The sequence below is a fragment of the Vigna umbellata genome, chromosome 4 (genome assembly GCF_029865625.1).
Source record: "Vigna umbellata cultivar VRB3 chromosome 4, Vumbellata_1.0, whole genome shotgun sequence".
In the NCBI taxonomy this organism is placed as follows: domain Eukaryota; kingdom Viridiplantae; phylum Streptophyta; class Magnoliopsida; order Fabales; family Fabaceae; genus Vigna; species Vigna umbellata.
The window spans coordinates 9497615-9569703 of record NC_142168.1 but is presented as its reverse complement, the minus strand read 5'-3'; the positions used below and the strand labels follow the sequence as shown (position 1 = coordinate 9569703).

Genomic DNA, 72089 nt, shown 5'->3' with positions numbered 1-72089 from the left:
CAAAGAAATTAAAATTTAAGATATATATAATAATATTTTGATTATTTAAAATTTTAAATAATCAAGGATGAGCTTAAAAAACCATATTCACAATCATACTAATTCTTTATAAGATCATAAAATAAACGTAATGTACAAACTATAAACTAAGAAAAAAAATCAATTAGTTATTTGGAAATTCATAACATAGTTATATGACTTTCACTATTTCTCATAATTTCATTCATATCTTAAATAATCTTAGACACAAACTCATTTACATTTCAAATAACTATAGACACAAACTCTTTTATATTCCAAATAATTGTAGACACAAAATTATCACATACACAAACTTATTCATATTTCAATTAATCATAAAAATAACCTTTGAAAAATCAGTGTATAAACTAGTACCAAAAGATCATGCACCTACCATTTATAAATTTCTTATGCACCCAAAAGTCATAACCAAAATATATATGAACTGTACTTGGTCCATATTACAATTACTCATGCACCCAGAAGTCATAACCAAAATATATATGAACCACAACTGATCCAACATTACAATTACCTTTACACCAAGAAGTCATAACCAAAATATATATGGATCGCACCCGATGCACATTAAATGGTAGGATAAATTCAAATCTCTTTAAGAGTGGTTGATACTAACTCTCTAAATACGAACTCCTTCGACTTACTAGTTAGAATGATAACACATGTGTCAACACCCAATTTCGTCCGGATTGACTATAATAGGTTTATTTTATTTTATGTTATTTTCTTTCATTTTTATTTTTAATTTATACTTTATTTTTACCTTCTTATTTATTTATTATTTTATTTTATGTTATTTTCTTTCATTTTTATTTTTAATTTATATTTTAATTTTACCTTCTTATTTATTTATTTATTTTATTACATATATATATTAGTTACCTAATTTTATTTTGAAACGAAAAAAAAAAGAAAAAAAAGGAAAAGAAAAAATAAGGTCAACTCCATCCTGCAGCGTAAAACAACAGTATGCAAGGTTCAGAGAAAAGGCAAAAAGTAGCGTATACAATTTACAAAAAACAATGCTCAAAATGGACATTTACAATGGCAGTAACAAAAGGCAGAGGCTCCTCTTCCTATAATTCCCTACTTACGACTGCAAGTATACATCAAAGGATAATGTTTTTTTGAAAGCAAACTTCTGCCTACTGATGGCCGATACAGTGAACATCAAAGAAAGAAAAAAACAAAAGGGAAATCCCATGCCAGAAGATATCTCACAGGATGCAGGACAGAGAAGTTTGGGGTTGGCTTTTGAAAAGGTTTTTTTCATCACGGTCAAAAGGAGAAAGGAGGGGGAAAAAAGGAGGAGAAGCAACGAGTGTTGGAGGAACCTAGCAGTCCACTCCACTTCACTTTCCAGTGCCTGCAAGATCATTTTGGTTACTGAAGGAGAAGTTCGGCGGGGGAAGCAAAGGAGATTGAATCCAGTAAAGAAAAGGAGACTAAAACAAAAAGGAAAGTTTTATCTTCTCTTGAAGCTGCGAAGGTAATTCTTCAGACATTCAACCTCTTTTGGTCATGTTCGTTTATATGCTCTATGAATGTCTGCTTTATGCCTGCTGAAAGATGAATGAAATTGCGTTCAATCAATGCATATTGTTAACAATAACAAAACCCCTGTTCATTCGAACTGCACCCAAAATGCAGTTTTAGTGCCTGCAAACTTCATCTATTTTGTTAACAATAGAAAATAAGCATATACTCCCCCATATCAAAGCTTCAATACCTTTAGCACCCAGAAAACATGTGATAAAAAGCAAACAGGGATGCAACACATTCAAACAAGGATAGAAAATTGACACATCCTCAAGTCCCATGACCTCAGTACCAAACGCTAAATTTCTGCTACCTTCGGCCTGTAACACAAAACACCCATCCGATCAGCCCCTCTCTCGATACTGTTATACTGCAACATTCATCAAGTTAACTCAAAATGGCCATGACTATTCACTCCTCACGTTCAGAAACACACCACCTCTCCTTGTGTCGGCGATGCAAAGCCTCTCAAGTTAGTCACCATCTTCGTTTCATCCAGCCACAAAAACGAAGGTCTCCCTTTCGTATACATTGAACGCTTAACACAGGACTCATCCTTCGCCTCTCACGACTTCCATTCACTCAATAGAACCATACCCACCTAAGTCAATTTCTCCGCCGCGCACATCCCTTCACCCAATCTTCAACCGTCATCCATCCATATTGCTACAGCCACCGTTCATCTGTAAGAGACAAGGAACTCATTCCTTCATCACAACCGAACCCATTACTGTGGACCCATTACAGTGAGAAGATGAAGAAGAGAACCTAGGCGTGGTTCGAAAGGGTTGTTGGCGATGGCAGCCGCGAAAAGAAGAGGGAAAGGGCTTCCTCTGTTTGCAAGCGAAGAGGGAAGGAGGATGTTGACGTGGTGACCGGAGGCGTCTCTGGCGACGACCGGTGACGCTAGCGGAGCCCTGGCCGACGCGGTGGTCGAGCTCGCCCAAGAGGCGATTCACGAAAGAGAAGATAGTCTCTCTTGCGCGCGAGAAGAGAGGAACCGGATTCCGGGGCCGGCGACGATCCTGACGGCGAGCGGCGGTGCTGGCGACGCCCTGGGTCGCGTCTCGCAGTGGCCGGTTTGGCGGAAGCAGCCGTAGACGGAGAAGAAGAAGAGGAACTCGAGCCTCTGGGTGTGTTGGAAATGAGTTAAGATGTGAGAACCCCTAGGGTTTTCCAGACCTGAGAAGTGAAAAGGGCTTTGGGCCTTCTGATAAAAAAAAAATAAAATAAAATCTATTCTCTCCTACGCGCACCCCCCATTTCTCACCTTTACACCCCTACGTCCATTCCTTGCTTTAGCTCAGGCCCGTTCTGTTCCCAAAAATAAAAAAAAAAAACAAATTTTCTCCTGCGCCCCCTTATTCTCATTTTCGCACCTCTCTCCGCCTGGGCTTTGGCCCAGTTTTGCTTTTTTTTTTATTAAACACCCCTTTTTCTTATTTGGCACCTCCACACCTTTTATTTTATTTTATTTCATTTCATTTACCTAGTATTTTACTTTTATGTTATCCTTTTACTTTTTACTTTGTTTTCATTATTTATTTATTTATCCTTCTATTTTATTTTATTTTATTTGTTTTTGTTCCCATTTTAAATATTTATCTATTTTTTTAAATGCACTTTTATAAATAATAATAAAAATGTTTTAAAGGTTTAAGCGCATGTGTGATCGCACGCATCGTCCTTGTGCTAAAACCTTTTCTTCTTCTTTTCTAAAAAAAAATAATACAAATACAAAAATATTTTAAAAGGTTTAGGCACACGTGTGATCGCACGCATCGTCCTTGTGCTAAAACCTTTTCTTCTTTTTTTCTCTTTCTTTTATAAAAAATACAAAAGTATATTCTTAAAGGTTATGCACGTGTGTGATCGCTCGTATCGTCCTCGTGCTAAAAAACTTTTTCTTCTTTCTTATAAAAATTACAAAAAATACGTTTAAAGGTTTAAGCACACGTGTGACCGCTCGCGTCGTCCTTGTGCTAAAAACCTTTTCTTCTTCCTTATAAAATTACAAAAAAATACGTTTTAAAGGTTAAGCACACGTGTGACCGCTCGCGTCGTCCTTGTGCTAAAACCTTTTCTTCTTTCTTAAATAAAATTACAAAAAATATTTTAAAGGTTGAGCACACGTGTGATCGCACGCATCGTCCTTGTGCTAAATACCTTTTCCGTTTATTTTATAAAAATATCAAAAAATATAAAATTTTCAAAAAACTAAAAACATCAACAATTTCAAAGCAACAAGCAATATTTCTAGGCAGAACTACGTTATCCTTGATTCTCCATCAAAAGTGGAGATACGTAGGAGCAAGGCTAGTCCTTGTCAGGTTCACTTCCCAAAAATCCAAAATCATTTTCAAAACAAATTTTCAAACAATTTCCAAACAAATTTCTCAAACAGATTCAAAAGAACTACGTAACCCTGATTTCTCATTCTGAATGAGAATACGTAGGAGCAAGGTCAATCCTTGTCGGGCCCAAAAAACTAAAAAATATATTTTGTTTATTTAGAATTTTATTTTAGGGGATAGTTAAGCATTTTAAAAACCACATCATATTCGTGCATTTAGTTAAGGGTACTGCCTTAGGGCAGGCGCTGTAGGGTGCTAACACCTTCCCTACGCGTAACCGACTCCCGAACCCAGAATCTGGTTTTCGCGGACCGTGTCTTATCATTTTATGGTTTTTCCGTAGTTTTCCAGAATAAACTATGGTGGCGACTCCAAAATCTCTTTTCAAAACCCGTTCCTTTTTTTGGATCGTCGTCCCGTCGCGATTCCGGTTGCGACAGATGGCGACTCCACTGGGGATGTGAAGAAAGTCAAGCCATTTAATTAGATATGCGAATTTGATGTGGTTTTTCTTTATGTTTTTCTTTCCCATTTCTTTATCTATGTTTGATATTTATAATAATTGCATGTGAGTTGTTTTGCTTGTTCTGTGAAAAAAATTGGTGTATGTTGAACCCTAGGGTAGAAAACATGTTTATATCTGCCTGGGGATTTTTCTGGTTGTTTTGCAGGTGAGGGTTTGGGTATGCATTGCATTCTCCCTTCACACACACACACTTTGTGCATATCATGAGTGGGGCCCTATACCCGGGTCTGAGCGTAACTTAGAATTAGAGGAGTTGTGTAGCGGTGTCATTCTGGGATGTACTTCCTGTCTGGCTATCGTGAGAACTCCAGCTAGAGTCTGTTCTCTTCATTTGTGTCTCCACATCTAGTTGATTACTCTGACTGTTGTGGAGAAGCAATGAAAAGGGCCATAGCTCTAGTGACCATCGACCTTTAGGTTCAGGGAGCCATCCTTGTGAGGTTGCATGTACTTGACTTTCAATTTGAAGCGCTGAACCTTTATTAGGGCACAAAGGGAGAAATGTGCATTCTTGTAACCCTCACTCTGTTTGTTCTTTTTTTTTGAAAATAATGACTTTGCATTCTCATACCATGCATACATTTTTGTTGGTCATGTTGTTTTACTTCATTATATTTTCATGCATCATGTTCATTCGTCATTTGGTAACATGCTGGTTTTAGGGGGAAATCACAGGCATTCGCTTGATCTCGTACAAGATGGAAGTTGATGCAAGATCTGGTACTACACAACAGACCGACTCTGCCGTGTTAAGAAAAAAATCTCGCCTGAGGACTCATAGTGGGAACTTGACAGGGTTGATAGACTTAGGCAAAAGGTTAAAGACCATAAAGAGAGAAAACTTCAAGAAGAAGTATGGGAATCTGTTGGATTTAATGGAGGTAGAAGTACAGTTGCCTGCTATCACAGCCCTGGCACAATATTACGACTCTCCGCTAAGATGCTTCACCTTTCAGGATTTTCAGCTGGCGCCAACTATAGAGGAGTTTGAGCACATCCTGGGATTGCCGCTAGAGGGTACCACTCCGTATCAACACTTGGAGCATCACGCCTCCATCCCTACCATCGCCGCCATAATGAAGGTACATCCCGAGGAACTTGAAGACAGGTTGGTGACTAGGAATCAAGTGCGCGGACTGACGCAAGGATATTTGGAACAGTACTTGCACCATCTAGCTGATGGGGAAGAGTGGGAGACTTTTATGGACGTGTTAGCCCTTACCGTGTATGGCGTCATGTTGTTTCCCAAAGTAGAGGACTTTGTGGATTATGCCGCGATAGATGTCTTCGTGGCAAGAAAGACGAGATCAGAAAACCCTGTGACAGCAGTCCTCGCAGATGTTTATGGGACCTTGAGTTTTTGCCATGAAAGAAAGGGGAAGAAAATTCTTTGTTGTTTGCCGGCACTGTATGAGTGGATGACTGCGCGCGTATGTAAGGGGGCGGTTAGTGTCAGGTGTCTATCGGGAGATCCTTCACACCAAGGGCCCAAGGACAAAGGAGGAAACGAGTGGGCCCAATTCTTTGCTGGCTTGAATGGTGGAAAAGTAAAATGGCGTCTTCCTTGGCTTGGGACTAAGCCCTCCATCCATCATTGTGGCAACTTTCCCAATGTACCCCTCATAGGTACCCGATATTGCATCAATTATAACCCTGTCTTGGTTCAAAGGCAATTCGGAAATCCCATGAAAGGGGCACCTTCACCGGACTACCTTACGACATTGTTCGTCTATTATGAGGATGGGCACCTCACCGAAACGTTGAGGAAAGTTAGAAGTGCTTGGGAAAACGTTATGCGAGCTGAAAAGGATTTAAGGTTGGGAGTGGTGGACGACAAAGTTAGTTATCATACCTGGATCCTGGAAAGGGTAAAGGAAGTCAAACTGCCTTTCAAGCCAATCAGCGATCAGCCAGTTGATGAAGGGTCCTCCCAAGACCTAGAGAGCGAAGAGGTGAAGGGGTTGAAAATAGAGATGGAAAAACTGAGGGAGAAGAATGCTAGGTTGAGAAAGGAATTACAAGCTGCGCGCAACGATTTCGTTGATATGAGGAATGATAAAGAAGAAAAAGCACAGGCCTATGAAGAAATTATCAGGAGTCAGAAAGCCGAAAGAGATTATACATTCCGACTGAAACAAGATCTTGCAGCTGCAAGCAAGGAGCTCGCCATGAGAGTGAAGGAGAAGAATGCGGCGTTAGAAGAGGAAAAACAGTGGAAGCACCTCTACGAAGAAGCCAAAAGAGATAAGCGAGAGGCCCTGAAAAGACTAAGAGAAGCGCAGGTTCAGGTAGAAAAAGCGGGGCACGAGATGAAAGAAATGGCCGTGTCTTTTGAGTCAGATATGAGCCAGGAGCGTTGGAAGCTAGCAGAAGCAGAAGAAGAGCATCGAACCATGATAAAACAAATGGAGGAGTACATTGAGGAGCAAGAGGAAAGGTGGAGGTCGACGGAGTTCGAAGAAAGGCATCAGGCTTTGGTAAAGCGAATGGAGGATCACATCGCCGAGCAAGAAGTGGTTGTGAGACATTGGAAGGAAAGTTTCTCCCAATTGGCGGCCTTGGCAAACGAAGCAATTGAAGACATCCCCAAGATGGTGTTGGACGCCGAAGCGAGTATTCATTTTTATAGCCCGCCGGAAGAGATAAAACTTTTTGTTAATCATTGTAAATGGTTGGTAGGCGAGATGAAATCCTTTATCGCTCGAGCTCGAGCGTGATGTATTTTGAGATCCTTGTGTCTCGTTTTCTTTATGCGATGTATTGAACTGAGTATTTTGATGAAAGATATGGAAGGTTTGTCTGGTATCAACTTGTATTGATTTCCATCAGTAATGTCATCGCGATCTTGTGATTTCCACCTGTTACCAACATGCATCATGTTTTCTTTATTTCGTTCTCATCTAATTTAAAGTTAATCAAATAATAAAACAGTACAAGTGAGGAAAACAACGGCCAATTTTCCGCGACATCCCTACAGGACTCGAGCCAATTCAAGGATAATGGAAAGCTGGGAGGAGTCGCAAGAATCCATCAAAGCCGAAGTTAGCCAGTTGAAAGACCAGGTTGGCCAGATCTTGGCTGCCCTTGAATCCTTGAAGACTACTGCAGAGTCTTCGTCCGCACAGATCGGAGGAAATGCCCATTTTTATCCGCCGTTGTTGAACACCGCCAGTCAATCGATACCTTTCCCGCCATATGGGTTACCCCCAGGTTACACTCCTCCCGTAGGAGAATACTTAGAAACAGAGCATGCATCTTTCTCCTTTCCCACAACTGTCAATGTACCGCCAATCGGCACTCAGGGACCCATCTCCGTGTCAGCTCCCATGGTGAGTGCACAAGGGAACGAAACAAACACAGTTGAAGGGACACGAGTAACTGCAATGCCGTACGTGGTCGCTAATCATGAATCTTCAGCTAGGGCCGCATCGCAAACCGCAGTGCATGGGAGAATCAGTGACCTTGAAGGAGCTAAAGGCAGGCTGGAGATTCTTGAGGAAAGATTGAGGGCCATTGAGGGGGTGGAAAGCTACGGCTTTGGAGATGTTGCAAGACTAAGCTTGGCCCCTGGTGTGAAAATACCGCATAAGTTCAAGGCGCCGGAGTTTGAGAAGTACAAGGGTAGTACATGCCCTAAAAGCCATCTGACCATGTATTGTAGAAAGATGGCTGCGTACGCCTATGATGACCCGCTACTCATCCACATTTTCCAAGACAGTTTGGCTGGGGTGGCGTTAAACTGGTATACCCATTTAGAGCCCTCTAGAATTCGTTGTTGGGCGGATCTAGCTGACGCTTTTGTGAAACAATACGTATACAACACGCATGTTGCACCGGACCGTCTGCAGTTGCAAAATATGGGGAAGAGAGACAATGAAACTTTCAAGGAATATGCCCAACGGTGGAGAGAATTGGCCGCGCAAGTTGAGCCACCTTTGTTTGACAGAGAGATGGTGGCAATGTTTGTAAATACTCTTCAGCCGCCGTTTTATGAACATATGGTGGGGAACGTGTCCGTCAATTTCGCGGATGTCATCATAATTGGCGAAAGGATAGAAATTGGGCTGAAAAACGGGAAAATTGTGTATGGCCCGCCCGCAGCTACAAACTACAAAAAAACCGGTTTCAATCCGGGAAAGAAGAAGGAAGGGGAGGTGCATGCAGCCTCGATAATGCCTGCGTGGAGAGGTCAGGCTCCCACTCATGGTTATCGACCATACTTAGGCCAACCCCCCTATGCAGCTAACGCCTCGTTCGATCATCAAACTAGGCCACAACAACAACAAGGGTATTATCAACCACCGCGAGTCCCAACTGAAGCGTGGAGGGCCGGGGCAAACGCGGGTCCAAATATCAATGCGGGTCAAAACACCAACCCGAGAAAGAATCAATTTGTTAATTTCACCCCCATCCCTATGACTTACACGGAGTTGTTGCCTCAACTTGTAAAAAAGGGTTTGGTTGCCATTTGCCCGATGAAGCCTGTACAACCTCCATACCCAAGGGGTTATGATGCAGATGCCAAGTGTAGTTACCATGGAGGAGGCATTGGTCACTCAACCGAGCGGTGTGTGGCTTTCAAGTATAAGATACAGGCTCTAATCGACTCTGGTTGGCTAAAGTTTCAAGAAGATAAGCCTAGCATCGAGGATAACCCATTGTCCGGGCATGGGAGTACCTCGACGAACGCCATCGAGGCCGGAAAACAGGAGTTGATAAGGGATGTGAGTGAAATCCGGAGTTCTAGGAGGTTTATTTTCGAGGCGTTGTTAAAAGTGGGCCTAGTGAAAGGTGATTATGATATGGGTACATCATGTGCACTTCATCCAGATGCTGAGCACTCTATTGAAGAGTGTGTTGAATTAGAAGATATTCTGCAAGACCTGCTTGACAGAAGTTTGATGCAAGTATGCCGCGAGGATAAAGAGGAAGAAGTGTTTGCACAAACTGGTGGGGAATCTGATGTAACTCTACCGGAACCGCTGGTGATACGTTTCAGTAGAACCACTCCTGCACCGATGATTGAAGAAAAACCGTCGGTGGTTATCTGTGTCCCATCCCCCTTTCCTTACAAAAATGAGAAAGCTGTCCCTTGGAGATATGGGGCATTTGCGTTAGGAGAAGGAAAGGGTGCTGACCCGGCCATTGAAAACATATCAGGCATCGGGGGGATGACGAGAAGTGGTCGAATCTTTACACCACCAGAGCTGACAAGAGAGGGAGCCAACAATAAGGAAGCAACAATGACCGCAAAAGCTAAGGAGTTCTTGAAAGGGAAGGGTGTACAAGAAAAAGAGACCCCTGACGAAGGAGAGAAGAGAGAGATATCCGAAGAAGAGGCTTGCGAGTTTTTAAAGTTCATACAACAGAGCGAGTACAAGGTGGTGGAACAGCTAAACCGCATGCCTGCCCGGATCTCCTTGCTAGAACTGCTCATGCATTCTGCATCTCACAGGAAGTTGTTAATGAAGATACTTAGTGAGGCCCATGTGGAGCAAGGTATTTCTCTGAACAAGTTTGAGGGCATTGTTGGCAATATCGTTGCTAACAATTACCTCACCTTTACCGATGAGGAGATACCTATTGAAGGCAGGGGGCATAACAAGGCTCTTCATGTCTCTGTGAAATGTCTGGATCACGTCATAGCGCGTGTCTTGGTGGACAATGGCTCCTCTTTGAACGTCATGCCAAAGTCAACATTGGAGAAGCTACCCTGTGACGGAATGCATATGAGGCCAAGCTCAATTATTGTGAGGGCGTTTGACGGCAGCAAGAGGGAAGTCATGGGCGAAATAGAATTGCCGGTCCAGATTGGCCCATGTGTGTTTCAAATAACCTTCCAGGTCATGGATATCCTCCCAGCCTATAGTTGTTTATTGGGTCGCCCGTGGATCCATTCTGCGGGAGTTGTACCTTCCACACTGCACCAGAAACTGAAATATGTCATGGGAGATAAGCTAGTGATAATTTCTGGAGAGGAGGATCTCCTTGTGAGTGGGCCATCCTCTGCCCGTTATATAGAAGCAGCCGAGGAAGCTCTCGAGACAGCTTTCCAATCATTGGAGATCGTGGGAAATACCTATGTGGAACCATTTCCAGTAAACCCATATCTGTCATGTGCCTCTATCATGGCGGCCAAGGTCATGCTGAAAGAAGGCTATAAGTACGGGAGCGGTTTAGGCAAGCACGGACAGGGGCAGACATTCCCATTAGAGGTGGTCGAGAACAAAAATAGGTATGGCCTGGGGTACAAGCCCAGCAAGGGGGATAAGAAGAGGCTGATCGAGGAAAGGAGGGAGCGTAGTCTGGCTCGGATAGAACGACGGGAACCGAGGACGAGGAAGATTCACATTTGTGATATCAAGGAGAGCTTTCGCAGCGCTGGATGGGTGAACACTAGCCTTATAGCGGTCTTGGAAGAGGAAGATGGATCTGAAAGCTCAAACTTCGTGTGGGCTTGCTCACCAGATGCGCGGCTCAGCAATTGGAAGACTGTGGATTTACCTGTGATGTTTAATTCGAACGAAATGTAATATATTAATTGATCCTATCGCTTTACCCGGGGCTTTAGGATTCATGACTTACGGGTTGACGCTTTTATTTTGCTTTCAGTGTGATATTTGAATCGTGTTTATCCTCATTTAGCCTCCTCCATCGTTTTTTGTTTATTTATTCTTTTTTCAAAAACTTAAATAATGCAGATATGACAATGAATATTTTGAAAATAACAATGTCGATATCCCTAATCTGGAGCACCCTGTCGATGATACGGAAGATGATTATGAAGATGGTTCGGAACCCTCTCCAGAACTAATGAGGTTAGTGGAACAAGAGTCTAAAGAAATAAAACCCTATCAGGAAGATGTCGAAATACTCAACTTGGGTGAGAAAGACGAGATAAAAGAAGTCAAGATCGGCACAACCATGAAAGAGGAAATAAGAGAAAGGTTGCGTGTCCTATTGAAGGAATTTAAGGACGTGTTTGCTTGGTCGTACAATGATATGCCCGGTTTGGATACCGATATCGTGCAGCATAAACTCCCTCTTAAGCCGGAATGCCTCCCGGTCAAACAGAAACTAAGGAGAATGAAGCTTGAGATGTCTTTGAAAATCAAGGAAGAGGTGCAGAAACAATTTGATGCAGGATTTTTGGCTGTGGCGAAATACCCGCAATGGGTGGCGAATATCGTACCAGTACCCAAGAAAGATGGTAAAGTTCGAATGTGCGTTGACTACCGTGATTTGAATCGTGCAAGTCCAAAAGACAATTTCCCACTACCGCACATCGACACTCTAGTCGATAACACAGCCAAGTTTTCGCTATTTTCATTCATGGATGGTTTCTCAGGATATAATCAGATCAAAATGGCGCCAGAAGATATGGAAAAGACAACCTTTATCACGCTGTGGGGAACTTTTTGTTATAAGGTGATGTCCTTTGGGCTCAAGAATGCCGGGGCAACATATCAAAGGGCGATGGTGGCACTCTTTCATGACATGATGCACAAGGAAATCGAAGTTTACGTGGATGACATGATTGCAAAGTCTGAATCGGAAGAAGAGCACGTTCTCAACTTGAAAAAATTATTTGAGAGATTGAGAAAGTATAAACTCAGGTTAAACCCCGCAAAATGCACGTTTGGAGTGAAATCTGGGAAATTGTTGGGTTTTGTGGTTAGCCAAAAGGGGATAGAAGTGGATCCTGATAAGGCGCGAGCGATAATAGAAATGCCTGCGCCTAGAACAGAAAAGGAGGTTCGAGGTTTTTTGGGTAGACTGAACTACATTGCTAGATTCATCTCCCAATTAACCGCTACGTGTGAACCAATGTTCAAGTTGTTACGAAAGGATCAAGCTGTGGTTTGGAACGAGGACTGTCAAGCCGCTTTTGAAAAAATCAAACGATACCTGCAAGACCCTCCCGTATTACGTCCACCTGAGCCAGGAAGACCACTTATTTTGTATTTGACGGTGTTGGATAAGTCGATGGGTTGTGTGTTGGGTCAACACGATGAAGCTGGGAAGAAAGAGCACGCCATATACTACTTGAGCAAGAAATTCACAGACTGCGAACAAAGGTATTCGTCGTTAGAACGAACTTGTTGTGCATTGGCGTGGGCTGCTCATCGCTTAAGGCAATACATGTTGAGTCACTCAACCTGGTTGATATCCAAGGTGGACCCTATCAAGTTCATTTTTGAAAAGCCTGCTCTTACTGGAAGGATAGCTCGGTGGCAAATGCTATTGTCAGAATATGACATCGTGTATGTTACTCAGAAATCCGTCAAGGGGAGTGCGTTAGCAGAATACCTGGCTCATCAACCCATCAGCGATTATCAGCCAATGCAGCCCGAATTTCCCGATGAAGATATCATGGCTCTATTCGAAGAAGGTAGAAAAAACCGAGAAGAAGAAACGTGGACATTATTATTCGATGGAGCCTCGAATGTGATGGGGCATGGCATAGGGGCAGTTCTCATCTCTCCAGAGCGTCAGTACCTACCTCTGACGGCAAGATTATGCTTTAATTGCACAAATAACATTGCAGAATATGAGGCCTGCGCTATGGGTATTCGGGCGGCAATAGAGTCCAAAGTGAAAATTCTGGATGTATATGGAGATTCAGCCTTAGTCATCCACCAGTTAAAGGGAGAGTGGGAAACTAGGGATTCGAAATTAATTCCTTACCAAGCTTACATCAGGGGATTAATGGAGTATTTTGACACCATCACATTTAACCACGTACCGCGGGAAGATAATCAATTGGCAGACGCTTTGGCTACTTTGTCTTCGATGTTCGAAGTTGACCAAGATGCAGAATTACCAATGATTGAAATGAAGTGCCATGCAGAGCCAGCATATTGCCATTTCATCGAGGAGGAGGTAGATGGTAAACCTTGGTATTTTGATATCAAGCACTATCTTAAGACCCGAGAATATCCTGAGAAGGCATCTGAGAACGATAAAAGGTCGTTAAGGAGGTTGGCTGGCAGCTTTATTTTAAATGGGGATATTTTATACAAGAGAAATCATGACATGGTTCTCCTCAGATGCATGGATGCAAAGGAAGCCGAGATGATACTGAAAGAAGTGCACGAAGGTACCTTTGGCACACATATGAATGGGCATTCAATGGCCAGGAAGATCTTGAGAGCTGGTTACTTCTGGTTGACCATGGAAAATGATTGTTGTACACACGTGAGGAAGTGCGAGAAATGTCAAATGTATGCAGACAATATCAATGTGCCGCCCGCGACCTTGAACGTGTTGTCTGCACCGTGGCCATTTTCAATGTGGGGAATAGATGTTATCGGAGCTATAGAGCCAAAAGCGTCAAATGGACACCGTTTCATACTAGTCGCGATCGATTACTTCACCAAGTGGGTTGAGGCTGCTTCTTATGCCAACGTGACTAGAAAAGTGGTGACCAAATTCATAAAAAAGGAGTTGATCTGCAGATACGGGTTACCTAACCAGATTATCACTGATAATGCCACCAACCTAAACAACCAGATGATGGCGGAATTATGTGAGGAGTTCAAAATTCATCATCTCAATTCTTCCCCTTACCGTCCAAAGATGAATGGGGCAGTAGAGGCTGCTAATAAGAATATCAAGAAAATTGTGCAAAAGATGGTAGTCACCTATAAAGATTGGCACGAAATGCTTCCTTTTGCTTTGCATGGATATCGTACATCAGTACGAACGTCAACTGGGGCAACACCTTTCTCGCTCGTGTATGGCATGGAAGCGGTACTTCCATTTGAGGTGGAAATCCCATCTCTACGAGTTTTAATGGAAACCCAATTGGAGGAAGCTGAGTGGGTTCAAACTCGGTTTGACCAGCTCAATCTCATCGAAGAAAAGAGACTAACAGCGGTGTGCCACGGACAATTGTACCAAAGAAGAATGAAAAAGGCTTTCGACAAAAAGGTGCGCCCAAGGGAGTTCCACGAAGGCGAACTGGTGATAAAGAAGATTTTGCCTATACAAAAGGATCACAGAGGCAAGTGGACCCCAAACTATGAAGGACCATTTGTAGTAAAAAAGGCATTCTCTGGAGGGGCACTAATCCTCACAAGGATGGATGGAGAGGAGTTACCTTTACCGGTTAATTCTGATGCGGTAAAAAAGTTTTACGCATGATGATTCCGCGATAGGGGATGCCACTGAGGGATATTAACACTGTTTTTGAATTATGTTGTATTCTGTGTTACTTCATTCAATAAATACCATACGGTTTTATCCATTATTCAACTTTTCCGATTTTTCTTTCGACACGATTCATGTCGCACTGGGTTTTAAAGTAAAGTAAGGAAAAAGAAAGTGATAATAATTAAAGCATCACAGGTATATCCATCGAGCACGAACTCGTTCCTGAGGGATGTCGTAAAAAAAAATAATAAATAAAAAAAAGACACATGTTGAATTCGTTGTCAATAAAGTCTGCCGAGGGCATAGTACTTTCGAAAAGCAAAAGCAAACAAAGTTTTGAAAAATGCTAGTGTTGAGTCTTTTCTTGATTCATAGTAACTAGTGTTCTTTTCCTACTGAAGCATCTGCATTCATACTACTTGAACCCCTAGCTTTCTCGTTCCCTTTAAAATAGAGGATTGTCATGAATAATACTGGGGCAGTTTTCATCAGGATACGCGTACCCAATGATCCGTCAATCGGGGAGAAAAATAAGAAAAAAAGAAAGAAAAAAAAGAAAAAGAAAATTAAGTTGATTTGTCAATCGCTGCAGAGTTTCACTTCAGGTTTAAGGTTGGGGGAAGTAGGGCGAGCAAGCTTCAGAATGACGTGTGGCCATTTTTCTTCACTCAAGTGATAAAAGAAATTTATCCAGTTGCACCCTCTTTGAGCCGTAAGTTATAACTGTTTTTCTTCATCACCCTCAACAAGAATCATTAGCATATCGATGTCAATCCAAAGGAACGTCAGGGGCATCCAAGTCAAGGAGAAGATTTGTGGAAAAAGAGAAATGAAAAAAGAAAAGTTTTAAAAAGGGTCACAGTAGAGGCAACGAGACGAATGAAGAAAAAAAGAAAGCCAAAGAAAAAAGAAGAAGAAGAAAAAAAACAAACAACAAAAACAAAAAACAAAACAAAAATGATGAAAAATAAAAGGACGTCCGAAGTTCCAAACTCCTAGAGACAGTTGACTCGACACATTGCAGATGATTCTTGTTAAGACAATTCGACCGTCAAACACTTATTTGGGCCTTCATTATCCGTTTCTTTCAAAACCCTTTGACCTTTAGCCACGGTACAAGCCAATTAAAGTCCACGCCGACTGAAGAATGTTTGTCCTGATTTTTCTCATGAACTTAACTCTGGAACGAAATGATGTGGTGAATGACACAATCACTAGAAGAAGAGAAAAACAGCATAAAGGAAAAATGAAAAAACATAATGTGAAGTCTTCCCGTCAAGAAAGAATCGTCAAACTAGGGCATTCCTCCCTACCTAGACCTGTCCACCTCTCCAAATCACACTTATTGTGCACAGCAAAGTTGGGGCAGGCTTGTAAGCCTTGATTGTTGAAATATTAACGACATCCACAAAACCATCATCCACAAAACCATCATCCACAAACCGTCATTCGGCCATCCACTTTTCATAACCATTTCTCACACTTTCTCGGGTTCAAGCTAGTTTGGATGGCAAAAAAAAAAAAAAAAAAAAAAAAAAAAAAAAAAAGCGATAAAGGGAATTTGAACCAATAGTTACACTATTTTCCTTTTCATCAAAGGGCTCACCATTTCTCGACATTATTTTCAATGAATGCATTTCGAATGTACATCGAGTTTGATGACAATATTGACAACGGGTTCCAAACATGGAATTTTCAAAAAAAAATAAAATAAAATAATAACAAATAATGAAAAAACAGAAAGAAAGAAAAGAAAAAGGAGAGCAAGAGAAGAGAACGAAATAAAGGTCTCATGTGTTTATGCATTCATGCACCCTCGTGACATTACATCATACATTTCATGAGAAGCAAGGAAAAATGTGTGAATAATCCTTAAGGGGAAAGAGAAGTTGTGAAAAGTTTAACACAACCTTTGCTTCTAAGTCTCTTCAATGTTCGGCTCAGTATCTACCAATGTTCCAAAATTTTTAATACAAGTTTTCCTTCTACGATGGTGCCCCTCTGTAGGACATCGCCGAACCTAGTAATCTCACTCATTCACCTATCCCCAGGGTTGTTACACCCTCCGCGAGGTTGTTACACCTCATTCCTTATCCATAGGGTTGTTACACCCTCCGCGAGGTTGTTACACCTCATTTCTTATCCATAGGGTTGTTACACCCTCCACGAGGTTGTTACACCTCATTCACTCATCCATAGGGTTGTTACACCCTCCACGAGGTTGTTACACCTCATTTCTTATCCATAGGGTTGTTACACCCTCCACGAGGTTGTTACACCTCATTTCTTATCCATAGGGTTGTTACACCCTCCACGAGGTTGTTACACCTCATTTCTTATCCATAGGGTTGTTACACCCTCCACGAGGTTGTTACACCTCATTCATTCATCCATAGGGTTGTTACACCCTCCACGAGGTTATTACACCTCACTCATTTCATCCATAGGGTTGTTACACCCTCCACGAGGTTATTACACCTCACTCATTTCATCCATAGGGTTGTTACACCCTCCACGAGGTTGTTACACCTCATTCCTTATCCATAGGGTTGTTACACCCTCCACGAGGTTATTACACCTCACTCATTTCATCCATAGGGTTGTTACACCCTCCACGAGGTTATTACACCTCACTCATTTCATCCATAGGGTTGTTACACCCTCCACGAGGTTGTTACACCTCATTCCTTATCCATAGGGTTGTTACACCCTCCACGAGGTTGTTACACCTCATTTCATTATCCATAGGGTTGTTACACCCTTCACGAGGTTATTACACCTCACTCATTTCATCCATAGGGTTGTTACACCCTCCACGAGGTTGTTACACCTCATTCCTTATCCATAGGGTTGTTACACCCTCCACGAGGTTGTTACACCTCAATCTTTCATCCATAGGGTTGTTACACCCTCCACGAGGTTGTTACAGCCTCATTCATTCATCCACGAGGTTGTTACACCTCATTCACTTATCCGCAGGGTTGTTATACCCTCCACGAGGTTGTTACACCTTATTCACCCATCCATAGGGTCGTGGCACCCTCAGAATTCCCTGTTGTTTCTTGTTCATTTTGAAATCCAAACGAAATTAGTGTTTCTTTCTTTACTTAGCTTTTACTTCAATAATATGAAAATATCAAATTTTCATATTATCCAGTAATATCTAAGTAAAGAGGGGCAGCTGTCAACACCCAATTTCGTCCGGATTGACTATAATAGGTTTATTTTATTTTATGTTATTTTCTTTCATTTTTATTTTTAATTTATACTTTATTTTTACCTTCTTATTTATTTATTATTTTATTTTATGTTATTTTCTTTCATTTTTATTTTTAATTTATATTTTAATTTTACCTTCTTATTTATTTATTTATTTTATTACATATATATATTAGTTACCTAATTTTATTTTGAAACGAAAAAAAAAGAAAAAAAAGGAAAAGAAAAAATAAGGTCAACTCCATCCTGCAGCGTAAAACAACAGTATGCAAGGTTCAGAGAAAAGGCAAAAAGTAGCGTATACAATTTACAAAAAACAATGCTCAAAATGGACATTTACAATGGCAGTAACAAAAGGCAGAGGCTCCTCTTCCTATAATTCCCTACTTACGACTGCAAGTATACATCAAAGGATAATGTTTTTTTGAAAGCAAACTTCTGCCTACTGATGGCCGATACAGTGAACATCAAAGAAAGAAAAAAACAAAAGGGAAATCCCATGCCAGAAGATATCTCACAGGATGCAGGACAGAGAAGTTTGGGGTTGGCTTTTGAAAAGGTTTTTTTCATCACGGTCAAAAGGAGAAAGGAGGGGGAAAAAAGGAGGAGAAGCAACGAGTGTTGGAGGAACCTAGCAGTCCACTCCACTTCACTTTCCAGTGCCTGCAAGATCATTTTGGTTACTGAAGGAGAAGTTCGGCGGGGGAAGCAAAGGAGATTGAATCCAGTAAAGAAAAGGAGACTAAAACAAAAAGGAAAGTTTTATCTTCTCTTGAAGCTGCGAAGGTAATTCTTCAGACATTCAACCTCTTTTGGTCATGTTCGTTTATATGCTCTATGAATGTCTGCTTTATGCCTGCTGAAAGATGAATGAAATTGCGTTCAATCAATGCATATTGTTAACAATAACAAAACCCCTGTTCATTCGAACTGCACCCAAAATGCAGTTTTAGTGCCTGCAAACTTCATCTATTTTGTTAACAATAGAAAATAAGCATATACTCCCCCATATCAAAGCTTCAATACCTTTAGCACCCAGAAAACATGTGATAAAAAGCAAACAGGGATGCAACACATTCAAACAAGGATAGAAAATTGACACATCCTCAAGTCCCATGACCTCAGTACCAAACGCTAAATTTCTGCTACCTTCGGCCTGTAACACAAAACACCCATCCGATCAGCCCCTCTCTCGATACTGTTATACTGCAACATTCATCAAGTTAACTCAAAATGGCCATGACTATTCACTCCTCACGTTCAGAAACACACCACCTCTCCTTGTGTCGGCGATGCAAAGCCTCTCAAGTTAGTCACCATCTTCGTTTCATCCAGCCACAAAAACGAAGGTCTCCCTTTCGTATACATTGAACGCTTAACACAGGACTCATCCTTCGCCTCTCACGACTTCCATTCACTCAATAGAACCATACCCACCTAAGTCAATTTCTCCGCCGCGCACATCCCTTCACCCAATCTTCAACCGTCATCCATCCATATTGCTACAGCCACCGTTCATCTGTAAGAGACAAGGAACTCATTCCTTCATCACAACCGAACCCATTACTGTGGACCCATTACAGTGAGAAGATGAAGAAGAGAACCTAGGCGTGGTTCGAAAGGGTTGTTGGCGATGGCAGCCGCGAAAAGAAGAGGGAAAGGGCTTCCTCTGTTTGCAAGCGAAGAGGGAAGGAGGATGTTGACGTGGTGACCGGAGGCGTCTCTGGCGACGACCGGTGACGCTAGCGGAGCCCTGGCCGACGCGGTGGTCGAGCTCGCCCAAGAGGCGATTCACGAAAGAGAAGATAGTCTCTCTTGCGCGCGAGAAGAGAGGAACCGGATTCCGGGGCCGGCGACGATCCTGACGGCGAGCGGCGGTGCTGGCGACGCCCTGGGTCGCGTCTCGCAGTGGCCGGTTTGGCGGAAGCAGCCGTAGACGGAGAAGAAGAAGAGGAACTCGAGCCTCTGGGTGTGTTGGAAATGAGTTAAGATGTGAGAACCCCTAGGGTTTTCCAGACCTGAGAAGTGAAAAGGGCTTTGGGCCTTCTGATAAAAAAAAAAATAAAATAAAATCTATTCTCTCCTACGCGCACCCCCCATTTCTCACCTTTACACCCCTACGTCCATTCCTTGCTTTGGCTCAGGCCCGTTCTGTTCCCAAAAATAAAAAAAAAAAACAAATTTTCTCCTGCGCCCCCTTATTCTCATTTTCGCACCTCTCTCCGCCTGGGCTTTGGCCCAGTTTTGCTTTTTTTTTTATTAAACACCCCTTTTTCTTATTTGGCACCTCCACACCTTTTATTTTATTTTATTTCATTTCATTTACCTAGTATTTTACTTTTATGTTATCCTTTTACTTTTTACTTTGTTTTCATTATTTATTTATTTATCCTTCTATTTTATTTTATTTTATTTGTTTTTGTTCCCATTTTAAATATTTATCTATTTTTTTAAATGCACTTTTATAAATAATAATAAAAATGTTTTAAAGGTTTAAGCGCATGTGTGATCGCACGCATCGTCCTTGTGCTAAAACCTTTTCTTCTTCTTTTCTAAAAAAAAATAATACAAATACAAAAATATTTTAAAAGGTTTAGGCACACGTGTGATCGCACGCATCGTCCTTGTGCTAAAACCTTTTCTTCTTTTTTTCTCTTTCTTTTATAAAAAATACAAAAGTATATTCTTAAAGGTTATGCACGTGTGTGATCGCTCGTATCGTCCTCGTGCTAAAAAACTTTTTCTTCTTTCTTATAAAAATTACAAAAAATACGTTTAAAGGTTTAAGCACACGTGTGACCGCTCGCGTCGTCCTTGTGCTAAAAACCTTTTCTTCTTCCTTATAAAATTACAAAAAAATACGTTTTAAAGGTTAAGCACACGTGTGACCGCTCGCGTCGTCCTTGTGCTAAAACCTTTTCTTCTTTCTTAAATAAAATTACAAAAAATATTTTAAAGGTTGAGCACACGTGTGATCGCACGCATCGTCCTTGTGCTAAATACCTTTTCCGTTTATTTTATAAAAATATCAAAAAATATAAAATTTTCAAAAAACTAAAAACATCAACAATTTCAAAGCAACAAGCAATATTTCTAGGCAGAACTACGTTATCCTTGATTCTCCATCAAAAGTGGAGATACGTAGGAGCAAGGCTAGTCCTTGTCAGGTTCACTTCCCAAAAATCCAAAATCATTTTCAAAACAAATTTTCAAACAATTTCCAAACAAATTTCTCAAACAGATTCAAAAGAACTACGTAACCCTGATTTCTCATTCTGAATGAGAATACGTAGGAGCAAGGTCAATCCTTGTCGGGCCCAAAAAACTAAAAAATATATTTTGTTTATTTAGAATTTTATTTTAGGGGATAGTTAAGCATTTTAAAAACCACATCATATTCGTGCATTTAGTTAAGGGTACTGCCTTAGGGCAGGCGCTGTAGGGTGCTAACACCTTCCCTACGCGTAACCGACTCCCGAACCCAGAATCTGGTTTTCGCGGACCGTGTCTTATCATTTTATGGTTTTTCCGTAGTTTTCCAGAATAAACTATGGTGGCGACTCCAAAATCTCTTTTCAAAACCCGTTCCTTTTTTTGGATCGTCGTCCCGTCGCGATTCCGGTTGCGACAACATGTACTATCATTTATAGATTCCACATAGTAGTTTTTCCTTTAAGAAAATGTAATTTCAAATATCATAACTACATTACAAACTTAAGATCATATTCTACACATTCACTTATTCAATAATCCATATAATATACTTGAATTACATCAAAACTAACCACATATTGTAAAATCCATGAAAATATCCATCTTAATAAATAGTAGGATTTTTCTCTTAGTATTATTATTATAGTAATAATTTTTGTGTAGAAAATGTGATTAATAAGTTTATATAAAAGAAAAATGGTAAGTTAAACAAAGAATTATGGTAGCTCAAATGGTAACTAGACTAATAACTTTCGGTGACGATGGGTTAAAAAATAAAAACAATAAAATAATAATTAAAAAATATTTTAAAAAATTAAATAATATTTTAAAAAATTAAATGGGACCAGAATTTGGCCTATAAATAGCCAAGGGGGGGATTCTGTAGAAGAGAAATCAAGTTAAAGAGAGAAGTCTACTCAACGAGCTTTCAAGAATCGATGAATTTGAACATGATATGAGTCTCGTAGAGAGATTCTATAGTGACATTTCCTGTTACTCTAATAACTCAAAAAAATGTGTTATCTGATGAGCGTGGTAGGAGGTTCTGGTCTATGTCCAATTATGTATTTGGCCATGATTTTTGTTATATGAGGAGTGAAGGTCACCATAAGTGCACGACCACCCAAGATTTCCATCAACGTTTTATCTAGATAATAGAGTCTAGTATAATCATTTGCATCTTACATGAATTTTATTATGAATGAGTTATGTGTAGTAATAGTGTTATACCTCCTTTTTTAATAGTCTTTTGCATGTTAGGTGTTGACCCTAACTTGTTTGTGTTTGTGTTGGCAATTATGTTTGTGCAATGATCATATAACATGTGTGTTATACGGGAGTAGATGAGGGAATAACTTCGGACACAGTGCAAGTGAAGAGAGAAGCAGAAGAATAGTAGAGAAGAGTCTGAGTTATCTTTATGAGTGTTTATTTGAAATTTGAAACTAAAAATATGTATCATGTGTGAAATCCTTTATATTTTCTGGTGGATGATACCTCATTTGTTTTCTATTAATTACATAAAAAGAATAACAATTATTTCATTCACCACAAAACACCAAAAATTATATTCTTAAATTCAAATTAAAGATAATCCAATCAAGAATGCAATACAAAAAGAATCAATTGGAAGAGAAGTGGAATTAGTCTATTTCTTCATAATTGTTTTTAAGTATCCTATTTGTTCTGTAACATTCTTCAAACATTCTCACTTTTATTCATAAGCATTGCATAACATTCATAAGAGTCAGATATTCGAAAGCAATTCCGTGTTTATAGGGAAACGACTCAAGGTTACTTTAGCCCTATCTACTTTCTTGGATACTACTTGGCAATACTGAAGTCGCCTTGAAAAGTAGTATTAATTTGATAGCTTCAACGACAGCTTATCAATAGCACCACCACAATAACCAGGTTCACAATGTCCACATACCAATTGCTCTAGCTTCCCCTTCGAGCATGTAACACCTACAACAGAAAGAAGATGGGTTAGAGCATTATGGAATCTATTACAAGCTTCATGGAATGGGTTACGAGCTTCACAGAATCGATTCAAACTCATTGAATCCATTCCACATGTCTTGGAATCGATTACTCTATCCTTGTAATCGATTACACGAGCTCCTGTAATCGGATACGAGTTTCCCATAATCAATTCGATTTCCTTTGCTACTTTGCGAAATAGGTTACAGGTTAAGAGAAATCGGTTCTTTCTTCGTCTTCAACCTCATCTCCATGTTCACGACAATGGAAGTTCACAACAATGAAAGTTATGTTAAAAGTTGCATTAACACTGTCACAAGCCAACACTATGACCCATGAACCACACACACACACCTGAAATAACTCCAAACAACACTTTGTCCACTACAACATCTATCTAATGACCTTAGCTTCTCCTTCAAGACGTCTAAAAACTTATACATTAAAGACAGAAAACTCTCAACCTATTACTTTGTGCACCACAACGACTAGATGACATGAGGTTCTCCTTCTCCATGAAACTTATTATAAACTCATCAATCATATAACAATCACAACTGTATATTTAATGGTTGACGAACAGTGAAAAAATTTGAACAATTTAAAAATCTCAACTATATTCTGTGTTGTGTTCAAGAATCTCACAGTTGACCATAAAAATACTCATAAGGATAAAATAACATAGGTAAAGTTAAAGTTAATTTTATTATTATTACTATTATTATGATTATCATTATTATTGTTGTTATTGTTATTATTAATTTATTTTATTATTTATTGTTATTATTACTATTATTATTAATAAAATTTAAAACATGTTTGTCACTAAAATTGGATGATGAGAATTGATTTCCTCTTTTACAAATGGAATCGATTACAACACATGATGAAACCAATTACTTCTTTGTTAAGATTATCAGAAGTTGGATGCAAGAAAGAAAAAAAATAGTTCTAAGGTAAAAATGATTTTTTTTAGCATAAATACCTTTAAATCCCAGCAGCGAATATTGGAAAAATGTTGAATCCCGCAATGATCATTTTCCCTCGCTTTCAAATATTTCAAAACGAACATAACCTATACCGCAAGACTATGGCATAATCTTGTCAAAAACATGTCATCTTCTTTGTAACCTAAAGAGATCTGGAAAAGGATTACACTTCCTTACTATGATATCTTATTAAGATACAGTTTTTTTCAATTGAGCATTGTTGTTTCGTTAGTTGAAACTTATTTGATTGTTTGAATTTTTTTAATAATAATATCCATTATTGATTTCTTTATGATCCTATCACACTCATATGAGCCAATCAGAAGTCATACATCATTATCATCTTTATCTCCATCTTCTCAATCAGATACCAATCTCCATCGCATAAGCTGGTTGCTAGCCACTGTTAACCACCGCTAAAACCCTTCTTCAAACTAAATTGTGTCAAATATTCCTCTCCATTACGCATCCACAAAACCTTGAGCCCCAAATCAAGAAACTCATCTTCTCCATCGCAACGAAATTATCGCACAACCTCTACCATTATTTCCTTCAACCTCTCAATAACCGTGAGCACCACGACGAAACCCCAACCACGTGAAACCCTATCTCACACTTGTGAATCACGAACCCTAACCCAAAACTGTGAAGGCCAAATCTCAAAACCCCTATATCCATCTTTGCACCTCAATCACAAAACTTGAAATCGCAAAACAACCACCACTATGAGACAACCCTCGATTTTCATCACCTCCTTCATCTGCACCTCACACTTACAAAACTGAAGAAAAACAGCAGAACCCTAATTAAAATAAAATTGAAAATGTTTTGATGGCTTCGTTTTCGAATAATAGTGATGTGTCGCAATTAAGATGACTCGCGAGATAGTCGGCAAGATCTAGTGCTTTACCAGCGTCAATGAGTGGTGGCTAATCACATTGTGGTTGTTTTAATGGTTATCATCATTTGTTCCACTTAAAATATCTTTAATATACTAGCTATTTTAATTAACCTAATTCACTATACTATGTCAATTGACATTTAAAGCCATTGTTAATTTAATGCCAAAGATCTAACTGCATCTATTTTTTACAGTTCAAAATTCAATTGAAACAAAAAATAAATAAATGACAAATTTAAGAAAAATCACCAAAAATTAACACTTACGGAATAATTAAACCTATTTTAATTTAAAAATTTATTAAAAATTGTAGGATTCAAATTTTAATATAGTACAATCCAAAATGTCTATTTTAATTATATAATTTGGTACATTTTAAATTATACAATTTTATGAATAAAACAATATATAATGTATTTCTAAATTCTGAATCATTTCAAATTATTTTATACTTGATTGTATACAATCTAGCATGTCAATACGTCTGTTAACATAATATAAACTCTTTATTTTAACTTTTTTAAGTCTTAATATGTACTAAAAAGTAATTTTTAAATTTAACTCAATTTCACGTATAAAATAAGATTATATATTGTTTAAATTTATACATTTGTACATATATTTTGAATGTGAAAAAAGAATAACAAATAACATAAACATAAGAAACAACAAATTTTATTTATATAAATTCAAACTTATAACTCTAACACCGTGATAGACATGAACAAGGAATGGAAAATGAAATTTATCATACTGCTCTTCAAAATCTTGGTTCAATGTTATTATTGCTCGAATATGGAAAATGAAATTTACCATTTACCATTGAATAGCAATAAGACCGTGAACTACATTTGATATTAAATTTCGTCAGGGTAATCCAAAGAATGAATCCAAAACTATCGTCAAACCCATAAAAACTAGACACATGATACGATGATTCAACCCAAAGTAGTAAATCACGACAATTAACGTTGCCCACGGCGTAGACCAAGAAAGATGGTACCACTGAACATTGAGTATAGTATGCAATGCGTCGCGTTTTGACGGGAGTAGGCAAAAGAATTTGAAATTGCAGTAGCTGTTGCGTTGAAGTAACTACTTTGATTCGGAGAAATTTTGCCAACTACCTCTCAGCAGCCGAAATGTTATCGATCCGAGCAAGCCTGTCTACTTTCCAACCATCCCAGTTCTCCAGTGTCTGTTCTCATTTATCAGGTTTTTGCTCATCAACCGTTTTCACTCATAGTATTCCTTCCCGTTATCCAGGTAGTTTTTTGACAAGAAAAATAAGGATCTGGACAAGTGTCTAATTTAACTACTATAGCTATTTTATACAACTTCCAACATTTTTTTGGCTGGAAGAGGTTTGCTTCAAAAAAATTTCCAAAGAGCCCCCAAAGCTCGCTTTGGTTGTGCCAGAATTTTCCCATGTACAATAAGAAACATTAAGTTGGAACATTGAAGTAGAGGCGCAAAAGTACAAGTTAACTATTTCCCATTAGAATGGGCATGCTTATGGAAAGGCCAAAGGTTTACTAGACGCTCAAGTACGCTCTTTGAAAAATAGCCAGAGAATCCTGCAGGGGTTGCTGGTGGAGGGAAGTCTTCTGCAGGCATAGCAAATGGATGAATCATCATCTCCATTTTTTCCAATGTGAGATAGGACCCTACTTCTTGTAGCCTTTCAGGACCCATAATAGGCAGTGTGTGCTCCTGATGCAATGAAGATGCCTCGCTATCATTTTTCTGCAAATAATACAACAAACATAAATAAGCTAATGAAGAAATTCAACATTTAAAATCAGTCAGCATATATTCCTCTGAACGAAAAGTTGTCAAGGGAAGAACTTTTATCATGCCAATAAATGTAATTTCAATGAAATGAGTGACGTAAAAACTGAAGCCTCATACGACTGTGTTATGTGCAGTTGCGAGGGACAATGATGCTATCAGATGGATTAACTTGGAAATTTCGAAGCTTGAAACCAGTTGTGCACCATTTGTATAATAATGCCCAGTGGAATTGAATTGAATTGAATTTCACTTTCAAACCATATACCAGATACAGCAAACACTATAAATTGAATAGCATTTACCTCCAAGGGGGATAAATCAGCACCACGGCTAAAAGTCAACTCTATGCGGAACCTTTTTGGATCTTCCAAATCTACCTGGCATTTGCAAACCAAATTTAAAATCAATATAACACAGATACCACAGAAACTACACATCACATAACTCTAGATATTATACCCCTCCAAAATAATGAAAGTATCACACTGTTCTACGAGGTAGCTCTCTTTCTCTGTTATCAGACTGAAGCTGCCTCTTGGTTAGTCCAGTTATTTGCAACTGTGGTTAGTTTTCACAACTGTTACTACATCTGGCATAATTAGGGTATCTAGGATTCTAAACAGCCTTGCCAAAGGCAGTTTCATATACCAAGAATGGATTCTTCAGAATGTTCTATTTGTGGGCTCTTTCCTAGTCCTAGTTATTCGTCACTCGTATACCACTCAACAAAGCGGAGTCCATCGCATCTGAATGGCTTTGTTCACCTAAAGAGAATAGGGCCACTTGATTACCTTACCCTCACGTAGCGGTGGGAAAATTGATGAATCCAACGATAAATACATTAATCCATTTAAAATATAATTCGTCTAGATCCATTTGACAAAAATCAAATCCATTGCTTGACAATTTTTTCACAGATAAATATTCAATCCATCCATAAAAATAATATATTTTTAAAACAATTTTCAAAAGATAAATTACTAGGAAGTAAATATTAAGAAAGATTTAATTATGAATACATTAGTTCAGATTAGTTTTGATCCCTTGAGAATTGATGGGAAGGTACATTGAGTTTTGAAATAAACCTGGATGGATCATTAACCGTCCATAAAATTATCCGGAAGGATTTGATCTGATAAATTTTTACTATTTTGCGATGAATGAATTAAATGAATTTGCAGGTGGATAGATGACATTTGTCGCCCATACCTTATGGTAGGTGTGTACAAGCCAAGCAGCCATCAAGCCAAGTCGCTAAAAGACTTAAAATAACTATCAGCAACATATCACACCACTGTGTACACCCTCACTACGCCATGTGGCTTGCCCTGGCCTCCATGGGATAGCCTTCCTTCCTAGTGAACTCTCTCTTATACCAAAAACAAAAAATTGAAGGACCAAAATAATATTGAGCATTCAAGAACCAGATTTAATTCTAGACTTAATTACCCTTTTGGCTCTATTATTATTTTTTCCTTTTATTTGGTCTCTATTATTAATTTTTTTTAGTTAATTTGGTCTCTCTATTAACAATCAAGTCTTTCAATAACAACAATGTGGCTTTTTCAAGGTTCAATCAAGTCTCTTAATTTTAAATAATACAACGTAGTTTTACAAATTGTAACTACATATTGATTATACATTGTATTATGTTTAAATTAAAAGTGTATTTATTTACTAATGATTTTACTACAAATTGAATAGCAAATAGTCACATTTTAATATTTTTAAAAACTTGAGAGCTTGATTGAACCTTTTATTAATAATGGGTTCGAATTGAACAAAATATACCTAGGAATAAAATGGTAACTAAGTCTTTATTCTATCAACACCACATTGAAAATGGCAACTAGCGGTAAACGACTGGGAGGGATATTGCAAACGTGCAGTATCAAATCAGAAACATTGCTTGGGGAAGGTCAAAATAACCTACCTCCGTGTTTTCAAACATCCTCAGCACAATGTAGCTCATATAGTCCAGCTCCTTTGTTCTATAAAGGCGCTGTAAAGCGTTATAGCAAACGAGGCTCTCTTCTTCTAAAAGAGATTCATCCAAATTACAATAACGAAGAACATTCATGAGAGAATGGATATGTGATTCCTGTAAACATAAATAGTAGTTAAAAACAAAAATATGGAAATAAAACGAAGATAAATTCATGCTAATGTCAAAACTTTTGAACCTAAGTTTGCACCTATTTAGAAATTATAGGATTTTATATCTGTTTTTTCGAACATAATTTCACAGTTAAACGACAACTTTGAATGTTTTATTTCAGGGAAGTGGGGAGTGACATCGGTGTCTAATTGCTTAAGTGAAGAAAAGTCTGCTAGAGCCTATCATTTCCTTTCACATGACTGAAGACCCCAATAAAAACAGAGCTACATGCCAAAGGACTTTGTTATTTTTGTCATACTACAATGCATCATGAACAAAACAACATTAATAAAAAAACATTCCTTCCAAGAAACTTTATTCAAATCCTCTTAACAAGAGTGTAAATGATGCTAGCAGCTGGACCAGAATAGCCTGTCCAACATGTTTGACTATCTTGCATGCCTTCTATTCTGTGTACACCCCGTAGAACCCAACAATTGGCTTCCATATATGCTTTTTTCCACATCTATTTGTCTTTTTTTCCATTTTTTTTAATTAAGCCGGTTGTTGAACCAGATTGATGTAAAGCCAAAACACAAGATGAAAAGGATCCAAATCTCCATCACTATTCCCCAGCCAATATAATGACGAGATTTTAGGAAAATAAATTCAATGTCACTCACTGAACAATACTGCTTCAGAATAATAAACCACTTAAAAGTTCTAAGATGTTGACAAGAATAGCCAATGAGTAACCTATCTGTGATTGAAATAACCAGTTTCAAAATACTTTGAAAAGAAAGATCGTAGGGTAGTGAGTGCGTGAGGGAGAGGGGGGTGGCCAGTAAACTTCTGTTCGCAGTTTTATTAACATGATGTGAACTGAAAGGACTCACTGATGTGAAGTATAAGCGTGTTCGCACATGACGTTCAGGTGTCTTCACATTTGCATACCTGGTGGTGGACAATAAAAAAAGTATTAGAATGCGAGTAAAAGTGCACAACATAAAACAAAGACAACACAGTTACTTTGGATCCAAACGGTATTTGGTCTCCTTATCGTCGTCATCCTCTTGATCCATCGATATATCACTTAAAGTGATGGATTTCCTTATATCTTCATTCTTATTTGGATGTTTTGACTTGGCTTCAGTATCTTCCTTTTCAGTTTTCACGGAGGATGAATCATGGTCTTGGTTACTCTTTAACTCAGCAACACTAATGGCTTCCTCTCGAGTGTTCCTCAAATCAATTAAAATTTTACCCAACAACCGACGTGCAATCTGAATCAAATCAATACAAACAAATAAAAAATGTAATAACAATTCACATTATTTACTCGCTACTGGATGTTTTCTGCCTAACAATGAATTTTGTTTTCATTTTACCTTAACCTTCCCTTCTTGTCATGCAATCAATTTTACGTATCAAATTGAAATTTTAAAAATAATATTAAAGTTAAATTAATCTGTATGACCCAGAACTATTTGGAAGTATTTAAAGGTACTATAAATATTTATACTAGGATCCGTAAAATTTTTAATTAGCTCTTTGGCAAAAAAATCAATAGGATTCCATTAAGTAAACAGATTAAATTTTTTTAAATAATTCATGGACCAACTAGATAGTTAACTTGGTCTCTAAACTATTCGAAAATTTTCATATAGATTCCATACACGAAGACTTTACCTTTGAGCCAATCTTTAGCTTCTGCTTCGGATTTATTCCATATTCATTAGGAATTACACCATCAGCAAGTGCCTGCAAATAACAAGGCATAGCAATAAAGGACCTATCATCGTCGTTCAAGGTGATGATGATGCACAGGAATATTACATGTCGGTATGTTGTATCTACAGTGGACCACTTGACTCTTCTGGTTTCTTAAAATCCATATCTTCTTTTTAAGTGGTAAAGCAAAAACACCATTCAAAATTTTAAGAAAAAAGTTTGCTGAGTAAAAGGTACTGAGGCTTGGGAGTAAGTTTTTCTTTCAAAAAGGATAAATACAATAACAAACACGAACAATAATCTTATCCCACTAGATGATGTTTGCTACAAGGACACAAGTATAAAGGCAACAAATTACATGTTAATCAAAGTTGAAAACAGTATAAAAAAGTGCAGACGGAGTATTTTGATGAAATTATATAACCAATGCTACTGGTATGAAATGTATGCTCAACCCCAAGAAGCATGGAAACATTAGTAATAGTTAGCCACCAAAAGTTATATCTCAGAATATCTAGTGGATAAAAATCCAGGCTAGTTAGCCAGGCTTATACAGTTTCAAGCAGTTCTATTTGAGCACAAATTTCCCTAATAGAACTCGTACCTGGGCAACCTTAAAAAGCTTATCCAATCCCTCTAGATTAAGGTGCGCATTATGTAAAAGATCATATCTGCAATATGAAAGTAAATGTTAACTTCTCAAACATAAGGAATAAAGAAGCTACATAATTTAAACGAAACAATAGTGGCTGCAGTGGGTTTCCCAAATTTCAACACCTAGTCAGTAGTCTCAACTTTAATACACCTCACACTAAACTGGATGGAGGGGAGATATGACCAAATTATAATATATAAGTGGGTGCAAATCTCACCTTACAAACCAATTTTGAAAGATTGAATTAGGCGTAAAGTTTGTTTTCTAAGATGGTATCAGAACCTGATTGGGCATATCATGGCACTTGTGATCAGGTCACTATTAAACCACAAACAAATATTTATTTCTATGCTCGAGTGTCTAGTCACTGGCATGAGGGGGGAAAAGAAATTATCATTTTTCAATAAAATGGTACTGCTAAAGTATCACAATGTTAATTGCCATCCCTACTATGTTAGGACCACATTAACGGGATATGGAAAGATAAAGATATAAACTAGTAAGTCCATAAGGAAACTCAATTGTTAACATTACAAAATCATCCCCTGGGAATCCACAAAGAAGCTTCTAGAAATTGTCAAGCTGACAATTGCTCTAATTGCTCACTGCAATTTCATTCATATAATGAAAATTTTCTCGCAAGGTATCTAATCAATCTCCACTGTTGCAGTATTCCACAACTATATAAAAAAACTTACTTGCATGAATCGTACACATCAGGAATTTGAGTGATGTCAAAGCGCCTATGAAAGTAAAACACCGTCAGTGTGTCAGCCAAAACAATAAGCAACTTTAGAAGTCATCAGAGTTTTGTGAACAATCTTGTCACAGGAAAAAACATAATTTGAAAAAGCCAGAGAAAAATGAAAATCATTCTAATTAAGGAAAGTTAAATATTCTTACGAGTTACAAACAAAAGAATTATTTCAGTTTTCAAGAAGCTACAAATTACAATGGCCAGAAAAGAAAATTAATTTGGATGAAATGATTTAATAATAAGTCCATCCATAAATCAAGGATTGATACAAAAATAGTACCCATTTACAAACTACCAAGGTTTAATAAGTTTCGACTACACTAATAACTAGATTTAAAATATTCAAACGAGGAATCCTATAATTATTATGGATATTGCATGTAACTAAAAACCTTCTCATATGTTGATAACAGTTGAAGTACCGTTTGTTTTCTCATATATAGAAGGAAATACAATAGAATCAAACAAGATTAAACAAAAACTACACATGAATGCTTACTCTTTGCGTTCATTATACAGATCCCTTTCAAGCTTTTTCCATCGAGCATACATTAAAAGAAATCCTTCACTACCACAAGGTAATCCAGCAGCTATACGATCAACATCAATATTTGTTTTTCCAAGTGCTTTTGCTTGATCATAAGGAGGAATTACATCATATAACGTTTCTGCAAGATTCTCATCTTCATCCGTGGCAAGTAGTCTTACTTGTTCAGTAACCTTCTTAATCAAGCTTACCTATTCAGTAGATAAGCAAAAAAGATGAGAAACAAAACATTTTCATTTCACACAAATAGTTTCATGTTTAACATTAGTGAAAACTATAGGAGGAATAACTTGTGACAAAAACACTATCCTATCAAGAGTAATGAACTCAAATTTATACCAAACATGAGATGGTAAGAATATAAACAAAAGTTTAACATGATCTTTCAAAATTTTACTATTGCAACTCGATCAACTTTGAAGTTTAACAAAATTTTAGTATTGCAACTCAATAAATCTTTGCTTGACATAATTGTAACCATATTCACATATATTGAAAGAACTGCTTGTAATTGTGTATTTTGCATTGCGTACACCCATGAGCATTCTTATTTATAGTGAAGAGGTACAATAATAAGAAACAAAATCAAAATTTAATAATGAGAAATATTTGGTAAGAATTTTCTCTATCAAATTATATCTCTAACATAATCCAATTACATTTCCAACACTTCTCCCTGAACCTAGAGCATATATATCATGAGACAAGCTTGTTACAAACATGATTAATACAAAACCCTCAAGAGAATCATCTTGGTCAGTTGGTTGTTAGATCTGATCAAGTAAATAATGACATTGTATGTTTGACACTTCACCTCAAGTTTTCATTGTGTTGGATGGACGGCGACTACCAAAGAGCAAAAAGTTATTGCAAAGCTCAGCACATAAAGGGAGCAAAATCACTTGGCGTGTGGCAGCTGCCACAAAGAGAAAATGTTTCGAGAGTGCAGCAGCTGCTCGGGAGCAAAAATGGTTGGAATGCAACAACTGTCAAAGAAAAATAAACTGTTCGGAGAGCACAGTGCCTGCCACAGAAAAAGGGCTTAGAGGGCACAACAGCATCTGGAGAGCAGAGGCTCGGAAAATGCAGTGGCTATCGAGGAGCAAAAGATGCAGCAACTTCCAAAGAGCAATATAAATGTCTGGAAATTGCAATGGTAGTAGCCAAAGAGCAAATATGCTCAGAGGGTGTGAAGCTGCTAAGGAGAAAAAAGGTTCGAAGAGCACAGATACTAGGAGAGCGGGATGGTTGCCAAAGAGTAAAATAAATACTCAGGGCAATGCAACTACTGGAGATAAAAAATGCTTGCACTGGATAATGGTCAGTTAAGGGAGTGAAAAAGTCATGGCCTAATAGGGAATTAATGACAAAATAGGCCACTCTGATACAATTTGAAAGAGATACATTAATAAGGAACAAAAACAATACTTAATAATAAGAAAATTTTTGGTAACATAAATAAGGAACAAAAACAATACTTAATAATAAGAAAAACCACATCTTTAGTCAAAAAAAGGTAATAATAACATTCCAAAGAATTTCATCATCCCTTTATGTTTTATTCGTATGATACTCATCTTCCATACTATCTCGACACATTTGGGCAATGATTATTTTATTTTACAAAAATATGTGCCGATAAGTATTTTTAACCAATTTTTATGTTACACACTAGAGTCTTCTTAAGGCAGCACAATAAGATAACCAGATTATTTTGCCTCATCAAAAAGGATTTTTTAGCTTTGCCTCTGAATCCTGCCATGGCAGCAAAACAATGCATTATTATATTTACAAAAACATTACCAACTTGGGAAGCAATTCTGACGCATTAGGCGGCAGTCCAGCACCATCAACCATCCAAGAAAATTCAGCTGATCCATTGCTAGGGATTGTCTTTGAACTGGAGGTTATGATTTCGTTTAGCCGGGCCTGCAGAATATTCAACCATGGCTATAATAAGTTGAAAAGCACAGCAGTGTTCCTGTATTACTTTCTGAACCTTACTTGAGACTCTCCACACAAAATTGAAGTTATGCACGAGACCAAGATGTGAGTCTATGTATTACCCATGCTTTAGTCTCAAAATCTAGTATAGTTAGCATCTATGTTATACATAAAATTATTCACCTCCTAATAGCTCAAGGTTTGAGAATATTTTGAAGTAAATGAAATGATAATAGGAAGGGGTCGTTTCAATTCAATTAATATTATGGTTACTGGAAAGGAAATGATCATTTTTAGAATTATAGGAATAGGGGTTCCATCACAAAGGTGCTAGAATTCTCATTTAATTTAACAAAAATATACAGGTAAAAAAATGGATCAACCCTTCTACTGTATAACCCAAAATAGAAACCAAGGATGTGGGTCAACAAAGAAACGTCAGGATACAAAATGAATGTATTTGAGAAGAGATTGTTGCAGCAGTGATTGAGGAAAAGATAACAGAAAATCAATTAAGATGGTTTAGAGTTTGGATATGTGAAGAAGGCCTCAAGGCATCCATGAGAGATGTTAGTTATATGATTTCTAATCCTATGAATAGGAGAGGGAGGCCAAGACTGGAGAAAGTGGTCAAAGAGGGACTTTGCATAAATAACATTGCAGAAACTTTGGTCTTTAATTGAGCCAAATGGTGTGTGTAATCTATATAGCTGATGGCCTTACCTAGTGGGATAGGTTTTGTTGTAGTAGAAATTATTAGAAAGTGGGTTTAAAGCCTAACTCAACCCCACAAAACCGGCTTATAGGGTGAGGTTTGCACCTCACTTATATATTATAATTTGGCCTTATCTCTAGTCGATGTGGGACTTCCAACACACCCCCTTCACGCCGAGGTATAGACATCTCGTGCGTGATAGTAGAAATTGGGTGGTCCAATAGCGGCCCGATTGCGGGTGGAATAGAAGAATAGAATGCCCACTTAGAACTCGCTAGGATAGGCACTAACCATGGCTCTGATACCATATTAGAAAGTGGGTTTAAAGCCTAACTCAACCCCACAAAACCGGCTTATAGGGTGAGGTTTGCACCTCACTTATATATTATAATTTGGCCTTATCTCTAGTCGATGTGGGACTTCCAACAGAAATTGGAAGGCATTTGTTATACAATATGTTGCTAGTATTACTCACAATCCCAAAAGTTTGACCTCTTAGACAAAAGCACGTGAATGGTTTTCATCTCTAATAACTCTACAAGAAAAAAGGGCCCTTGGATGTAAAACAATTCTCAGCCATCATCGGTCTTTGACGTTGAACAAATTTTCAAGTTTTCATCACTACTATGAGAAATAGAGAAGATTGGGAGAGAATATCCCCCTTGTGTTAAATACACACATAGGGTTATCTATTTATAATAAAAGAAATATGGGCTAAGCCAAAAATACAAATGAGAAATAATAACTAACTAACTAAAAGATATAATATATCTAACACTCCCCCTCAAGCTGGAGCATATAAATCATATGTTCCAAGCTTGTTACAAAGATAATCAATTCTAGGTCCTCGTAAGGACTTAGTGAATCTGCCAACTGGTTGCTTGAGTTAACAAACTCAGTCTTGATATCTCCGGATATGATTTTTTCTCGAATGAAATGACAATCAACTTCAATGTGTTTGGTTCTCTCATGGAAGACAGGGTTAGAGCTAATATGGAGAGCAGCTTGATTATCACATATAAGTATCATGTGAGTGACATCTCCAAATTTCAATTCACTAAGCAATTGTTTAAGCCACACAAGCTCGCAAGTAGCTGATGCCATAGCTCTATATTCTGCTTCTGCACTGGACCTTGCCACAACACTTTGCTTCTTACTTTTCCAAGATATCAGGTTGCTATCAATAGAGACACAATATCCAGAAGTAGACCTCCTATCAGAAGGGGAACCAGCCCAATCAGCATCTGAATAACAAACAATTTTTGTATCTTTGTTAGGGCCATATAGCAAACCTTTTCCAGGTGATCTTTTAATATACTTCAGTATGCGAACAACTGCATCCCAATGGTCTTCACATGGGGAGTTTAGAAATTGACTCACCACACTAACTGCGAAGGAAATGTCAGGACGCGTAACAGTAAGATAGTTTAATTTACCAACTAGTCTTCTGTACCGTTCAGGATCTGAGAAAGGCTCCCCCTGATTTGGTAGGAGTTTGATGTTAGGGTCCATAGGTGTCTCAACAGATTTACAATTCATTAACCCTGTTTCCTCCAAGATGTCTAACGCATACTTCCTCTGAGATATGACAATACCATCATTGGATTGTGCTACTTCAATACCCAAAAAATACCTGAGTTTGCCAAGATCTTTGGTTTGAAAATGATGACAAAGGTGTTGTTTCATCTGAGAGATGCCAAGATAGTCGCTTCCTGTGAGAACAATATCATCGACATACACTATTAAGTAGATACATCCAGCACTCGAGTGGCGATAGAACACTGAATGATCCGCTTCACTGCGAGACATACCAAATTGTTGAACAACACCACTGAATTTACCAAACCAGGCCCGAGGAGACTGTTTTAGGCCATATAAGGATTTGCGAAGACGACATACCAATCCAGATGACTCCCCTTGAGCAACAAAGGCAGGCGGTTGCTCCATATAAATTTCTTCATGCAAATCACCATTGAGGAAAGCATTTTTGACATCAAGTTGGTAAAGAGGCCATTGTCGAAGAGCGGCCATGGCAATGAAGAGGCGAACAGAGGTCATTTTTGCCACTGGAGAAAAAGTGTCACCATAATCCAAACCAAAAATCTGTGTGTAGCCTTTGGCAACCAGTCGAGCTTTCAGACGATCAATCGTGCCATCAGGACCAACCTTGATAGCATACACCCACTTGCAACCAACAACAGACTTTCCAGATGGTAATTGGACCAGCTCCCAAGTTCCATTTTCCTGTAAAGCACTTAATTCATCCAGCATAGCTTGACGCCAACCAGGATGAGTTAAGGCATCACTCACAGATTTCGGAATTGACACAGAAGAAATGGATGAGAGACAAGTATAAAAAGATGGAGATAATCTGTGGTAATTAAGAACAGTATAATGGGGGGAAGGGTTACGGGTAGAGCGTATACCTTTACGGAGGGCAATAGGCAAGTCAGACTCAGTTGCTGGAGCCGGAGGAGACACATGAGGCGGCACCGGAAGTGAGTCATGAGGGAGACGATTACGGCGACTATAAACCTGAAGGGGTGGAGGTGAAGGATGATCCTGTGGTGAATGAGAGTCTAAAGAAGGAGAAGACAAAATGGGTGGAGCATCACCAAGAGGATCACATATAAGAGGGATATCAACAGTAGCAGGGAGAGGTACAGAACTAGAAGATAGATGTGAAAAGTAAAAAGAAGACTCATCAAAAGTGACATCAGCAGAGATAAAATGACGATTGAGGGAAGGGGAAAAACACTTATAGCCCTTTTGTGACCGTGGAAATCCTAAGAAGACACATTTGTGAGACCTAGGAGATAACTTATCAAGACCAGGACTAAAATCATGAACAAAACATGTAAACCCAAAAACTCGAAGAGGTAATGGATGCAGAGGATCTTGAGGAAATAAGATAGAATGAGGGATTTTGTTATCTAGGACGGAAGATGGCATGCGTTGATAAGATAACATGCTGTGAGAACTGCATCACCCCAAAAACGTGAGGGTACTTGACCATGAATAAGAAGTGTACGAGTTGTTTCAATAAGGTGTCTATTCTTGCGCTCAGCCACCCCATTTTGTTGAGGGGTATAAGCACATGAGGTTTGGTGAAGAATGCCATGAGAAGCCATAAACTGTTTAAACGGTTGAGAAAGGTATTCACGGCCATTATCACTACGTAAATTTCGAATAGAAACCCCAAACTGTGTTTTTATTTCATTGAAAAAGGATTGAAAAATAGAAAACAACTCAGAACGATTCTTCATTAAAAACAACCAAGTACATCTGGAATAGTCATCAATAAAGGTAACAAAATACTGAAAACCTAAAATGGACTTAACACGACTAGGTCCCCAAATGTCAGAATGAACCAATGAAAAAGGAGACGACACCCGTTGTGAGACACTACGAGGAAAGGAACTACGAGTATGCTTCCCTAACTGACAAGACTCACACGACAAACTTGATAATGTGGACAACCTCGGGACAAGTTGTTGTAGTTTGGCAAGACTGGGATGACCGAACTGAGCATGAAGAAGGGATGGTGACTCCATGACAACGCCAACATGTGGAGAAGGGCGGAGATGATAAAGGCCATGAGACTCACATCCTGTGCCAATCATGTGTTTCGAACTCCGGTCCTGCAACCAAACAGAATCTTTAGTAAATGAAATAACACAATTAAGAGTACGAGTTAAACGACTAATGGACAATAAGTTGAAGGGAGACCCAGGGACATAAAGTACATGATCAATGGATATGGATGGAAAAATATTAACAGTACCAATACCATGAGATGAGACTCTAGACCCATCAGCCATTGTTACTGAGGGTAAATTATTCGGACATGACAAGGAAGAAAACAAGGACTTGTTACCAGTGATATGATCGGTGGCGCCTGAGTCAAGGACCCAAGGTCCGAGGGAGTGAGTTAGACCAACAAAAGGTGTACCTGTACGTGCAACAGATGCAGATGTAGTGGAACCAGAGTGCTGATGATCCTCATACCATTTGAGAAATTCGTTGAAGATTGCAGGTTTGTCTACGATATTAGATGAAGTAGGATGGTCTGCAGACGGTGATCGGGGAGGTGGATCAGAATTTGCCATTGCTACAGGTCGAGGAGGACGTCCATGGAGAGCATAACATCTATCAATTTTGTGGCCTAACTTGCCACAATGGTCACATTTTAGACGTCCTTTACTTGGCTTGCGAGACCGACTTCGATCATCACGTTGAGTAGCCATAACAGAGGAATCATCAGTATGAGGGGATGTCTCAATGACGGGTTTGCTCGGTATACGCAAAAGAGCAGAACAAGTAGAAGTAAAGTTGGGTATAACAGGAGAACCCAAAATCTGATCACGGACATGAGAAACATCATCAGAGAGTCCGTATAATGCCAGCAACATGAAGAACTTTGATCGTTGTTCCAATTCTTCAGCAGGAGTGGAAGCAGGGGGTAATATATCATTAAAGTCATGAAGAAGGGCATGAATTTTACCCAAATATTCTGCCATAGGACCAGGATTGCGCGGACCAATAACAGTTAATAGGTCCTGACAAACACCATAAAGACGCTGAGTGTCATTTGTGTATAACAACTTCGCTTGTGCCCATACTTCTGAACATGTTTCATAGGATCGAAACATTTGTTTCAGTGAGGAGTGAATGGTGGACTTTATAACAATGCATAACTGAGCATCAATTTTCATCCAGCGGGAAGTGTCATCTATGGGAGCAGTAGTCACATTTTGAGTAAGATGATCTAAGTACCCTTGACTCTTCAACCAAAGTTTGATGTCGGACGCCCATGTTGCATAATTTGTGCCATCTAACTTGTCAATGGACAAGTGTACATTCACATAATTGGTATATATTGAAGGATCAGAAGATGAGCCACCAACAGAGGTGTTTGAAGACGCCATAGAGAAGGAGAAACCCTAAAAATCCAAAGTGCTCCGATTGACGCAACGACCACAGATCCAGAAAGAGGGCGAGGAGGCGATCACGGCGGTGCTGATCGGCGGCGGAAAGCTCCGGCGACGCGCCGGCACGCGCGGCGGCAGCGACGACTCTTGCGGCGGCGCGTGGAGGCGCGTGGGAGGTCCGTTCGCCGCGATCTTCGTACGACGGTGGTCGCCCGGCCGAGACGATTCCGATGGGGTGGTCGCCCGGCCGAGACGATTCCGACGGCGGCAGCGGCAGCGGCAGCGGCGATGGCAGCGACAGCGGCAGTGATGGGTGCCGGAGACCGTGGAGTTGACTGGAACTATTCCTGTGCTCTAGATACCATATGAGAAATAGAGAAGATTGGGAGAGAATATCCCCCTTGTGTTAAATACACACATAGGGTTATCTATTTATAATAAAAGAAATATGGGCTAAGCCCAAAATACAAATGAGAAATAATAACTAACTAACTAAAAGATATAATATATCTAACAACTACTGTAATGCCTATAACATACAACAAGAACACAAATCGATGTAAACACTTCAAACCTTGGCTTCTTCCATTTCAATACTGGCATTGTCAAGCCCATCCAACATGGAGGAGTCCTTACTAACAAGTGAAACCTAACATTACAATTATTTAAGTCAAATATATATCCAACACAAAAAATAGATCATAAAATAACTTTACAGAAATTTAGAAAACAAACAAACCAGGATTGGTGTTAGCTGCCCTTCAAGGTCAAGAAGACCTTTGGCAAAAGCAGCTGCAGACATCTGTTAACACGGACCAATATAAAATGGTTCATAAACAATACATTTTTGACAGATAATGACAGTTAGTAACATAATCAAACGAAAATAGTTATATAAGAAGGGGAGTACTAGCTTCCAGAACCAATCAGGAAGTTAAGGCCTCCTTTTAGTTGCAAGAAGTAAGTGAGGCAGCCCATACCTGTACACGACCCTCATCAGAGCTGTATATCTTAAGATCATGACGGTATGTGCTATGGAGGCGAAGCAGCCCTGTACCTTCTCCTGCAACATTTAAGAATTTAATTTGCTTGTGTGTACAATCCCTTGTCATGTCTATATTACAAGAAGAGTGAAAGATCATATTTGAAATATATCGTTCTGACTAAAAACATAAGTAACACTCTCATGTTTTAAGCATGACAGTATGATGTATACACACATTCACAAACTGTACATGTATGATTCTTCCTATTTTTCCCCAAATTGGTCAAAAACAGAAATCATTTTAAATGACTAGGAAAATCTGTTTCATAATGCAAAGAAACAATTCAAACAGATTTTGAACTCAGTAAGATGGACTAAAATCATCTTAAAAACCTTTCTAAAACATTTAAATACATTCTGTATTTCTTAAGATGTAAGTCCGTTTCACAATATATTCTGTTACATTTTTCTTATGTATATCCCAGCACATCTAAACATCAAATTGAACTTTTTCGTTAAATGTGAACTGTGTAAGAAGACAAAGAATTGTTTTATTGATAACAATCACACTAATTACATTCTCATTATCCTTATGTAATAATCAAAACCTTTAAAACAAGAAAATACAAATATGCAAAAATGAACAGGAAGATTCAAAAGATATTTTTTTTCTTGATTACTATGAAAATATTGAGAATATCTTTATCCTAATAATTTACTATTTACAACAGTTGAAGAGAAATTCAAATAAAACAATTGATAGCAGTATATCAGTCAAAAGAAAAGAAACTTTGATATATTCCATACAATTTAAATACAAACTCTAGTCAATCATTTATAGGGAAAACAGCTAAGCCTAAAAAGCAATATAGGGAAACAATAAAAATATAAACAAATTTTGAGACTAATTTTTTTCATATCCTAAAATGTCTACAATATGATACAAAAATATGATACGGCAATACACTCTAAAAATAACAAGGTACTATACATATAAGATACATATTTAAAAATATTTAAAAATTCATATAACATATCAAATACATAACTACAATTGTGCAAATCCAAAGTAAAAACCCATTTCAGAGACATTGTTGAAATAAAAGAAGTATTAATCAATGTCATCATAAACTACTTATAGGAATAACATTATCAATCTCATTAATTTTTTAAAATAATTCATAAAGATAACAATTGCCCTCTCTGGTTTATGAAGAGACACAATTATATGTTTCTATATTGCACATGTCTGCATTAAAAGTGTGGACACTTCAGCCAACATATTGATGCCTCAAAAGGTTAAGATACTTCACAATACATATTCATGGAGTGTCGAAGAGTATTGGTATTAAGCATGTATCAGATATTGATACGTGAAGCAAATTAAAGGATTGGTGCTTCATACTACCCCTCAAGTTTGTGAATACATATCGTCATTCGCAAATTACAACAAGTTCCTGAGATACTGTTTCCGGAAGCTCCTTGGTGAACAAGTCCACCAATTGAAGCCCCCAGGATCAAGTATGTGACTATAAGATCAAAGAATGCTTTTAATACGTGGGTACTACATATTGTGATGAAGCCAAAAACATACAACCCATCAGTATCAAATCTATAAAAAGCAAGTGTGCACCGACCCATAGGTATTTTTATATCTCTTTCAGCACACAATTAGGCAACCATCATTCCTACTTGAAAGAACACTTTCAAATAGTATACACATATATCAAAATAGAAAATCAGTCATACTACTTCTGCAGTTAATTCCAGAAAAAAAAAATCAGCCCTAGCATGTCTCAGTGCCTTTTAGTTAAAACTTCAGAATGCAATGCTGACAAAAAAATTAGTTGAGGTACCTGGATACATATTATTCCGGAAATATCTTCCTAGTTCTTCAGCCTACAAAGAAAAAAACAAAATTAGCACAACTGGAAAGAAGATCACAAATACAAATCTCACCTAAGTCTCGACAACAGAAATACAATCAAACTCAAACTGAGCAGAAACATTCTCTGATGTGTTTATAAATCTGAACCTGCTTTCTGCCAGCATGTGTAAGAACACCCCCATATTTAAGAACCATCAGAGCTTCAACAGGTCGTTCCTCTTCTTCACCACTGCTTTTTGCCACTTTGATCCACTTTAGTGGCTTTAGTTGAACCTTTCTATATATGCCAGAGAAATGCCCACCCTGACATTGAATAAAACAAAACAAAAGTACACTGCATCTCAAGACTTGTTTATTAAAATTATGAAAATAAAACATCAAAGATGTTGTTATTTAAGCTTCAAGAGTCATGTGTGTAAGGCTATTGTCTTCCTCTTTTGCAAGAAACATGGGTAGCACGCCACAACTAATAGACAAGTTTCTCTAAGTGTAACACAGTACATGTGCTCTTTTATCTCGATAAAAACACAGAAAAAACACCAAAAGCCTTTCCCACAAGAGAGGATAGCTATGATAAAAAACTGTCATTATGTTCTATAAGAAAATTACCATTCCTTTATAATGGTTTCTCTTTTTCCTTGGTCTTTCTTAATCTCTATCAGTTTATCATTTATCGCTCATCTGATCAACCATTCCTATTGGCTTTTTGGTCGGTCTTCTTCTCACATGATGATAGGATATAATAGGAGAAAACAGATTAAGAAGTAATTGTTAGTTAGGTTGTTAGAGTGAGGTTTCCTTTATATAGTTGGGGAGTCCTGGTATGTGAAGGACTCTTGGATAATTTTGTAGATTGAGCTTTAGCTCTTTGTGAAGGAGAAACCCTTGGAGGAGAGAGTGTTCTTCTATTTTTGTGTTCTTTTTAGTCTATACAATAAAGAATATTACTCTTCTTTCTCTTTTCAATTATGGGTTCCTAACACATGATCAAATCATCAAGACAGCAATGTCACCAATCAAATATTTGCATATATCCAGATCTAGCAGGAAGCTGTGTCTTCAGTTTTCCTTTCTTTTCTTGTATATATAATCATGGACTTAGCACAGCAAGGAAAATTGGATTTTATACCACATACTAATTCATGAGTTAGTAGCACACAATCAATGTGATAGTATAAGTAGTGATAGGCTATTTTCTGTATCAGTGTTATGTTACTGTTGTATGATAAGCTGACTGAGCATTGAGTCAGCACCATGCAATAGTTAGTAGCCATCTGTCATTCTTTTAGGACAGCAAGAGTCTGTCATTGTATAACATGATCTTAACTAAATAACTAGCAGCTTAGGCAATCAGATTGCATTGCATATATTCATGACCACAAACCGCAATAATACAATTCAATTTTGTAGATTACAAAATCTCTCTTTAATGAATTCTTTACAGTGGAATACAGACTTCAGCTATGCAAGAAAATGCTCCTTTCTTTTTCATATAGGCTTTTAAGAGATTTTGTTAAACCACACTAGTCCTTACACTGAATAGTTTTAGCTTTTTGGAAAGTTTATTCATGACATGCTGTAAGAGTCTGTTTGACAAAGAGGTCATGACTTTGATAAACTTTTCCCTTATTTTTCTAAATAAAAGCTAGGTAAGCATATGCATCATACTACCTAGGGCGCATAAGAATAAGGCTTTGAGAGTTTTTCTTTTGTTACCCAAAAAAATAGAAGAAAATTTTCCACAAACTCTGCATTAGGGGTTAAAATCTAATTATAGCAACAATTCACGTTATCCTTTTCTTGTCATGCATTCTTTCCTTTTATAAAAGGTAGGTATGCAAAAGCATCATTACATATAGCGTAGGACCCCCAATTAGGTTGGTACCCTATGCTATATCAAACATTTGCAAAATACAAAAATGATAGGAAAGAAACAGAGAAAAGGATTACAAGATAGTGGGGAGACTAACCAAAACCCACTGAATTACCAAACCTATAAAAAGGTAGTCAAAAAAACCTATCCCTATAAAAGTCATAGCAAATGAAATCCAAAATGGAATCCCACCACCTATTACATTGGTGACTAACACAATAGTAGGCAAGTTTATCCACACACGAATTTCCTACTCCACAGATTTGTGATATATGAAAAAAAGGAGAAAAAGATATTCCAAGTCACTGATTTTATGATTTTTCCATAAAAGTTAAATGCCTTATAATAGTTTCATAAAATTAAAAATAAAATAAAATAAAGATACAGTATCTAACCAAGTCCTCCTTACAAAATATTGCAAAACTTAAAAACAAATGCCCTCAGTTCAACAAATTCAAAAGAATTCCAGACCTTTGACTTCATGACTTAAAAACTAGAAAGAGAACCTAAAATTGAAGAGCAGCAGAGAAAAAGAAAGCAAAAGAAAAAGAAGTTTCAAACCAAAAAATTGTGATGACAAAGATTTAGAAAAGAAGACAAAAATTCACTTAAAATCTGTATATTCTAGAGCAAATACCCTGAGAATCAGTTGAAGGAAATTTGTAGGACAAGTAATAGAGACATAAGTTCTACTAATCAAGCAGTTAGAGGGAATCAATTGAATTGAATGGGTGCCAATAAATAGTCCTAGGTCAAATTTATCATGTGACCCCTATTAAGATTCTTATCTACAAAGAATAGAAGTTAATAAAAAATACAGAAGAAAAAGTGAGAATATGAAATGACAAAGGAAATGTAAAAGAGCCAAAGAAAGGGTGGTGGTTTAAGGAAAAATGAGTTAAATACAAGCTTTCTAAGCTAAATGCAATCAACATGTCAGCTGAAGATCCTTAATAAATAAGAGCATATTATGAGAAATAGAGAAGATTGGGAGAAAATATCCCTTGGGTGTTTAGCATACACATAGGGTAGTTTATTTATATTGTAAGATATGGGTCAATGCCCTTAATACAGAATAGACTAAGCCCAAATAACAGAAACACACATCTTAACATCTAACACTCCCCCTCAAGCTGGAGCATATAAATCATATGTTTCAAGCTTGTTGTAAAGATAATCAATTCTAGGTCCTCGTAAGGACTTAGTAAATATGTCTGCCAACTGGTTGCTTGAGTTAACGAACTCAGTCTTGATATCTCCTGATATGATTTTTTCTCGAATGAAGTGACAATCAACTTCAATGTGCTTGGTTCTCTCATGGAAGACAGGGTTAGAGCTAATATGGAGAGCAGCTTGATTATCACATATAAGTGTCATGTGAGTGACATCTCCAAATTTCAATTCACTAAGCAATTGTTTAAGCCACACAAGCTCGCAAGTAGCTGATGCCATAGCTCTATATTCTGCTTCTGCACTGGACCTTGCCACAACACTTTGCTTCTTACTTTTCCAAGATATCAGGTTGCCACCAATAGAGACACAATATCCAGAAGTAGACCTCCTATCAGAAGGGGAACCAGCCCAATCAGCATCTGAATAGCAAACGATTTTTGTATCGTTGTTAGGGCCATATAGCAAACCTTTTCCAGGTGATCCTTTAATATACTTCAGTATGCAAACAACTGCATCCTAATGGTCTTCACATGGGGAGTTTAGAAATTGACTCACCACACTAACTGCGAAGGAAATGTCAGGACGCGTAACAGTAAGATAGTTTGATTTAGCAACTAATTTTCTGTACCGCTCAGGATCTGAGAAAGGCTCCCCCTGATTTGGTAGGAGTTTGATGTTAGGGTCCATAGGTGTCTCAACAGATTTACAGTTCATTAATCCTGTTTCCTCCAAGATGTCTAACGCATACTTCCTCTGAGATATGACAATACCATCATTGGATTGTGCTACTTCAATACCCAAAAAGTACCGGAGTTTGCCAAGATCTTTGGTTTGAAAATGATGACAAAGGTGTTGTTTCATCTGAGAGATGCCAAGATAGTCGCTTCCTGTGAGAACAATATCATCGACATATACTATTAAGTAGATACATCCAGTACTTGAGTGGCGATAGAACACTGAATGATCCGCTTCACTGCTCCCATAGATGACACTTCCCGCTGGATGAAAATTGATGCTCAGTTATGCATTGTTATAAAGTCCACCATTCACTCCTCACTGAAACAAATGTCTCGATCCTATAAAACATGTTCAGAAGTATGGGCACAAGCGAAGTTGTTATACACAAATGACACTCAACGTCTTTATGGTGTTTGTCAGGACCTATTAACTGTTATTGGTCCGCGCAATCCTGGTCCCATGGCAGAATATTTGGGTAAAATTCATGCCCTTCTTCATGACTTTAATGATATATTACCTCCTGCTTCCACTCCTGCTGAAGAATTGGAACAACGATCAAAGTTCTTCATGTTGTTGGCATTATACGGACTCTCTGATGATGTTTCTCATGTCCGTGATCAGATTTTGGGTTCTCCTGTCATACCCAACTTTACTTCTACTTGTTCTGCTCTTTTGCGTATATCGAGCAAACCCGTCACTGAGACATCCCCTCATACTGATGATTCCTCTGTTATGGCTGCTCAACGTGATGATCGAAGTCGGTTTCGCAAGCCAAGTAAAGGACGTCCAAAATGTGACCATTGTGGCAAGTTAGGCCACAAGATTGATAGATGTTATGCTCTCCATGGACATCCTCCTCGACCTGTAGCAATGGCAAATTCTGATCCACCTCCCCTATCACCGTCTGCAGACCATCCTACTTCATCTAATACCGTAGACAAACCTGCAATCTTTAACGAATTTCTCAAATGGTATGAGGATTGCCCTTAACACAGAATAGACTAAGTCCAAATAACAAAAACACACATCTTAACATCTAACACATATGAATGTCAGTCATGAACTGATGAACTAACTCTCCCAAAAATTTACGTACGGGTGTGTAAGCACATGAATAGCTTTACTACCATTATAAATGACTTGAGCTTGTCAGAAATTTGAGAACCACCTCCAAGCAAGATGATAGGATATAAGATAATAGGATATAATGGGTTTAGGATAGAAGAAAGAGGAAATGAGAGGGCAGTTAGGAGGGAAGAGTTGTTTGACAATTGGTTAGTTAGTGGGAAGGGGAACGGAGACTTTATAAATAGTGTGTGTTTTGTACAGGGGGATTATTAATTTTTGTATTCATTTAGGTATACATTGGATATTTGTTCCAGTGGAGGGAGAGAGGCTTCCTTGGTGTGATTCTTTGTACATTGTTCCATTCATACATCAATAATATACACACTGTTATGTGTCTTTTCGTGTGTGCTTGAGAGGAGTAGTGTTGATTGGCTTCTTGACTAAAGAAGCCTAACAATTTAGTCTGACCTACTGAATCCTTGGGAGAGGAACGAGATCGAAGCAAGAATGAATGCGCTGCAAGGAAGGTGTGATACTGTGGAGAGGTGGGCTAGCAAACAGAAAAGAGTGCTAGCAGAATGGAGAAGAAATATCCAAGAAATAAAAGAAATGATGCAAAAATCCAAGAATCACAAAAAGGGCTCAAAAAGAAGAAAGGAAAGAAAGAGGGAGAAACAAGTAGGGATGTTGTGCAAGATAGTATGCTAGACATCAAGAAAGCCAAGAAACTTTCAGATGGAGGAGAAACGGATAACAGTGCAGAGGACGACGTTGTCCAATACAGTGAGGGGGATGTTGTTACCATCACATTAGGGAGTAGAGGGTCAAAAAATGCTATTTTGAGTATTGATTGCTTTGCAAGAATTAAAGGGCAAGAGAGGAGAGAAGAAAATATGTGAAGAAGAAGGTAATGAAGAAAACTGTGATGGAGACATTGGTGTGGCAGCGGCTAAGAAAGTTGCAAAAGTTGTTGCTATAAGGGTGGATAACATGACAAATGTTGATAGGGAAAATACATCAGGCAAAGACCATGATGGAAAGGTTGTAACTCTTGCTTCTCCTAGTAAAGTTGCAAGAAATTGTTGCTTTTAGTGGAGATAGAGTGGTAGGTTGTGGTGGGAATGTCAAAACAATAAAGAACGGGGAAGAATTGTTGAGGCATGGGGTTAAAACAGTGATGTCAAAGAGCAACCCAGTTGAGTATGTTTACAAAGCAAGAGAGGAAAGAACAGAGGAACTTCTACAAGATATCAAGAAAGTAAAGAAACACTCAGGTGGAGGAGAAAATTCAATCAATTGGGAGAAAAAAGGAGAAGAGGATGCCATAGACAATAATGGAGCTAGGAAAGGTGAAGAAAAACTAGTTTTTCCATGGGTGAAAAGAGAAGAGTTGACCACTTATGAAGGGACTGACACCCAAGGTCAAACAACAGGGGCAGCAAATGCCTCTGAAGTTCAAAACACCAAAGAATCAACAAAAGTACACCCAAACATCAAAGAAAATGTAGTCCAGAGGTTCAAGACCTGGCACCAAAAATCCAAGAACCTTTCTTGGAAAAATCTAGCAACAACTCTACTAAAGATGGTTGAAGGGAACATGAGAAGCATGCTATGTGAGAATTGGGCATCAATAACACAAATGGGGAGTGTGAAAACTTTACATGAGTTTGCAAGTAGATGGAGAAGCTGCCGAAAGTGTTGTTGCTACAAGAGCCGATGAAGTCAGAGATGAGATTTAGAGGATTTCACAAAATTGGGCTAAAAGAATCCGGGAAGAGTGGAAGTCATTGGAGGAGGATTTGCCACCACCCAAGTCTCCGAACCTGAATTAGAGGCAGTAACCAATGGGTTCCCTTCATATGATAACACGATGATGAAGAGGAGCCATGAGACCAAGTTTCACAATTCCAACCTTGAGGACAAGGTTGTTCTACAGCAAGGTGTAATAATAAGATATAAGGTAATAGGATATAATGGGTTTAGGATAGAAGGAAGAGGAAGTGAAAGGGTTGTTAAGAGGGAAGAGTTATTTGACAGTTGGTTAGTTAGTGGGAAGGGGAAGGGAGACTTTATAAATAGTGTGTGTTATGTACAAGGGGACTATTCATTTTTGTATTCATTTAGGTATAGACTGGATATTTGTTCCAATGGAGGGAGAGAGGCTTCCTTGGTGTGATTCTTTGTACATTGTTTCATTCATACATCAATACACATTGTTTTGTGTCTTTTCGTGTGTGCTTGAGAGGAGGAGTGTTGATCGGCTTCTTGACTAAAGAAGCCTAACACAGGATTATCAGGTCTTACTAGGAGTACTTGAGCCATATTCCCAGCCTGCGTAGAATGTCTTAAGTTATACAACACACTTAGATCTAGACATCCAAAACATGAAGTTTGAAGCATTGAATAGGCACTGAATTCTATATTATTACAAATAGACTAACCCGAACTCAATCTCAAAAGCTACCTCAAGAGGGAAGGAATGGTTGGCCAAGACGTACGAGTATGCCAACCATATTCCTTAACTGATACCAGATATCTTAACAATAATGTCTCTTCACACTCTCCCATGCTATAGTCCTTCGGAGCCAAAGCATCAATAATATTTACAAGAATGGGAGCAACAATAGTGAGACTTCTAACTAATCCCATGAAAGAAGATCGGATACCATACCACCATGTCAAGAACCAACTCTGCCAAAAGCTTAAGTTGTTAGGTAAAAACTCATGAATGGTTACATATGTAATATACCTAAATACTACAATAAAACAAAACAATGTTTAATTGTTTATTCCTAAGAGTTAAAGATATTGTTTCCTAGTCTTTTTCCTAAGAAAATTGGCACACCCGAATGTCTTAAGGTGAAGAAGATTGTTTCAAGTAGTAAAGTTATATATCAAGTAGTAAAGTTATATCTGAAGGTTAATATAGCATTGAAACTTGAAAGTTCAGTCAATAACTTCATAAATCAAACCCAACCAAAGAGATACAAGCCAACAACTCCAGAGTCCATAGAAATGTAAATTTCAAATTTCAATAACCATCATGTTGTTAATACTCTACAAACTCATCATCATATCAAAGTTAAGAAAATTAAATACCTCCTCCAGGACAGCTTTAACTTGACGGAGCTTTTCAGCATGCTCGACTTCAGCCTCACTATCACTTTCTCGATCTGGTCTACATAGTATATAAAGCTATAATTAATTTAAAACCTTGCTTAACACAAATAGCAAATATACACTGATTTGGAAACCCATGAAATTACCAGCCAACAACAATGGTAAAATGTGCAAATAGTAAACATTGGAACAAAGAAAATTACAAATTTATTCTAGTTCAATCAAAAGAAATTCGGAGAATAAAACACACTTTTCCACACCAACCACACTTCCAAAATTTGATTAAACTTACATATCAAATTATTAAAATTGAGTAGCATGTGATGCAAATCTGCTACAAATATTGAAGTGTGTGCATAGTGTAATTACCTGGTACGAGGAACTAGCATGCGTGTGGCATCTAACAGATCTTGAAGTTGAACAGCACTTTTAAGTTTTGTCTGCAAACAAAGGACCATCAATCAAGAAAATGAGCAAAACAAAATCCAGTGACTGAATTAAAAGTTAGTAAATATTGCATTGGCACCAGAAATTCATATCACCTCAGCTCTAGGTCGACCTCCATTGTATTTCAACATTAGGTTCAGCAGTTTTTCCTCAGTAACTTTTAGCTTCACCTTCTGTTTGGGAGTTCTATCACCACTGCAAAATAAAGTTGTAAGTAGCAAAGAACAAGATGATTAACCAATTTAAGTTACAGAAAGGGGAAAAAACATACTGACGAATAACAGCAATCACACATCTTAGTTCTTCAGATTGGCCAAAAGTGCCAATAATACCACTACCCTGACGAGTGAGTCCCTCAGAAGGTTGGACTGGTTCATTTACTTTCCATGGTAAAGTTGGTGGAATTGCCGAAGAAAGATGAGGTGCTTTTGCATCTAGGAACATCTTCCGCAGCACACAAGCAGTATCATCATAATACCTTCAGAAGTTGCAAATGAGATATGGTGAAAATTTCAACAATAAAATAAATGTCAAGGGAAACAAGAAATGCGACATGAAATTTAAAATATGAAGAAATATTTCTTAAACAATTAGTAAAATTTGTCATAGATGAGTAAATTTTCTTGTTTATATATTCTGTAGTAAAAAAGATTCCTTCAAATTTCTAATCACTATTAATTCATTAACACAAACAAGATTAGTAAAAGTGCATTTTGGGTACAGGTGAAGAGGTACTAATTGGAAAAACATGTTATGGGATGGGATCAGGTGATATAATTAAAAAATTCAGCATACTATGCAGAACGCAAATTTGTAATCATCAAAGAAAGTCACAAGTTACCATTTATCAGAATATCTTTCAATTTGCAAACAGCAGGGATTAGTTTTTGTCATGTAAGCTTGTGTTACAAATAGAAGACAAAATAGACAACTCATAAATTTCATAAAAAACAGAGTGGTAGATAAAATTTTCTGATTGCAGTCACTTGAAGAGTGAACAAATACGATGTACTAAGAACCATCTACCAAAGCCAAAATAATAAAATCACAAAATATTACTTGTGTGAGTTTTTAACAAAGCTCCATCCGTTCACGTCACAAACATAGGAACGTCCCTCACATCTCAAGAGATCAAACCCACAAACCTGCAAGCAACAAGAGTGAACTATAGTAGGAGAATAAGAGGAGCAGACTCTAAATTATTTATTTTCCCCAGCAAGACAAACCATTTTTAAAACCTCATCATCAATAAGTGTCATGCATATGAAGCTGAACGCATCAAATGTGTAAACTTCAACTAGCAGCCCCTTATCAAGGCAATCAAGACAGGGAATTCAAATGCCTTGAGCCAATAGTTCCAAAATACCATTTTCCTCGCTCTACATATGCCTTAATACTAGGATGCCTTAATACTAGAAAACAAAATAGAAAAAGCTAGTTTCTAGTAGAATAAATTTACCGTATAAATTACTACTCAGGCATAACATTTGCAGTAAATACAAAATACTAATTACAAAACCCCTAAGCTGCTAGCTGCTAAGTGTCCATAGGATAGACAAATAATAACTATTTGAACATTCTTATTATTATAACCCTTTTAACATCAAAGAAAGCAAGTTACAGCCCAAGGCTTTTCGGTTTTTACAACTATAATTAGGAACTAAACATCTGTTTTCCCTTATAACCAGAAAGATACTCTAAAGGTACTAAAGGTAAGAAACACACTAAGGAGACAGTTCCTCAGCCAACAAAAGCCACCTTGCCTCAGCACCTTGGTACCCCTGCTATTACACAACCCCTTATCAAAATAGTATTAGCCACATAATCCCAAGACATAAAGTTAAATGAAGTACAAAAATAAACAATTATTTTCTTTTAGGGGTAAAGGTATTTCAAATTAAATAAAGATAAAACAAAATCATTTACAAGATATTTAATGATAGAACTTGTTAAGGTGGTTAGTTGTCCAAAAACGGATTTACATACTTCTTAAGTTACCAGTCAAAATTCTATAATAAGGAAAATAAACTACAAAAAGAAAGACTAAGCCATAATGCATCTCAAGCACATGTGTACAGGGGACAAAAGAAACGGAAATGCAACTATTGGCAGGATTCAATAGCAATTCTAACTATGAAAACCCAAACTTCAAAATTTGGATAGATGCAACAACTCTAGAATTACTAATCAGTTCAGTTTAATGCAAATTAATCCATCTATGCAAACTAAGAGCCAGATAGCCGGTTTTAAAAGATTTTCAGATAACAGTCACTCAAAATAAGCCATAGCAAAAAAAAAAACGAATCATCTTCAAATGACTTGCAGTTTTGTGGTTGCCACATTCTTAAACATACCGCTTGCCTGAAAGCAATGCAAACTTCTCTTGCCATTTCCTTCTCAGCAGGAGTCAGTAGGACAGGATACCTAACCTGCCAAATGAAATTGTAGATATTTTTCAATAAGAAAAATCCAATTATTGTTGCACACCAACCAGCTAACCCATCCTGCTTTTGAATGTTAAAAATTTGTTTCTTCTCAAATCCATCCAAAATCTACAACTACAAGCATTGAATGTTCATGCAATTAAAAAAGGATTAACTAAAACCAACAAAAGCAAACAATTTAAGCAAACAAAAAGAGACTCTTAGCTACTGTTTAGGAAAACTCTGATGTAAGGTAGTGGTGCAATGAACAATAATATGCAAGGGCAGGCATTAGCAGAAAAGACCTGTGACAGAACACCCTACAAACAATACTCCAATCTACCAACTCTACAACACGATTTATACAAGTGACTACTTAAAATATCCACAAGCATTAAGCAAATTAAAAATCATATTATCTCAACTATTAAACTTAATTTAGATTTAGAGGCAAATTGTGTTATTTAATATTATAATTTCACTCAGTTATTTAAGTAGTTTTTCCATATTCTACATTAGTGACTGAGGAATATTATTTAGGCAGTGCTGGAGGTAAAAAAAACGGTGGTGCAGCAGAAGTGTAATAAAAATGGTTGTCTAAGGGTAGGGACACAATTGATGTGAATAGTAAATGAACCCTTTTCCATTAAGTTCCGAGAATGAAAGAAGACGCCTAGGTTACACGAATATTTTAGCCAAAACATGGGATTGTTATTGCATTCCTAGGAATATAATAAACTACTTGCAAATTTCCAAAGGTTGATTTCAAATATGAAAATGATTAGATATTTTCTAGGAATAATAAAATATACCGTGAACAAACCCCCAAAGTCTCTTCCACTTTTAGTTTAAAAAATTAAAAATATAACAAATTTCATTCAAATTTTATGAGGAGTTCCTAGAGTTCGTAGTAGAATAGAATCTATAATTTAGTTACTTTGTACGTTTGACAACAGCAGCTTTTGACATGAAAATAACATTGGTTATAGAATATATAATTTAGTTACTTGATACTTATTTGTTATAGAAGTTTACTTTACAATGCACACACACAAATTCACAGAAGCAATTATGAAAAGGACACTAACTGATGTTATCAAAGTTTTGTCTCAAAAAAAAATGAAATTTTCTGTTGACCGACAATAAAGAATACTCTATTACAATAAGAATACCTGAAAGGATTCCTTTTTAAGTAACAAAATAGACACTAAATATTAGAAAAACAATGCATAATTGATGTAAAATACAAGAATAAATGGAACAAGTGTAGACTGTAAGAACCGAAACTGATATATGGGAGAAGGGCCTATAATTTTTGACAGGCTTCTTACTTCCTTCCCATCAGGATTTCTCATCACAACACCGTCAACAACGGGAGACTTCCTTGCCTCAGCATGAGCATATTCAGGACCAACTGTATATACCTACAATCATGTCAAAATGTTGAAAATATTTTTTTTTGTGAAAAACTATGTAGAAACATTACATATGTCATGCAGAAACAATAAAACAAACACAAGCAACGTGAATTTCGCAGCCAAACCTTCACATCTGTCCCTCCAGTTGGCATGAACTCCTCATAAATATAGGATCCTTCACGCCTCACTCTTCTTACCTCTGGATGGAACTCACTAGATCTGTTGCCCACCTAAGATCATATAAAACCCAAAGCAGACTAAACTACTTGACTATATTTAATCATAAAACCAAAAGACAGAAATGATAACATCAATTATCCAGAAGTTCAATGTTGCTTTTAGGATATGGCAAACTGATTTCACAGAAGGAATACAGATGAAATGGAATGTAAGTCATTTTTTAATACAATAATAGTCTTCTAGCATTGATAGAATGAATTAATTTCAAAATGGAATTGGAATTGATCTAATGATATCTATAATAAATAATAATAATAATAATAATGGTACAACAACAACCTCATATGCCACTTAAATATATATTATTGACTATCGAGCATCATTCTAGTTTATTTCTATTTTACAACCTGTTTATAAAAAAAGCCACTGAAAAATAACAAATATTTTATTAGTGATGGATGCAGTGTTAATCATCATTTGCTCTGGATGTACAATATACAAATTAAACTCCACTCATGTTGCCCATGTAAATACTTTAGCACTAGCATAGCATCCACCACTGCTTAAGTGGTTAAGGCAAGTTAAATTTAACAAGAATAATAACTACAGTTTTTTTAAACTACTCAGGGTATAATGGGGAAAAGACAAATTAAATCACATTTCACGGATGGAGCGTGGAATCCATGTCAGTTTGGGACATTCATCGGTTTTATTTTTGGGTGAAAGAAAGACAAAGAACATGATCAAATAAGTTCTCTCTTTTAAGACTTACTATGTGCTCTAAAATGTTAACTGCAATACAATACACCTGCCTCATTTGGGTGAGTGATATGTCTACTTAAAGCTTACCTTCCTAAATAACTCCTTCATTCCTCCACCAGCGGAACTGGGATAGTATATCATTATACTATGGTTATCACCTTCACAAAAATAAAATAAAATAGAATAAGGGTTATACCACATCCATGAAAATATATGTCTAGTTAGTTATTTATCAAGTAAACAAGAAAATAAATACAGAGGTACTCATGAGAACTTAAATCTTCGTTACTTTTTACAAAAAACAAAAAAGAAACATTAGTAATTATGCAACCAATACAGCATTCTGCATATAATCAAATAACAATAACATAAGAGCATCTATGAGCGCTTAATTTCTATCACTTAATTATATGGCACAAAAGTACGTTTGATAACTTAACTCTGCAATAACCACAAACTGCAGAAGTTTCTCGGTAGATAAGTACCAGTATAGTATTTAGAGCTATACCACAGCATGTAATGCAATGGCTTTCCAAATAATCATATATCCTTCTCATGCTAAAGCAACCCAATGCAATGTCCATAAATCAGTTTTATACCTGGCAGACTATTGATCACACAACACATTGCTTTCAACCATGACAAGAACGATATGTGGAATTGCAAAACAGTGTCAGTCTTAAATACAAGAAATAGTCTCACCATCAATAGGTTTCTCCACAAATGGCTTCCAGAAACGCATACCATGAACCTCAACAAAATCTTCTTCCTCAATGAAGTAATCCAACTGTTGGTATGGCACTTCTCTATTTACAAGGGCATATCTTGGAACAGGAATTTCAAACTTTTCAAGACGCTTGAACACCAAAATTGAACATTATTAAAACCATTACATGTGAGAGGAAATAACAAAAAGTATTTGGCTGAAATAGACCAAACATTAGCACACCAACCACAGAGAACAATACAATAATTTTTGTCCAAATTCTATAAGTCCAAAGCATATGGGTCTGTGGCCTCCCCCCACATGCACAAAAAAAAAGAAACACACTTCAAACTAATTGCAACTAGAATGTCTTGGCTAGGTAAAACTTTTCACTAAAAGTAACACAGATTTGCGATCAACAGGAGCTAGTCATTCCCCAAAATATGTCAAAGGTAGGTTTGACCAACATTGGTGACCAACTTCCTAAATGCACATTGCACAAGTCCATTTTACCTTGTGACTTCAAATGTTGCAAGGATAGGATTCCTATGTTGGATTGGTGGAAAAGGATGGAATGGAGGGAAATAAAATATAATGGCATTATGTTCCATCGTTTAGATCATTGAAATGTGGGTGGAATATGATGGAGACTAGTAGAATTCATTTCACTTTAGTTTCTCATTTCTCCCCACCCCCAATTTGAGAGGAATGTTATAAAATGGGAATTTTATTCTATCATAACATAAACAATGGAATTGAGTTTTTTTCTGTTATGATATTATCCATTCAATTCCATTTTATCCCATCCCTTTTGCAATCCAAACATAGCAAGTCAAAAAGGCTCAAATAAAATTTAACAAACAACCCAATATTATGTTTGTATCTCTAACATCTGGTTCCTTGCATCCTTTTAAAAAGAATCATTACACAAAATAAATGAACAGAAGAGTACATGTCCTAGTACATTTTAGCTTAATATGAGAACCAGATACCACAGCAATCAGCTTGCAGCCAGATAATATATTACAGAGTCAATAAGGATTCAACAAAATGAAATTTTCTTCTTAAATGGAAATCAGAAATTAGCTTAATGTAAAGAAAGTGAAATGACATGAAATATGAAAACAAAGCAATTAGAATTTGACCAAAAGAAAGAAAAAGACCCAACATTCTTTTACCTCGTATACTTTTCTTCGATCATGAAGAAGGTGTTGCGGCTCCAGTTCATTTACTAGAAAGGGTCTAGATCACAATGCACATGTTTTAGATCAATAAGCATTCTCATCCAATAACTTAAAGTAAAGAAAACTATCACAAAATAACTAAAAAACAGAACACAATTAAAACAAACACACAAGGTGAAGAACTTATTCTTATGCAAGTACATATTTAAGTGAACATCACCATTGTCCTGGGGGAAGGGGGAATATAGAACAATGTTATTGAGTGATTTCCAAATTGTACCAATGCCACACATTTTGCTTTATTTATGCCAGAATATATTAACTTATGTGAAGAGGTTAACTTGTTATAATAGATTAACTCATCCTCTGTATTACCTATGTAAAACCTAGATGTAAATCATCATATCTTTCTTTCACTTTTTCTACTGATGTAAGAATCCATTTAAATGAATGAATCAGCTAACAATTTTTAAAAGCTCTTAGACATTTTTTTTCATATTTTCCAATCTCAAGTTAGTATCAAAGTGGGTAGATAGATCCCATATGTTCATAATTGTGTGGTGTGTTCACCACTGACCATCACCACTGACCATCACCACTGATAGCAATGCACCACCGTCTTTAAGTTGTTGAGTTTGACTCATGAAACAAACTCCTTGTTGTTATCTGCCACTGCCAATCAACATGGTTTTCACTATTAAAGCATTGAATCTAGACCTCTCCTTGGGACAAAGAACCCAACCAATCCCAAAAAGCTAAATCCTCCTTGTGTGACACCACATGCAACATTAGTAGACAACAAACCTAGGCATGTGCTCCCACATGCCACCGTCCAGCTACCAGAACGACTTGATGCCACCTCCGTGTTGTCAGCCTCTACTATTCCTGCTCTAACCAGTTTTCTTCATCTCGCACTAGTTCATGCACAACCCTTGTGATAACCTTGTGGGGTCCTCGTTTTTTACCATTGTCTTCTTTTTTCCTTATTTGAAATAGCTACTTCTGAACATGTCCACTTTTTTCTAGTTCTCCCATAATTACTTTAGAGAAACTGGTGACAAAAATTACTTGTCTTGCTTTGCATTAATTGGGCATTGGTTTCTTGGCCAAGGCTTCCATAATCACTAGGAAGAAGACACTAAATAAGGTTGAACACTGGAAGATAGATCTTTCAGTTGTGTCCTATTATGGCAATTTGTGCAACCCAATATATTGAGAACTCGTAGGGCATTTAAAACTTATAACTCCTTTTGAAAGGCTAGGAGTATTTTTCAAAATGATATTTAGCACCTTTATGGTTCTACTCATAAACTAACATCTCTGAAATAAATAGATCAAGACATGGCCGCCTTCGTTGTCAAAGACCAATAAGATGATGAGAAATTGAAATTTGAGGTTGATTCCTTGGAAGTGATTAAGAGGTTGGAAAGTTATACATAGTTATGATTCTTCGTGCCATGCACCAGATTTTGATCAGGTATGGGACCAAATTGTGATTGGTGAAGAAATCTCATCAATATATGGCTCACAACACGACTACTTCAAACTCTCACTCTCATTGCCAAAATTCTACATGATTATGTCGAATCATATGTCATGGCGTCTACTAGCAAAAGGGGTGGTTACGGAAATAGAGGACAAAGTGGTCGCAATTCTTTTACTGGAACATACTCAAGAAAATTGTTTCTCTTTACATGGCTTTCCTAATAAGATTTTCAATGTCTCCAAGTCTGAAAATGTTGATTGTAAGTTTTCTTATGAAGAATATCCTGCACGTAAACTTACACACTATCTAGAGAGTTTTCAGATGAAGAATATCAAGACAAGCATGTAAACATACTCAAGAAAATTATTTCTTCTTCCAGATTTCTGTCTTTTCATAATAAGATAAAAAAATCAGTTTAGAAAATCAATGTTTCTAGAAGTGGTGACGTGAAAGAACACTTTTCTTATAGTTTGTTTACCTTTTAAGTCTCCATGACATTCTACAATCCACCTGCACTCATAAACCTCAGAAAAATGGTATAGCAAAATAAATAAACACTTTGTTGAAACTACTCGTACCTTGTTGCTTTAGTGCTAATGTAATAGATCATCATTAGATGGATTTTATCATTACTACTTGTTTCCTCATACATAGAACATCATCCTTCTCTCTCAAAATCAAATTCCATATAGTGTCTTATTTCCAACGAACCTTTATTTCATATCTCCCTGTGTTTGGGTTTGTGGGTTTTGTTCATAATACATTTCCCAAGTTAGATAAACTCTTTACAAGAAATATCAAGTGTGTTTTCTTAAGATATTCTCATCTCTAAAAAGGATATCATTGTTATTCTCCAAAATTATAAAGTACTACATGTATGTCAATATCACCATTTTTAGGAGGCCTTACATATTTCCTTCTTCACTTCACAATGTTAGTTTTGTACAACAAGTCTTGCATGTTGCATTTTTTGAATCATTGTCATTGTCATTCCTGATTTATGACATTCGAAATCATACAAATTCTCAATGTCTCTCTCCTCCATCAAGTCCACCTGAGTTTTCATCACTAATAACTTATAAACCCAAAAATGCAAGAGATTTCTTTGATGTTTACTTAGTCAATCATCTTCATCCATTCCTTCACCATCATAAACCCATACTAACCCTCCCAATAATGAAGATCATGTTTGACCCATAGCTCTTGGAGCAAGTCAATATTGGTTGTCTCCTTTTTTTCTCCTTTATCTCATGAGTGTATTATTCCTAAAATTGTACAAGAAGAACTTGGGATGACAACAATCCGTGAGTTAATGAAATGGATAGTCCAATGGATCCAAATTAGAAGTTAATGGCATAGTAGAGAGAATCGTTCTCCCACCTAGGAATATATAGAAGTCTTATTGGGAAACTTATTTATCTTACTATTACTAAATCTAAATTGTCTTTTGCAAGTGGAATGATTAGTCAATTTCTGCAAGCTCCTCATCTTGATAAGAGTGTTGTCATTAGCATCCTAGATACCTTAAAAAGGAGGTTGCAGGAAAAGCATTGCTCTACAAAAGGGAAATACTCATATAGTTGGGTATTGCGATGATGATTGGGCCGAATCCCATAAGGTTTGGTGTTCCACATTCAGATATTATGTTTTAATTAGAGGCAACATTACTTACTTGGAAAAGCAAGAAATAAATGTGATTGCTTGATCTAGTGCCAAAGCTAAAAGTAGGGCAATGGCATCACCTACTTGTGGATGGTGTGGATAAAACAATTCTTTCAAGAGCTTAAATTTATTTTGTGAGACATAATAAATAAGCATGTACTATGACAACCAGGCAGCTCCAACTAACATACAATATTTACATACAAAATTATAACTAAGTTCATACTCTAATAACTTAGAGCAAGGAAACGAGAACTGTACATAATTTCAATCAACATTATAGGCCTATGTACACACAAAAACAAAATCCAGAACAAAAAAACAAAAAAAAAAAAGACAAAATCAACTATAACGAATGAGAATTAGATTAACGAGCTACTCCACACAAAATCCCTAGTCTTAAAATGCGCATTGCTCACTCCAAAAGATTGTGCATTAATATTAAAACACTCTAAAAGATTATGCATTGATATTAAAACTGAAGTTACAAGATATATATCCATAACTTTATGCCATTCTCCACTCCACTCCCCCTACTGTCTTGGTCCTAATTTTTATTCCTTTACTTTCCACCCTTGCCACAAAGACAAGCTTGTTACAGCCTAAATCTCCATTATGTCGTTTACATTATGCCCACCATCTTCAGTCCTTAGTCCACCTATTAGGCTACTATCGTCCCTGTTCCTCCTATCATACACTTCATAAATTGCAAGACATATAAAATTCACACTTCTCATACCAAACCACACAAGAGAGGGGGGTAAATGGAAAGGAACAATGGGCCAGATATAAAATGCAGCAAAAAGAGTTAAGCACGCTAAACAAAAGTATAGGACTTTACTTTATGCAAAACCAAAGCATGAATAAATTTATCTCATAACAAATGTGCATCCAATGAGGAACAACTGAAAAACAGGGACATTCTCTGCAACTAGCAGAAAATAGCATAAACTGTACAGTGTTATAATTTATAAAATAGTAGCCTCCTTATTCTTGCCAAAACCGTGAAAACTTATCATCAGCATGGTTTGTTGTACCAAAATCCCTTTAAAACTCATATCAAATTTGTTAGATTGATTTGCTTTAGAATGTGGATGTCAAGAAGCTAGCATATAATTATTCTCATATTACATCAGCTTTTCCCATCCTAGGTGTAATTGACCTAGACTCCAATAATATTTCCAGAACATCTTATAATAGCACCATCCAATATTTGATAATAATAGACTACTGCGGTTTTGATTATATATATAATTTATGTGACATACAGGTCAAATATAGTCAGTAAATAAACATGCTTACTTTCTTAAAGCAGAATATGCTTCAGCTTTTTCGAGAGGATATCCAGAGGAATGAAAAGCAATCAAACAATCGCACACTGGCCAGCTGAAATAATAGCAAAATATATAAATTTAGTATGCCAACAAACACTTAGAATGTGAACACCAAGAAATATTTGAGCTATAACTTAAAAGTCTCATATGCAAATATTATTTATGGAACATACTAGAAAATAATAGGCAAAAAACAGTTTGATTCCTTGTTTGGATGTATTGACATAGCAAAACAATGCGGGTGAGGGAATAAAGTGTTCTCTAGGAACAAAAATGTTAAAAGCACACTCTCTAACATACTTTTTTGGACAGATTCTCTCTCATTGGTTGAAATTTATTAGAAATGACAAAAAGAGGTGTGGGACTCACCTTTACTTAATGATCATTTCTCCAGATTTTGTAGTTTTCAATATATTTCATGCAGTGAAAGAGAGTGTATCCAAAAGAGCATGTCAAAGAATATGCTCGTGTTGTCAAATATACATATGCAAATCTCTCTACTTCGATAAGGTAAATATCCAGAACAAAGAAAGTATTCTCAACATCATTATCATTTCCTTATTTCCCGTGCAACCAGACATACAGTTAAAGACTCTTTCCAATCAGCTAAAAAGGCTACTACCGATGGCAAATTAAAAAACCAGAAAAAAAAATCCTTAAATATGGAATTTGAACTTCTGCTCACGTGACATTTAGATAATTCTTTTTCTTAAAGCAACCAAAACTCCATGCCAATGTGAAGTAAAATGTCCTGAAACTATTAACTAAGTCTCGTCTACTGATAGAGTTTCAGAACGGTATATCATATCTTTTTGATCCACTGGTCAATGAAAAGAACTAAAAACAAAAGTTGTTGTAAAACAGTATGTAGGTACTCAATCAAACAGATACTAGCTTTTAAAAAATGGGCAATAAATAGACCAATATACAGTTCTTCAAAATGTAGAATCAAACAAGTGCCAACTAATATGCACTATACCTCTCAATTGGTTCCTCAAGAATGACCTTGTCCCCAAAATATACGACCTGAATATATTACAACGTAAAGGTGAGAGTGGACCATCTCTGTTACTATACAACAAAAATTTAATAGACAAATATGAAAAATTTAATAGTTGTGTTTTTCATAGGTAGATAGAGCAATTTATATAATATTATTTTTCTCTCTTTTAACTCTTTCCATCATATCAATTACATCTCTCATGCTTCTCTCTCCTCTCTCTCCTTTTTTTTTTCTCTCCCTCTTTCTCGTAAAAATAACATCTCTAAAAATCAATGAGAAATGAAAAAAAAAAATAGCATCAACTACATAATTTTATAATGTATTAGTATTATTAAAAAAGAAACAATACGAACAGCGCTATCATTATTTATCAGTAGATTCATGAAGAGGTAAATTCTAAAACAATCATGCGATAACCAGAACGTCGGAAAAAAATATTTAACATTCACCTACCTCAAATTCACCAAATGCTTGCAACCTCTGGAGAATCTGCTCCATAGGCGCCGAGAAAACCTGCATCCAAAACAGAGCAACTAAATCAAAACATTCACGAAAAATCGTTGCCAGTCTCCCTCCTTTCACTGAGAAGGCAAAACCAGCTCGCAAACAGAGGATCCACTTTCAAAATAATAATAAAAAACAAATTAGAGAAAGAACCTCGTAGCCACATTTCACCTTCTTTTCCATGACGCAGACTCCAATAGTTATCTTCTTAGCCGCCAAAACTACCTCCTCGTCCATCTCCTCCGCCATCGCAAGCGAAAAAGCTCTTAGAAGACGAAACTCGAAGCGATCGACGCCTCTTCACGAACACAAGGAGAAGCGACGAGCACGGAACTTGGAAGACGAAGGTTGAAGAGGTGCGAGAAAGAAATGTAGAGCAGAAAAATCTCGAGAATGCCGAAGCAGAGAAAGCAAGAGAAGAAAAATTACAGAAACTTAGGCCACCGACTTGGATTTGTTTTTATAGTGAAAATGAAGCGGAAAAACAAGTTTAGGCTAGTTAGTACAGTAGCACGCAACTCACCAGTTCTCACGGGGTAAATCGGAGAAAATAAAAGATAGACGACGAGAGTAGTTAGCTGAATCCCTCTCTCAGCCACTTTAATGCTTCTTTTAGTTTTCTCAAGAAAAAAAAACATTTTTCTACCTCTTTCATAATCATTTAATAAAATTAATAATTTATTTTTATACTAACAAAATTGTTCACCCTTCTGATAACGTTATTTTGGCAGGTATTATTTTTCCTTGTCCTATTTAAAAAAACTTGTGTTCAAGAGAAAAAATTGAAAATGTAAAATATAATATAATATAATTTTTTTTTTCATAAATTAAATTCCATTTTAAAGTTTGTATAAGTTCTCTTATCTACAGTACACTAGTACATTATATGAAATTAAAAAAAATAGTAGTAATTAATTTGAATGAAATGTACCGAAAGAGTAATTTAGAAATATAAACGATAGATTGGTAAAACACAAGAAAGGGTGGCGCATGCGTGCGTGGATTGATGTGGAAACTGTTGGAGGGATCGTGGAATATGCATCGGATTTTAGGTGAGAGAGGAAGGGTGCGAAGAAGAGGGAGTGGAATATTGTGTATGGTATTTTTTTCAGTGAGAAGGATCCAAGTGGAACCTAACTTTTGGTTGCTGCGTAGCTGCTTTCTGTGTCGCTGTCTCAATGTGACAGTGCGATAACATTTCATGAGGTTTTCTGGAAACCTTGGAGGCCTGAATGATGTTGAGCACTCGGATAACTATTGGACAAGTGGAATCGGAAATGTTGGTCCCTCACATGCACCCCAACCATCATTCACGCATGTCTCACTCTTCTTTCTTTTCATTTTTCTCACCTAAGATTCACTTTTAAGACTTTTTCGAATCCGTCTGCTTCCATTATTTTATTCAGGTTTTGGTAAACCATCCTTGACGCATTTTGTCAAGTGATATTTAGAAATTATAAATTAAGTAACTATGTTTGTTTCTTGCTTAACTCTTTTGTTTATATGTTATGGATACCATTCACGAGAAAGCAAGTATCACAGAATATAGTAAGCCAACTATATTTTATTAACCTTTTTTTATTATATATATTTAACGCTGTTATATACAATTTAAGTTGAAACGATCTGAGTTAGGTTCATTAATTTAAATGCATGCGATATATAATATTCTTTACAGAATTTTGAGCATTTAATTTAGCATGCTTCACAGATATTATATTCAATTAACCTTGGCAGATTTTATTTATTTATTTTACGTCTATGAAACATGCTCTTAAAATCCTAACTGTCTCAGGTGTCGCGTTTTGACTTGTAATAGCCTTCGCAATTCGTTGAGATTTTAGTCAATAGTTGATTTTTTAAAAGCACTTTTTCCCATTTGACTGCGTTTATAGTAGAAAGGATATTTTTTCGGCTGTTAGCTTTTTAATATTTGACTTCCATCCCTCTACCCTAACAAATATCAAATCCTTGAATTAACTAGTTTAATTAATAATTCTGACTTTAAAGTTGGTGTTAATTGTTTAAAAAGGTGTAACTTATGATAATTTGAGTCATAATATTTTTTACCCCATTTAAATAGTAAATATTATTTTGTTATTGGTTTTTTACGGACTCAGTTAAATATAATATTTTATTGTTAATAAAGTTGTGTAAGATGAGTTATGAAAACTTTATTGTGAACCTTATAATGTTATTCGACTCAGTTTCTCCACGTGAACAATACCTGCGCTTTTTAAAAGAGAGAAAATATATATATATATATATATATATATATATATATATATATATATATATATATATATATATATATATATATATATATATATATATATAAGAGATAAATGTAGACCAGGTTTAAAAGTAATTCAAATGAACCAATTTATTTAGATCAACAGTTGTGACTTTAAATTAAATTATAAATGGAAATATTTATAAAAAATGATAAATAAATTTAAAATATTTTTTTATTCTAAAATCTCGTATCTCTTTAAATTTAAATAGTCTTTGTTTTTTATTTTAGTTGAAAAAAAATAGTTAAATTTAGAAAAGAAAAACCATCAAATTAAAATAATAGTTAAATTTAAAAGAATAAGGATAAAATTTTGTAAAACAATTATTTTGATTCAAGAAATTCTTAAAGTGTCAAATTGAAACAAAATATATACACAGGAAATCTCTTTATATAATAATATAGATATCACATTATATAGCTCGTTAAAATTAGTTTATATTATATTATGATTGTATTTGATAGAACAGTTGATGGTATTACAAGATGTATAATTGTCTTAAGAAATATTAGAATTATTTGTTTATTTTAGTTTTAAATTTTGAAAATGATAAATATCTTTGAGTTTTATACATATAAAATTTTTATTGAAATACATCAAGGATAAAAATATAGTGTTGTAAATGCAAATGTCAAACTCAAAGTGCTATAAATGAGTGAAACAAACTTTTTAAAAATCACTATTTTAATCTAAGAATTGTATATTAATCAAATGAATTAAAAACAACGAGAATAAATAGTCTATAATAACATACGAAAATCCACACGCGAAATTATACGAGGAAACAAGGTGAAAAAAGGTGAAGCAATTTCTTTTCTAGGAAAAAACGATATTTACCTTTAATGACCACTAATAATTAAAGCAACCAAAACCAGACAGATGGATGGTGAAAAGGAACAAAGGTAGGGTCTCCTTGTCCTAAAAGTATATTGATATCATCTTATCTTATAGTGGCAATGAAATTATTGCTTTGATTGAATTATAAAAAATAGGGAAGTAAAAAGTGAAATGAAAGATGATAAAAATAAGACTGCAAATTTTAAACAATAAATTTGATAGTGAATTATGTTTATTTGTTATTAATAGTTTTCATTTATATTTATTGTTTTCATTATTTATTTTATCATAATAAATAGTAATATAAAAATTAGGTAAATATTAATAAAGTATTAACAATATAATTGGTTGTTTTATATTTTTATTTTTCTTTTCCGTCTTATTCTCGTTTCATCGTTTTCCAACTTTTCGTGAAACAAATGAGAAATATTATATCTTCTTACAAAGTTACAAATCTTTATGTTTGAAACATTTTTTAAATCAACTTCTGTAAAGGAAATTATATAATTTTTAAAATATTTACTTTTAAGTTATATACAAACTAGTGTTAAAGTTACAAATAAGTTAATAATATTCTATTTATATTATACTTTTTATCCTAAAAGTTATTATAAAAAACTATTTATATCCTATAAAAAATACACATATTTTAACACTCATTACTTTACAATAATTAGTTTATAAGAAAAAAATCAATATTATTTAATATTAAATGCTTAAGCTGATTATGCCCATATATTTTGTTAAGGAATGAAATATTTTTAAATCTTCAAATAAAAATATTTATGTTCAAGTTTCGTGGATGAAAAAATTTTGAAAAGGAGGACTCTGCTAAAAATAATAAGTTGGATTTACTACTAAATTAATTATTGATAAAATTAGTATATACTCTTATCAATACTTAATATGATTAAAAAAACTCTAGTTTGATAAATTATATATATATATATATATACACACACACACACACACATTAAAACATACTAAAAGGGACTAATTCTACTTTTTATGGAGATTAATAGCTAATAAAACGAATAAATACTTCAAATCAAGAAGAAACACAACTCAATGTAAGAAGAGTTGGGCGAATAATGTGGATTACATCGGTTTTTAAATTAGTTCAGCAATATTTTTAAGAACGACGTGAAGTTATTATGGTTTGACTCATTCCAATCATATTAAATAAAAGTAATATATTAATTATAAGAGTTATGTAATAAATAACATTTTGAATAATACGATATCTTAATATTATTTAAATTTAATTAGTTAATCTTTATATTTAATTTTATAATTTACTTTGATTTTTATATATTTTTTTAGTTAATCGTATTACAATAATTTCTTTCGTTAAATTGGCACTTTTAAAACATCGCGCATTAAGAATATCACGAATAAAAAGACGAGTTTCAAAATAGAATATACGTAACACTTTTTAAATGATATTAACGTTAATTTAATAAAATAAATTAAATTAATTTTGTTTAAAATATATTAAAACTTAATTAAATTAAAATAAAATATAAAAATTAAAATGAATTATATGTTTAAATATAAAAAACATATCATAAAATAAATTTATTATTTATTATAAAGGATATTACTTTGATTATACTTCTTATATTCTACAATTAACTATACACAATATTAAGATTAATATATTATGTTATTGATTTAACGTATTTTATTTATGTTTCAAATATTTGAGGCATTAATAGTGTGTGGAACTTGAAATAAATTATTTGCTCAAAAATTTAGATGAAGTGAAAGAGAAAACAAGTATGATTTAACCTATCTCTTTCTCTTCCTCTTTGCTTTAATTATGCATATTTAAGGCTTTGTTTATTTGAATGGATTTCAAGGAGAGTAATTAAATGGATTTGAGAGGATTTGAAAGTAAATTTTTTTGTTGTTTATTTGAATAGATTTTAAGTTAAGTGAGAGTGGATTTTGATAAGTATGAAAAAGAGTTGTTTTTATACTTATAAATGATCTCAATCTTCTCATTTTTCATGTTATTACTCAGTGAAATATTGTAATAGGAAGTAGATTGTTTTGTAAATTATTGTACAGGAAAGATGTATAATTGGGAGTCTATCAGCCAATTCTCGCATAGCGCAAGACTCAATTCGCACTGCCAGAAAAAGCAAATTCGCATAGTGCACCAATACCTGTGCGCTGTGCGAATTACATCATTTGAGAGGCAGCAGTTACACGAAATTCGCATAACGCACACACACCGGTGCGCTGACCGAATTATTGAAGTTATGTGGTTTTAAAAGACGTGACAGAAAGACATAAAGCAGTTACACGAAAAATAGTCAGAAAAAGACTGGAGAATTCAGGAGACGATCAGGAGACCTGTCAAGACATCAAGACTTCACTTTATGCAAGGAATTGCGGTAAAGAGTACGTTTGAGATGTCTAGGATAGGCTAAATTTTCTGTTCATTGGAATTGGTTGTATGACGAATCATTAATGTAAATTTCCTGTGCAATATATGTTTTTGTTCTTGTTCTTTTCTTGACTTACTTTTGATTATACGAAAGTATTAATCTTCTTAAAAGTTCTATTGTACTGGGAAGTATTTTTAGAACCAGAAACGTAAGAAAAGAAACTAAAAGTAACTACGCTAGGAATAACTTCTGTGCTTTTGGTTATTCTCAACTTAATGCAAAATCATCTGATGAATTAATTAAGGAATTAATAATTCAATAGATAATTTTAGAACTTGTTTTAAGGAATTGAACCAAGATACTCTCATGTGAATGCTTGAACAGAGAATATATGTTGTCCAAGATCTTACTGTAATGTTAGTCAAAGACCAATTCCAGTTATATTTTATCGCATTTTTCAATATTATTTTTTTTACGTTGTTAATTTCATGCTTAAATCCAAATTGAAATCACAAATATCATCAGTAATTGATCTTGATAAATAATTTTAATTCATTAACGTAACTCCAAATTCCCTTGGGAGAACGATACATTTTTACTTATCCACTATATTACTTGAAACGATTTGATATACTTGCCAAAAAGTTATCAGATTAGGAAATAAAGTTTCTGAGAATTAGTATAGAATTTGATTAATGTGACAGATTAAAAAAATTTATTTCCAAATTCATTATCACTTACCTCCAATTTCAAATCCTCTTAAATTCATTCAATCAGTTTCTTCCAAATCCATTCAAGTAAATCCATTCAAGTAAACAAAGTGTAAAAAAATTTTGTATCCCTGAAAATCTAACATGCACGCTAATTACCTTAATCCTTGGATCCACACTCACGAAAAAAAGTTGTGAACTTATCAAAGTCAAGTAAAGTATAAACAACTTGCTAGTTTATTCCACAGCAAAAATTAGATCAGGAAAACAAAATAATTAAAGTTGTTGATATAAGACAAAAAAAATCCACTTTTAGGTCACCATAGCTTTGTTTTTAAGAGAAGTGATGAAATACACTATACATATGCTCTGTCCATTGATTTGGTTTTTCTATTGTTGATTTCACCCCTTCCATTTATCCAAACCACAAAATCCTCTCTCTCATCTAAACCACCCATTCATCATCCCAGAAAAAAATAATGCAGGCCACCCAATGAAATCCATGAAAGAAAAACAAAATAAAACTTCACGCACTAGAACCAACTCGTGAACCTTGATAATGCTTCAACCAACTAGTGAGGTGGCATATCCTTCGTCTTAAATAATTCAAAATTTCCCATATTAACAAGTTTTTTTTTTCATAAATAGATTATGACTGTATGTCCACTAATTTATGTATAGTTTAGTAGAAACGTATGTATGTGACATACATAGGTTTCTATACATTTTTTTACACAATTAAACAAAGTGTTACATACATTCACTTTTCTTTTCTTAAACACACATTTAAAAGAAATTACAAAAATATTTTTTTCAAACTTTATTTACTAAATTAAACCTATATATAACCTCTACATAAAAAAACACAAGACTATATTAAGTTTGTTAGAAAACTTTTTTTAATGTATTATTTAATTAATAATACACAATATATTAATTTAGTGAGAAAAAGAAAAGATAACTTTTATAAAAGATATATAAAAATTAATTTATTTTAAATAATAATTTTTTTTAAACTATCCAATTAAACTCACCTATATTTACTTATTAAAATAGACTCATTTATTATTCATAGTCATGGTTTATCGCTTAGCTAACCTTACCAAAACCTGCAGTGTTTCTTACAATATGACAGTTACAACTTCTATATAATGAACCCTTTTAAAGAAATAAGATGAATTGTGGCTCATGATTCTTAAGATCAAGAGGTCGGAACTTAAAAAGAGACACATGTAGAAGAGTGAGTAGAGTGATTATAAGTATGATTTATCATTCTTATTTTCACGATAAAATTTAGTAGATCGTCTAACAAATAGATAAATCTTTGACTTTTGGAGTAGGTCATCTAATGAAATATTAAACTATATTGCATAAAATATTAATATATATAAGGCTAATCAATCTAAAAAGGTTTAATCTTCTAAGAAAAAAAATTAAGAATTACAAAATAGAAAACTATAGTATGTATGATGAGATCAAATGGTGTGTGTTTAGATGATTTATAGGTTCCCTTGTTAACTGAATATGTTTTTCAGAATCACAATCCTAGGCTCTGATTTATTTGATCCAAAGCAACCAATTTTTTTTTTAGAGATTCAACACAATAAACAATCCAAATTAACAAATTCTATTCATCCTAGAAAATAGTTCAAAATAACAAATTTTGGTGCAGAAGATACAATGCGACAGATTAGACATCTAATATAATACATAAAATACACAGATTAGTAGTTCACAAATTAGACATTTGGTTGTTCACAGATAAGATGTCTTCTAGCCCACTAAACTTGTCATAAATTATCTTT

At 36.1% G+C, this 72089-nt stretch overlaps 2 protein-coding genes across 4 annotated transcripts; one reads left to right on the top strand and one right to left on the bottom strand.

The window, feature by feature from the left end:
• The first annotated feature begins 7460 nt into the window (after window positions 1-7460).
• Window positions 7461-10994, top strand: LOC148199210 (uncharacterized). Its single transcript, XM_088112600.1, has one exon. It carries the CDS (start codon window positions 7461-7463, stop codon window positions 10992-10994), a length of 3534 nt encoding a protein of 1177 aa, XP_087968726.1.
• A 15234-nt stretch (window positions 10995-26228) lies between these two features.
• LOC124820159 (inositol hexakisphosphate and diphosphoinositol-pentakisphosphate kinase VIP2-like) lies at window positions 26229-64710 on the bottom strand. 3 transcript variants are annotated; one of them, XM_088112244.1, is made up of 31 exons: window positions 64571-64710; window positions 64201-64433; window positions 63997-64056; window positions 63520-63566; window positions 62509-62592; window positions 58053-58116; window positions 56871-57024; window positions 56256-56326; window positions 55352-55456; window positions 55140-55232; window positions 53740-53814; window positions 52445-52530; window positions 51657-51863; window positions 51481-51580; window positions 51308-51378; window positions 50918-50996; window positions 43114-43269; window positions 42935-42977; window positions 41074-41156; window positions 40833-40895; window positions 40668-40742; window positions 34307-34432; window positions 32456-32694; window positions 31898-31942; window positions 31149-31215; window positions 30503-30574; window positions 29843-30096; window positions 29710-29767; window positions 28649-28816; window positions 27018-27092; window positions 26229-26667 (listed from the first exon to the last, which is right to left on the bottom strand). In XM_088112244.1, the coding sequence occupies exons 2-31, from the start codon at window positions 64294-64296 to the stop codon at window positions 26410-26412; spliced, it is 3174 nt and encodes a 1057-aa protein (XP_087968370.1). In that variant the 5' UTR covers window positions 64297-64433; window positions 64571-64710; the 3' UTR covers window positions 26229-26409. The 3 variants fall into 3 exon arrangements, with proteins under 3 accessions (XP_087968370.1, XP_087968371.1, XP_087968373.1); XM_088112245.1 differs by having other exon boundaries at window positions 64219-64433; XM_088112247.1 differs by lacking the exons at window positions 63997-64056; window positions 64201-64433; window positions 64571-64710 and having other exon boundaries at window positions 56871-56992.
• Window positions 64711-72089: the final 7379 nt, after the last annotated feature.

Bases quoted from the DNA above. Each gene is read 5' to 3' on its own strand.
- LOC148199210 (XM_088112600.1), top strand. From the start codon at position 7,461: ATGGAAAGCTGGGAGGAGTCGCAAGAATCCATCAAAGCCGAAGTTAGC.
- LOC124820159 (XM_088112244.1), bottom strand. From the start codon at position 64,296: ATGGCGGAGGAGATGGACGAGGAGGTAGTTTTGGCGGCTAAGAAGATA. The intron at 29,768-29,842 runs GTAACTGTGTTG...GTCCACCACCAG, and splicing joins AAATACCGTTTGGATCCAAA to GTATGCAAATGTGAAGACAC. The intron at 28,817-29,709 runs GTGAGTCCTTTC...TTATGTTTACAG, and splicing joins CACGCTTATACTTCACATCA to GAATCACATATCCATTCTCT.